Raw genomic sequence first — 62,183 nt, 5'->3', positions numbered from 1 at the left:
AAATATTATTAAAGTCACACCAGAAAGCATTTTTTGCCCAGGATTAAAAATGGTTCATTTAATTGCTTTATCTGAATAAATATTCCAGGCCTGATACTCCATTGTTCTGCACTGTGTGCAGGCACGTATACCAGTGAGTGTAAAAAGATACCAGACTACAATGGTAGTTGTGGTGTCTTTTGCTCTTTACACAACACAAAGAAACCACATGGTCACAGCAGTGGCCCAAATAACCATATTTACTAAATATACTTGAAAATTCAAGGTCTATCTATCCACATACTGCTGTTCTGGCTGGTTTCTGGAGACTTAAAAACACTGAGTGCCAATAGAGGACTCAAGCTATTTAAAGGGCTACTACCCTATTCCTAGAACATTACTGTTATGTTCACAGCATATGCACAGAGAAATTAGATAACAATATAAATACTCTTGCTGGCAAGTTGCAATATAAAACTACTTTATTACTTATCAGAGTGATAACACACAAAAACCAAAAAACAGAGAGAGAAAAAACAGGCTGCCCCCTAAAGCAGCGAGGCAAAACTCACCCCACCTTGATTTAAGATGGCTCTTTCCAGACTGACACTGATCATACACTTTGCTACAAAGCCTCCTGGCTTATAACCAGGAACAGGAACCCGCACCACTGTTCAAGTGATAGCTTGCAATTCCAACACAGCCCTCAATACACCACAACTACAGCAGTATTTTACATCCACTTTGCCCTCACTTAAGTCTGGTGTAAGTGACTGCACAAGGTGCAAGGCAATGGAGAATCAGGCCCTCGGTCTCATTTTGTTGCTCTTTTTTTCCCCTTACCAAGGGACTTTCATATTGGTACAAGTTTGAAAGAGGAACTTGCTATTGTTTCAGATATTTGGGTTTAATATGAGTTTCCCCTCCTTATAGAGGACTGAGTGGCACAAGGGTTATGAAATTGGAAATAGCATTTTGTATTTATGAGCCCAACACTGCAGTCCTTTCTCAGGCAAAACTACCATTGCCTAGGTCACCTGTCACATTTTCTAGATGCAGACAAGTTGCTAGTCACCAAGAGATAGCCCCATCTGATGGCTCTTAGGTGACTTATGTGAAATAAGATGGTCTTAGTTCAGTTCACAGAGAATGGCCATCCACATGACCAAATCCACTCCCCCCCCCACGGTAATAATGACCCTGCCCCCCCAGTTTTAGCAGAAAGGCCAAGATCCTTTGTAGTAGCCTTATAAAGACATCCCCCTCTCCTAAGCATTCACATTGGGTTAAATTCACATAAAAACTATCTGGGATTTATACGGATGAAATGCAAAGAGAAGGAAGGTGAAATTTGTTTGTTTATATTTAAATGTGCCTATCCTGACCCCTAGGCACAATTCTAAAACTACCTAATTCGGATCTCAACTGCCCTGATTTTAAATCAGTCAAACTCCACTATCTTCAACTGAGGTAATCCTGAAGTATAACGGTGTCAGTGAGATCAGAAGCAGGTCTATTAGATTATTGTAGCTCAACTGCTTGCTAATGAGTCGTAGTATACTACTGGAAAATGCAATATTATGCTAAGAAAAAAGGGATTCTTTTATTGCTTAATATTTCACTGTAAATAAGTCCTCATCTAATAATTTATAACTTGGAACATAGTTTAGAGTTCATGATGTATCAGATTTATGATTTTGCAGTCATTATTCCATTTATTGGTCATCATAAACATTACAAACATTGTCTCAAGGTCTGTTTAAGTGCAAGCAGCTTTATCTCCTTAAATAAAAGTCTCCTGGTGGTAGCTTATTAACTACTGGAAAGGTTGGCTTATGAGGAACGCCTAAGGAACTCAATATGAATATTTTGGTTAAATGCTGACAGTGTTCTGGAGAACAGCTGACTTTAAGTGTTTAAACACTCAGAAGGGAGAAAAATTATTTACAGGAGTTGAAGAGAGTGGAATTAGTAACAAAGGGATAAGATAAAGAAAAGGAAGCTGTCTTAATGTCTTTGTTTTGAATTTGAGCTTTTCCAGGCAGAGATTGTCTCCAATTATGTGTTTGTACAGTGCCGAGTACATTAGGGCCTTAATCTCAGTTGAGGTCACTAGATGCTAATGCAGTAAAAAGACATAAATAAGAAAAAAAAATCTTACGATAGTGAGACTATGGAGGGTGTTGGGGGAAGCCCCATTTCTTGAGCGAATTAACATTTGACTGAGTAAAAGACTGGAAAATACACTGCAGGGAGCAATCCCTCACTGACAAGGAGACAGTCTGGATAATGGAATAACGATTTTCATCTCTACCTATCATTTTGTGATGAGTTACTCTTCACCTCATAACAACCACTTGTCAATACCTTGCACTATATTTCAGCTGAGAGGGCAATGTGTTCACACAGTACCTATATAGCCACAAGTGATCCCAAGTTACCAGCCATGCTGGTCTTTATTCCACTAAATCTAAATGCCGCTTTTAGAAAAAAGTAGTTTAAAAAATTCTCTCTCAGAGCCACAAATGCTGACTGGAAGGCCCCTTCCCAAAATTGCCAGTCACCTCTCACCTGCTAGGGGCACAGCCCTATTCCCTTGCTGAGAGAGTTGCAGCAGCTGACTGGATCCTTATTGCTCTGCATTCCAGAGAGAATTTCTCCTCCAGTCCCCTCTGGAGTTCCCTCAGAACTAGCCCCATTACCTGTGCTGGATTCTAGGAAAAATATTTTGTTCAGTGAGGTAACATTATTATGCTGCAAAAATTTGACAGACAATACAATTATATCTACACCGGTAGGGAAAAGCCCTTTGTGGGTCTGAGTTGACAGGTGTTATATAAGTGCTGATAATTTAATTAAATATTAGTGTATCATTATGGGGCAAAGGCCAAAGTCAGAAAAGGCTTGGTCACACTGTCAAAAGAAAGTCACTCAAAATGATAATCTATAGCTGCCAAGCTCTTCAATGGGAACTGGGGGTGGGAGGGAGCACTCAGAACCTTTTAGGATGAGGCCCACAAACACCTACAAGGCTCCACATCAGCTGTCACAAGGAGTACACCCTTATTACCAAACCTCTGCTTCCTACCTCGTGGCTTACCTTGAAAGTCCTTCATACACAGAACTCCCCCTGAAGCCAATAGGACTGCCATGCACAGAGCTTAAACGATCAGGCCCCAGAGAACAGAAAAGACACTTATTTTTCTAATGTCCTTCTCCTCTGGGCTCTGCTGTGTCCCGGGATAGAAAAACAAAAGAAGGGCATCCTAACAGCAAGCTTGGAAATTCATTGTTTTTAAATTTGAAAAGTATTTTCAGATATTAGTCTCATGTAAGTGATGGTGAGAAGTTGTTCTAATCTTAAGACCCTCCAGACTGCTTTGCTGAGCAAAGCAACATCCATGTTAGACTCAGGGTGATTAATGCTGTACGTGCAATTGAAATGAACCCTCATTCAGCAGCAAGTGAATGGCTAGGATCTGGGATTATGTTTATTAGCTCCGTATGCTACAGGTAGCAGTTTTAATGCTTATGCAGCACTCCTCCACTGTCTGGGAGAGTACAGATGAGGCAGTGGAAGTGTGTTTTATTCCCCCCTCCCCCACCTTTTTCTCCTTCAGACCCATGGTTAACTGGCTGAGAAGTTGATACAACTTGCCGCTGCCCTGACCAACTGCTGCATAATGCCCTCTCTCTGCTGGAAACCTCCCTTTAGAGGGGAGGTTCCAACAACAGCCGCCCCTGGGGAAAGGTCTGGAAGCACATCTCCACTGGAGATGTGCTGTTATGGATTGAAGGGGAGGCAGGCAGTAAAAGCCAGGAGAGAGGCTATTCTTAGGGCTTGTCTACACTACAAAATTAAGTCGACTTTACCTAATTCAACCTCAAGCTCCCAAACTAATGAAGTTGATTGTGCGTTGCCACACCATGTTCATTGTCTTGATGGAGTGTGTCCTCACTAGCAGCACCTGCATCGATGCGTAAAACAGTGCATGGTGGGTAGCTATCCCAAAGTGCAACCTGCCGCAGTGTGCTTTTGGAAGTTTGTGCAATGCCTCATGAGACCAAAACATTGCTGCAGGAGAGAATGGGAACATTGCATAGGCATCCCATGATGCACTGTGTTCCCTCCCTCACAGCAACAGCAAACAGCCCAGTGGTTTTTGCACCTTAAAACCGCTGTGCATACACCATAACCCCAGAAGCATGGAGCCTGCTCAGCTGTGCATTCTTGCTGTGAGCATCTCAAACACCTCGTGCATTCTCTTGAAGTATTTCCAGAGCTGAAGTAGGGTCTGCCGTGCGGAACGTAGTGATGTCCTGCAAGCAGCCATTCTCCAAGCCATGGAAAAAAACAACTGGACAGTTACTGATGACAGTCACAGAGCAGCTGCACTCTGAGCACCATTTCTGGTCCTGTGAAACAAGCACTGACTGGTGGGACTGCGTTGTTTTGCAGGTATGAGATGACGAGCAGTGGCTGCAGAATTGTCAGATGCGGAAAGCCGCCTTCCATGAACTTTGTACAGAGCTTTCACTTTTCACCCACGCCTCAGGGATCGCTTGTGGGAGGGTAATTCTGCACCAGGCGATTCTGGCTGGCTGTCCACCAGGGTCTGCAGAGGGACTTTACCCTCCTGCTTCTGTTCCTGCAGTTCAACCAGATACCTCAACATGTCTGCTTGTCCCTCATAATCCAAAGCATCTCATCCTGCACTGCACGCTTTCGGTCATTGGAAGCTTTCCTGCTCTCCAGGTCCATGAGTCATAAATATAAAGGGAAGGGTAACCACCTTTCTGTGTACAGTATACAGAATCCCTCTTGGCCAGAGGCAAGACCCTTTCACCTGTAAAGGGTTAAGAAGCTAAGGTAACCTCGCTGGCACCTGACCCAAGATGACCAATGAGGGGACAAGATACTTTCAAATCTGGAGGGGGGGACGACAAAGGGTTTTGTCTGTCTGTGTGAGACCTTTGCCAGGAACACATTAAGGATGCAAGCCTTCCAACTCCTGGAAAGTTAGTAAGTAATCTAGCTAGAAAATGCGTTAGATTTTCTTTTGTTTAATGGCTTGTAAAATTCGCTGTGCTGGAGGGAATGTGTATTCCTGTTTTTGTGTCTTTTTGTAACTTAAATTTGCCTAGAGGGAATCCCTATGTTTTGAATCTGATTACACTGTAAAGTATTTACCATCATGATTTTACAGAGGTGATTCTTTTACCTTTTCTTTAAATAAAATTCTTCTTTTAAGAACCTGATTGATTTTTCATTGTTCTTAAGATCCAAGGGTTTGGGTCTGTGTTCACCTGTACCAATTGGTGAGGATTATTATCAAGCCTTCCCCAGGAAAGGGGGTATAGGGCTTAGGGGGATATTTTGGGGGAAGATGTCTCCACAAGTGGTCTCTTTTCCTGTTCTTTGTTTAAATCGCTTGGTGGTGGCAGCATACTGTTCAAGGACAAGGCAAAGTTTGTACCTTGGGGAAGTTTTTAACCTAAGCTGGTAAGAATAAGCTTAGGGGGTCTTTTATGCAGGTTCCCACATCTGTACCCTAGAGTTCAGAGTGGGGAAGGAACCTTGACACCATGTCTAACTTCTTGAACAGTGAAATCCTCTACACTCTCAGCTCTGTGTCAGTTGTCCTGGAGGCTTTCATTATCTCGGTGAGCATGTCCTCCTGCGTTCTCTTTCTCCTCCCAATCAGTGAAAGTCTGCTTTCAGGTTTTGATGACACTCTGAAGGACACATTTCCAGCTGTCTGTCAGGGGAAAAAATAAAGGAGCCATTGTACATGAGAAAAATGTTTCCATAGCAAGGCCATTTTCATAAAAAACAAAACAAAAACCTTCTTATTGTGTTATGGCTTGCACCTAGTGTAATCAGAATCTGTAACCGTTCACTGTGCCATTTTGCTGCTCCAGCCATGGTAACTAGGCCCCCCTGGGTCCCGGGTGACCGCACTTTTAATAAAGTTTATGGCAGGCTCCTGTCAGGAGCAGAGGTAGCTAGTTGAACAATGGCCCTTTCCCATAGCAGCACGGGAAGCTGTTTACAAACAAGGCGGGGGGGGGTGGGGAGGGAACGTTTTCACTCCCAAATTGCAGAATCTCTCATATGGGGCCCCAGTCCCTATCAGCCACTTGAAACTACTTGCTGACCTATGACAAGCACAGTAAAAGCACATTATCGGCCACATGGTTTGGCAATCTGGAATGAGTATGTGTGTGTGTGGGGGGGTGTCTACATGCCCTTTTTTCCCCCCCATGTAAGAGCACTTTTAATGAGAACTTCCCCTGTTTCCCCTCGGCAACCCTATGTGATATCAGTCTCCTGAGGGTAACAGAGACGGAAAGGAAGGAGATGCTGCAAGCATCTGGGAATAGACCCAGTCCTTATGCTGCTATGCTGTGTATCGCAATGATGCCAGCAGAATTAATTTAGGAGCTGAGTGGGAAAGTGTCCTACCGTGGTGGAAGAAATAAGACTGCCCTGCCCAGAAACCTCCTGCAAAGGATTGCAGAGTACCTCCATGAAAGTTTCCTAGAGATATCCATGGAGGATTCCCTGGCTATCCCAGTCCTCATAAACAGTCTTTTCCGAAGGCCACCCCCTGCATAGCTGGAGTGGCCTCTTGTAAGGAGAGAACCACAGCACCTCGCTTTTCTTCACAGTAAACATGCAATACCACTGAATGTGTGTGCCCACTGAAGTTTAACTGGACTTTCATTTTAAATGTAAACTCACCAGAAGTGCCTTCCCCGGCATCACAGTTGGATACCGTGCTGTTCTGCAACCCACAGGGCTCCAGGGTTAAAAATATTTCCTGGCTCTCGGGGAGAATGGATCCACTGCTTGCCTGTTTCCCATTATCCTCCTCTTCCTCATCCACCATATAATCCTCCTTGTTGTCCCTAGACTTACACACCTGTGAGGTGTCCACGTTGCTTGTGGGGGTGCTGGTAGGGTCACCCCTGAGAGTCACATGTAGCTTCTTGTAGAACCAGCATGTGTGGGGTTCAGAACCTGAATGACTGTTTGCCTCTCTTGCCTTCTGGTACACCTGGCAAAGTTCTTTATTTTCACATGGCACTGCTGTGTGTCCCTTGTGAGCCCTTCTCCCCCATTCCACAAGCGATCTTTGCATAGATGTCAGCATTTCTTCTGCTGGATCAGAGCTCTGCCAGCACAGACTCTTCTCCCCACACAGCGATGAGATCCACCATTTCCTGTGCAGACCAGGCTGGAGTGCGTTTGGGGCATGTAGTCTCCATTATCAGCTGTGCTCAAGCTGGCACACTGCCAATGCTGATCAAACAGGAAATGGGAATTCAAAAGTTCCTGGGGCTTTAGCAGGGGAGGGACTGTTTCCTGTGTACCTGGCTGCAGTGCAGCAGAGTTGAGAATGATCTCCAGAGCAGTCACAGATGAGCATTGTGGGACACCTGGAGGCCAATTAAGTCAAATTACACAACAGTGCATCTGCACTACCTCGCAGTCGGCCCACGAAAATCGAACTAAGCACTACGCCTCTCGCAGAGGTAGATTACAGAAGTTGACATCAGAGGCGACTTAAATCAACGTAATGGACCTGGTAGTGTAGACACATACAACAGGTCGACTTCGACCTCACTCTGTAGTGTAGACCAGGCTGTAGTAAATACATACAGTTATCACTTCTACAACTTAAAAACAGACAAACCTCATACCTTAGACTGCTCCCGCATCTAAGTCTTGCCAGAAGCCTGACCAGACTCATACTTATGGCTTTGTCTATATGAACACTTAGCTTTCAGCAGGCTAAAGTGTAAATCTACCTCCTGCTAGCTTGCCGTGCAGTAGCTCTCCATGTGGACCCTGCTGCCGTACACTAGAAGTTCCCCAGTGCACTTTGATCTGCCCTACATTGAAACCAGAGTAGATTAAAGTACACTAGGACCTTTTAGTGGATGGCAGCAGGGTCAAACACGGACAGTTAGTGCTTGGCAGACAGGTGCGAGGTGGATTTACACTCCAGCCTGCCACAAACTGAGTGTTCGTCTAGACAAGCCCTAAGCAGAGCACCTTCAAAGTTAAAGTGTTGTGCAATCTCTAACAAAACTGACAATTGACAGCGCGTGAAACGTGATACTGCCACACCAAAAGCAAAGAGGCAAACATTTGAATTTGGGCGCCTAAAGTTTAATCCAGGGGTCAGCAACCTTTCAGAAGTGGTGGGCCGAGTCTTCCTTTATCCACTCTAATTTAAGATTTTGCGTGCCGGTAATGCATTTTAACGTTTTTAGAAGATCTCTTTCTATAAGTCTATAATAGATAACTAAACTATGGTTGTATGTAAAGTAAATAAAGGTTTTTAAAATGTTTAAGAGCTTCATTTAAAATTAAATTAAAATGCAGAGTCCCCCAGACTGGTGGCCAGGACTCGGGCAATTTGAGTGCCACTGAAAATCAGCTCGTGTGCCATAGGTTGCTGGCCCGTGGTTTAATCCATATTTAGACACCTTAAAAAGTGCCTGTATTTAAGCTCGGATCCTGCTGCTACTGAAGTGAATGGCAAAAAGTCCCATTGACTTCAATGGTTCTGGACCAGGCCCTTAAATACGGATTTAAGGGTCTAACTTTAGGCACAAAAGTTTGAAATTTCAACCAGACTGTTCAGGAGAATCCTGGGAGGTGAGCAGAAGTTCCTATCCTTTTACTTACTGTATTTCAAAAGGGATTAGGTTTCAGAGTAAGTTAAAATGCTAGACTTATCTAGAGTTATGGACTCAAGACCACACTGAGGGGAAAGTATTCCAGAGGAAACCCCAGCATCACCTAAAAGGAGTTTACTGGTCTAATCCTAATTTCTATTAGATATCCATCTCACTGTGCCATCATATAAATAGCAACTTCTAGCAAGAAAAGCCCATCATTAGAGAAGTAGAGGTTGTGTGGGTTAGGGCTAAAGCGCTGTGACAGGGGTGTTTTTGAGAAGCAGGCATGATGACTAGAACACCATGTTTGGCTCTGACCAGTAGCATTAGGTCCCAATCCACTAAATTACCTAAGAACACCCTTAAATTAAGTAGCTGAGTAGTTTTATTGTAGTTAATGGAACTGTTTATGTGCTTAAAGTTAAGGGCTGCTTTGCTGCACCCAGGCTTTAGTCTTTCTTCCAAGAGCAACAAATGCACTCCAGATTTTAGAAATGGCGAGAAACAGAACAAAAAAAATTATATATCAAAGTATGTACATGTGTGTGTTTTTATTAGAGAAGAGAAGACAGGAGACATGCAGAAAAGAGATAAGGAAAACCACGGCTACTCCCACTGGCAAAACAAACAAGGAATAAAGGAATTTATGATGTACATACCTTTTTAGTGGTAAAAACTGGAACAGTTACATCTTGGTTATATAAAAGGTAAATTCAACCAAAACACGACTCGAGGAGACAGACCATAGTTGCTAATGTGGTCAAAGTTATTATGCAATTTTTTTTTAAGAAAAAAAAATATCCTCAATTAAGGGAAATAGAGAGGATATGAGAATTAGCCCCCTCTTTAATAGGGCTGTGCATGGATTGCTATTTAATATTGTAGCTTAAACACAACCCCTTTGGTGATGCCATTTTTAACTTTCACAACATGGATCTGACTTTTTTGTGGTTCTCTCATATTTCAAAATGGACATTCAAATTTTGCAGTTGCAGTTCTTTATCTAAATCCAAGGCACACCGTTAATTAAAAGGACTTACCATGATGTAGTATTGAAGCTAAAAAAATTTTGCAATTCTTTCCCACTTCTTCTCTTCCTACATGGAAAGCCACACCTGGTTGGTCTTTTTCTTTGTTATCCCTTTTTATAAAAATATATTATGTTTTGCTCATCAGTGTTAACATTTCTCATACCACAGGTTAATATCCAGGGTTACAGAAAAGGACTTAGAACATGTCAACAAAAGCTTATGTGCACAAGAAAGATTAGATAACATAACTGAACTCAGAATACATCTCTCTCTCTAGGCCAGGGGTGGCCAACCTGAGCCTGAAAAGGAGAAAGAATTTACCAGTGCACATTGCCAAAGAGCCACAGTAATACGTCAGGAGCCCCGCAGCCACTCCCCAGTGCCTCCTGGCAGCCCCCAACAATCAGGGCCTATTCCCCCCACCCCCCGCAATCAGCTGTTTCACATGCGCAGGAGGCTATGGGGGGGGAAGAGGGGAGGGCATAGCAGGCTCAGGGGAAGGGGCAGGGGCCTTGGGGGAAGAGGTGGAATGGGGACAGGGCTTGGGGCAGAGCAGGCGGTTGAGCAGTGAGCACCCCCCGGTACATTGGAAAGTTAGCATCTAGATCTCCAGCCCTGGAATCAGGGCCTAGCTAAGGAGCCGCATATTAACCTCTGAAGCGCCGCATGCGGCTCCGGAGCCACAGGTTGGCCACCCCTGCTCTAGGCTATGTATGTTGGTTCGACAAGGCTGACTGGAATAAAAAGCAGTAAACTTATCTTATCACTAAAATCAGCAGATTTGATTGAATCCAACTGGGAGCAGGTCTATTAAGAAAGAAAGTACTTTTTCCTTATATACATAGTCACTTTTTATAGTAGAATCACTTTTGGTAAATGGTGTAACATTAGCCATAATGCATGAGTGATACCCCTTGATTTCATAGTTCAGCGTATGCAAAATTTATCTCAGTAGGTTATAATTCTACCTAGAGATATCATTCATCCTTGTGGTTGGTAATTCAGCCTTAAACTGGACAACCGATTTAGTGAGGTCAGATTCTCAATTTTAGAGTGATGTGAAAATTAACAGGGTTTTTTTTTAAAATAGAAAGATAAACGGCTGTTTTCCAAACCATAAAATACCAAATTTAAATATTATGAAAAGTATTAGATCACTTGTAAATCACTTACTGTTGTGATTTTTCTTAAGTGTGTAGCCAATGATTCTACTTCATTATCCATTTATGGTGTGATATGATTAATATATACGTTATATTGTATATATTAATTGTATGTTAAATAGAGTTAATTTGTAAGATTATAGAAGTATAAAGATAGATCAGTAGAGGAATCATGTATTAGATACCAGTAAGACAATGCAAGAAACGCAAGGCCTTGGAGACAAGAAATGCTGACACAAAAGACCGAGGAATAACCTGATGCCCTAAGATTATAGGAAAAGAGATATCAAGTGATGATATTGCAAAAATCTAGCCGGAAGATTAATTTTAAATTATAAAAAATGCTGTAAAATCACATCTTGTCTTCAACATGTGTCTTAACTACAGGATAAAGGTGGTACGTCAATGTTCCCGCCCCCCCCCAATTAGAGCCATGATTTGTCATCGTCACTATTCAAAGTAAAAATAAGAGACCCTGGCCGGGCGGAGGTGCCAGCTGATCCCAGCTCAGGGGACCTGCCCAGCTGCATCTGTTTCCCGTCTCACAGGACATGTCCAAATCCCACCTCGAGCCCTGTGCAGCATCCTTCCCCAGCCCAGGGGCACAGCAACTGCAGGGGTGTTGCCATACAGGTCCCACCCTAAAACTTCTTGCTCAGGTTGTTGCAGTGCCAGGTATTGTGCTTCCGCAAGAGCCTCCAGTACTGGGGCATCTCGGGGTCCAGCTCCTCCAGTTTCTGGAAAAGCCAGTCAGGATACTTAGAGTCGGCCTTCGGAACCACCTCTGGGCCCTGTCTGTAGAAGTTCACTCCCATTAATGGGAGATATATGTATATCCCTATTTAAACAAACATATGGATTCATTTGACCATGCAATGCTCCAAATAGTCACACCTTTACTTATTGATATGACTAAATATTCAAATAAATTGTTGTGGAAAACGAGTCACACCATCTGTTTGGTTCAAACAGTCTGAGGTCCTTTATTGAATACAAGCATGCAGGGAGAAGGAGACAGAGATGGTCATATGTAGGTGCCACCCTGGTCTCTCTCTGCCCTGCCCCTAGAATACCAGGCTTATATAGGTACAAATACAAGCCAAATGATACATTTCCTTACCAAGCAAGCATTATTAATAAAGCCTTATAAGGAATTAACGGAGGGGCAGTTTCATAACTAGCACTGTGCTGACACACCGTGTTATTATCAAGATCTGCGGTTTGCTGTGGCAGCGTTTTGACTAGAGACTTTTGCGGGGTGGAGGGTGCATATAATGGACAGCTATGGACTTTAATGTTTTGGGCTGTATTTTCAGAATGCTGCTTTTACTTCCTTAAATAATTTTGCTTTGTTTGTGGCAGGGATTCTGGCCATAAAACTTTCCCCTTATGAATTCAATTACTGGAAGGAGCTAGAGGAGCAGATGTATTACTGAGCCTCTTGTCTCCCTCTAATGAAGTCAGAGAGGCTGAACCTGTTTTATATTTGGAATGGATAATAATCAACTGTTACAGAGTACAGCTTCAGGGTGACCGTGTCCCACTAAATCTATGTCATATTTGTGCATAGAAAGATGTGGAATGATAGCCTGTGTTAGAAAGGTAGAATATCTCTTCAATATTAATGCTTTATGTTAATGACTTTACTACTTACCTTCCCATTTAGGGATGAGCTTTCAAAGAGCTAAACACAGCACATTCTATAGGACTTGGGGCTACCACTTCCCATGATTCCAGTCAAGGAAATTATTGGCCTGAGTTATGGTTGTTTTTTTAATTTTTTTTTTTTTTTTTTTATTAAATAGCCAATTTACTTCCCCCTTTTCCCCCAGACTGCACTTGAAGAAACACTTCTGTCTTTGTGTAGTGCTTATTCAAGACCCTTTTCTGAAGTTACCAAAAAAACTTCAGTAGGAATTTTACTTGAGGGTTGGTCTCTTACTGTACTAAAAACACCACTCTGTATGTGGTTAAAACTTCCAAAATCAGACTCAAGTCTTAGCAAGAGTTCATTGAGCCAGAATTTCCATTCAAAGATTTTTCACACCAGTTCAGAGTAGGTTGAATTATAATTGCTTCAGTAGGTAGTCAGCCCCCAGATTCTAGTTACATTTATAGATTTGTATCTTTTCCCATATATCCCTAGATCTGAAACATACCGTTGGAGCTGGTTTGCCATCCCTCCAAGACAAAAGAAATGAAGCAATTCAAGGTCTGTTTGACTTATCCCTACCTAAGGAAGTCCTAGTGCCTGACAACAGACCATGTGAGGTGAAGTGTGTTATTATGAAAGGAGGAGATGCACCAGCCTTAAAAACTTATATTAAGCAGCAAAGGAAAGAATGTTAAAGGACTTTTCCCTCCACTGATTTAAAGTTTAATTTCAAATAGTTAATGGTGTCTTAACACAAATGGTACTATACCTGGCTGCACAAAAGCCAAGGCTGATCTGTAATAGGACGTTTCTGAAACATATAGATTTCAAAGCTTCATAGAACTACGCATGTTGTTTTTCTTCTTCCATACTCTAAAGAGGGACTTTTTTTTTTTTTAAAAAAAGCAAAGAGGCATGCAGGCTGGAGTCTTTACAATAGTCTCTTCTTGCCTAGAGCTTCCCTCTTCTGGTATCTAAGAGACTTAATAGAAATAGGGTCCTTAAGCAAAATACACTTAGAACCTTTTATGAAAGAAAGAATTTAACTGCAATTTTTAACTGTCTGCCATTTCTGCTGATGAAAGAATAGATGCCAGTGGATCTGCAGAGCCAACTGCCAGCCTGCCTACCTTTGAGAGTTGCGATGCACACAAATACCCAAGAGGAGAAGGAAAGGGATAGACAAGGAACTTGATGACCAATAAAAGATAAAGCTAATCTAGTTAGACCTGTTGTCTTCTTAGTTACAATGGCTAATTTTAAAGCTAGGTAAACAGTCGGTATAAGGGGGGCATTTTGGATAGCCAAAAGGTTAAAATGAATGAAATTTTTAAAAAGTATTACCTACCAAGAAGGACGGGGAGAAAAAAAAGTCACAAAAAAAAGAAGTGTTTAGAATGAACTCCATCAATACATGAAACATACTACTATAAAGTTAAAGCATGTCTGACCATCCCAGCAAATTCTCTACTAGTTCCTCTAAGGTCACATGCACAAGAAAGCATCTTTTATGAGAGCTTGAGGATCATGACCATGAATATGAGGGAGCCTAGGAATATACCAAAAGTTTTGCATATCTGGATAACTATAGGGAAGAGAGACATTAAAAGTCTAATAGTCACAAAAAACAGAAGTCATTTTCCAATTTCCTGCTTTTGGATATTACACTTAAGTTGCTATTAAACATTTCTGTAAGATAGTTGTACTAGATGTTGGATGGACCCATCTAAGCTTTGAAATCAAAAAAAGAGTAGATATCAGAAGGGAAAGAAGGAACCTAGAGGATATGTAGCTCCAATACCAACCAGTGATGGCTCCAGTATCAGAATGCTACTAATTTTTCCACCAGAAAAGCTTAAACTTTAAGTCAACGAGCATGAAGCTGGAAATGAAACCAGTAGGGGAAATTAAAATAGAAATTAAAATAGAAAACAGTGATTTTGACTGATCAATGGCAGCTTGAAGAGAGAATTCAAGAGCAATTGCTTAAGTCAAAGATGTGTTAAACAGAGACAAAAAACCCTGATGTTTGGCCACTGCTTACAGACTGCAATGGATTCATGCAATTGAAAAGAGATGGTCTTATTTACTCTGTTGCTACCCAGGGAGCAAACGGTAGGACCCTGCAGAGGAAAATGCTTTTTTGCTAACTCGATGGCAATGGAGGTTAGGTTGAAATAGGTATAAAATGAAGTGATCTTGCTACCCTAGTTTGAAGGTTGTAGACTAACCAGAGTCAGCTACCCAATGAGCTTGTTTTAGGAAGAGTTAAAAATTAAGGCAAGTGGCCATCAAATTGGTTAATTCCCCTCTATAGTTTAGATTTTCGCAACAACCAACAGTGTGGTGGAAACAGACTAAAAGATAAAGCTCAATTTCCAAGGGCAGATATTTCAGTAAGATAGTGAATTCATTGTAAATCAATGCAGTTGCTTCTTAGTTTTTCCTGAATTACTGTGCATGAACATTTAAACAGATTTTTCATGTTGGCAAGGTAACAAGATGTTTTTATCCCTTAAAAACTAGTTAGTCCTCAATCCAAGGAAGACACTGATATCATTAGTGTCTTTGGACATAAACAAACAGAGACTGCACTGTACGCCAAGGGACAAGAGTCATTTGCAGTTACTTTACTGTACTGATTAATAAAGATTTTAGCCAATTTCTCAAATTTAGATGCTTTAGACATTATGCTGCTGCTTTCCAAGTTACTGAAATTGTTGTTAGGAACAAAGTAGTTGTAAAATTTGTTTTATACCCATTTGATTGAAGTTCAGAAATGGATACTCCAGCAGGCCATAGTCCTTCTGTCAGGCTTCAGAACAAAGTCACCAAGGGAAGAAGCAATTCCATTTCATAACTCCCTCCATTTTTGGCTTGACTCTTCAATTGAATTTATGTTCAATCAACTAGAATTAGCTTCCTTATATAGGAAAAAGTTTGCTTGGGTTTGAGCACTTAGGTATCAAGCTTTAGAAATTTTGTATTCTAATGTATAAACAGTAAGAGAGCAGCACTGTCCGAAGCATCTTTGCTAAAGTACCACACCTACATTGCTTATACATACTCTGTCCTTATTAACCCTGCTTCTTCTAATTCACTAGAAATCAAGGAATGTGGATAGCCATTGTTAAACAACTGTACTTCCAAAGACAGCACCAGTTTGGGAGAGAGGCCAACCCTCCCCTTCACCCACACTTTTAATTCTCCTCATTTTAAGAGCTGGAAGTATAAACACTATATTTTAAGCACTTGACCCAAAACACTAAAGTTTGTTTCTATCAACAACTCGCTAGCCATTGGTTTAGTCGTTCAGGAGCTGTTGCATTGATGACAGTTTTTCATTTATGTGCAAGAGATCAAACACAACAACAAGTTTCCATGATTCAAAATGTGATACCTATAGGACAGCCACATTCCCCAAAGGAGAGGACAGTACAGTAACAATGACAAAGGAAGCCGTTCAAATGTCTGTGTTCTCGTCTTTCAGTCTTGAGGGCAGAAGTTTAAGTGGTCCATGCTGCTGTCTGATTGAGATGAACATAAGCCTGCTCAGACAGAATGAGGACATTGTGTAATATATCAGCATCCGCTGGTCCATTTCATTTTAATTAGTCTGCAAGAAGTCTCAAAACCTCCAGGGATATGCAAAATTAATTAAATACCTAAATGAATATTTGAAACTACTAGAAAACATACATTAGCATTCAGGGTTTGTCATAAGCCAACATGATGCAGAATGGTATAAGCAAGCTAGCAAGGGATCCACAGCCTCAGAAACAACTCTGACATCATAATCAAAAGGCTGACAAAGGAGGTGCTGTTGTCATCATGAATAGGTCGGAATATGAACAAGAGGCTGCTCGGCAGCTCTCCAACACCACTTTCTACAAGCCATTACCCTCCGATCCCACTGAAGGTTAACAAAAGAAACTACAGCATTTGCTCAAGAAACTCCCTGAAAAAGTACAAGAACAAATCCGCAGACACACCCCTGGAACCTCGACCTGGGGTATTCTATCTGCTACCCAAGATCCATAAATCTGGAAATCCTGGGCACCCCATCATCTCAGGCATTGGCACCCTGACAGCAGGATTGTCTGGCTATGTAGACTCCCTCCTCAGGCCCTATGCTACCAGCACTCCCAGCTATCTTCGAGACATCACCGACTTCCTGAGGAAACTACAATCCATCGGTGATCTTCCTGAAAACACCATCCTGGCCACTATGGATGTAGAAGCCCTCTACACCAACATTCCACACAAAGATGGACTACAAGCCGTCAAGAACACTATCCCCGATAATGTCACGGCAAACCTGGTGGCTGAACTTTGTCCCCACCCATAACTATTTCACATTTGGGGACAATGTATACCTTCAAATCAGCGGCACTGCTATGGGTACCCGCATGGCCCCACAGTATGCCAACATTTTTATGGCTGACTTAGAACAACGCTTCCTCAGCTCTCGTCCCCTAATGCCCCTATTCTACTTGCACTATATTGATGACATCATCTGGACCCATAGAAAAGAAGCCCTTGAGGGATTCCACCATGATTTCAATAATTTCCATCTCACCATCAACCTCAGCCTGGACCAGTCCACACAAGAGATCCACTTCCTGGACACTACAGTACTAATAAGCGATGGTCACATAAACACCACCCTATACCGGAAGCCTACTGACCACTATTCCTACAGCTTTCACTCAGACCACACCACACAATCCATTGTCTACAGCCAAGCTCTATGATACAACCGCATTTGCTCCAACCCCTCAGACAGAGACAAACATCTACAAGATCGCTATCAAGCATTCTTACAACTACAATACCCACCTGCTGAAGTGAAGAAACAGATTGACACAGCCAGAAGAGTACCCAGAAGTCACCTACTACAGGACAGGCCCAACAAAGAAAATAACAGAACGCCACTCGCCATCACCTTCAGCCCCCAACTAAAACCTCTCCAATGCATTATCAAGGATCTACAACCTATCCTGAAGGACGACCCATCACTCTCACAGATCTTGGGAGATAGGCCAGTCCTTGCCTACAGACAGTCCCCCAACCTGAAGCAAATACTCACCAGCAACCACACACCACACTACAAAAATACACTAACCCAGGAACCTATCCTTGCAACAAAGCCCGTTGCCAACTGTGTCCACATATCTATTCAGGGGACACCATCATAGGGCCTAATCACATCAGCCACACTATCAGAGGCTCGTTCACCTGCACATCTACCAATGTGATATATGCCATCATGTGCCAGCAATGCCCCTCTGCCATGTACATTGGTCAAACTGGACAGGCTCTACATAAAAGAATAAATGGACACAAATCAGATGTCAAGAATTATAACATTCATAAACCAGCTGGAGAACACTTCAGTCTCTCTGGTCACTCGATTTCTGATCTCAAAGTGAGTATCCTTCAAACAAAAAAACTTCAAAGACAGACTCCAATGAGAGACTGCTGAATTGGAATTAATTTGCAAATTGGATACAATTAACTTAGGCTTGAATAGAGACTGGGGGTGGTTGAGTCATTACACAAAGTAAAACTATTTCCCCTTGTTTATTCCTCCCCCCACCCCCACCACTGTTCCTCAGACCTTCTTGTTAACTCCTGGAAATGTGCTGGAAATAGCCCACCTTGATTATCACTTCAAAAGGTTCTCTCTCCCCCAACCCCACTCTCCTGCTGGTAATAGCTCATCTTAAGTGATCACTCTCCTTACAATGTATATTTTTTCATGGTCTGTGTGTATATATATAAAATCTCCTCACTGTACTTTCCACTTTATGCATCCGAAGAAGTGAGCTGTAGCTCACGAAAGCTTATGCTCAAATAAGTTGGTTAGTCTAAGGTGCCACAAGTACTCCTTTTCTTTTAGCAAGGGATTGTAATCAAAATTATCCACTACTAAGCTCTCCTATATGGCCTAAGCAGATTCTACTAAGAGTGATTTAAAACCTCTGCATAATTGTATTAGTGATCAGGAAGATGATTTATTCAGGTTAAAGAGTGACTCAATGCAAAAGTATATTTAGCACATTTTAATTTAATGTGTTCAGCTGACAGGGGAAAAATTAAGGGTTTTTTAAAGCTAATATTTAGTCAGAACAAGTGGGCAAACAAACTAATGTTCTAGATAAACAAAATGTTTTCCTTTCCCACAAAGGGATCACAAAGTTGACATTAAGTTAGGATGATACAGCAGGAATTCTTTAGGAAAAGCTACCAATAAATAGATTTAGCATTATCAAATTCATTATACTAAAGCAAAGACTTCTTTAGAAGGCAGATCTATATTTTTACAAATTAAATACATCTGCACTTTAAAAAGAGGCACAGTTAATTTTGGCCTAACAAGACTGACTTTGGCAGCGGTGCGATCTATCTAGAAGGCTGTACTGAACCTTTGGGAGAAGTTCATCATTGTATTTTCTGCCCTCAAAACCAGCATTTGTTATTGTACAAATGGAAATGGATGATTAACACTATGCAGCTTTTCAGAATGTCAACTAATTAGTCCTCAAGATGCCACAGTCGGGTAGAAAAGAGTCATGCATTATGATCCCTCCCTCTTTTTCCAGGGGGAGTGAACTCAGACACACAAGTTGACTTGCCCAAGTCTACACAACAAGCAGATGACATTCAGGGTTTCCTGGTGGTCAGTCAGTACTCAGCCCCTATTCCACATTTCAAATCAGAGTAAAACCAGAGATCATCTGAGGGAAGCGATAAGCAGCGCAACTGCACCAATGTAGCTGCGACGCTGTAGCACATCCAATAAAGATGCTCTATGCTGACAGGCGAGTGCTCACCTGTCAGCATAATTTACTCCACCTCAGAGGTGGAAGCTATGTTGGTGGGAGAGCACACTTGGGTCACTGTAACTTGTGTCACTCAAGGGGCAGGGAAGGTGTCTTTCACACCCGAGTGATGCAAGTTACATTGATTTAAGCAATATAGTGTAGAGCTGCCCTGTGTTATACTAGGGTGACAAATGGACATCCCATTTGGTTTGCATAGCTGTTTTAATAAGAATTAAAGATACTGCAATTGGATATATTGTTCTGTGTGCTACAGGAAGCTTCAGATTTTTTTTTTTTTTTTTTTAAAACCTCCCCTCCCCACACACACACACACGTATGTGAATTGAGCCTCCAACCAGAGCAGAAGCTAGAAACAACTGTATGATCCATGTATGTGGAAGAGAATCTGCACACACTAAACCAACCAGAACTAACTGTTAGGTGAAGGGAGAAAAGTGATCTGATCAATAACTATTTTCTCTAGTATTTACAAGAAATCACCTTGTAGGTAGAGAGTTAATACTGGAGTTGAGTCAATTGGCACAAGAGAGGCCTTATTCTGAGGCATCTCGGTCAAAAATGTAAACAAAATCATCTTCCCAAGACAGCAGTTGACCAAGTTATTTTCTGTTCTGGTTGTGTGATTTGATTGCAAAAACCTGAATAGTTATCCTGACCAATTTTCTAGTTTGTTAGTATAGGATATAAGACACAAATAGTACAATACTATTAGTTGCTGTTAAGGCAAGTTAATAAAACTAAATTCAACTCTCAAGGCCTTATGTTTAGTTGAGCACTCAAATCAGAGCCCGAAGATGGAATGCATATTTAGTTGAGGAATTGCTCAAAGGTTTGTTCTATACCCTCTTACACTGGCAAGCAGCAAAAATAGCCTGTTGAGTGCTGTGTATAATGTATTTGGATGATTACTTACACAGTCTGTTCACCCAGCAGATGGTGCTAGGATATTCTACATTTCACTAATGTACTTGGGGTTTCTGCCATTAAAAGAATTCTCATTTCACGTATATAAGCCACTACTAGGATCTAGAAGATTACTACAATTCAGACAAAAGGAAGATGTTTGTATCAACAAGCAATGATTACAAGATTATGTAGTGCATGCCCTCAGCAGTGTAATGGGAAATCTAATCTAACTCCAAATTGCCAAGTAAAAAGCAAGTAAATCCAGTTTACTCTCAACTACACTATGGCATAGGCTTCAATGTCCAAAAAACTTTATTCAAACCATGGCTGTCTGTGTGGATAACAGTAGCGATCTGTCAGCAATCAAAGACCATCCTAAGAAAGCAATGTTTTTAGTGGGGGAGAATTAGGTTTAATTTTAGGTCAATCTTGTCTGGTGTTCCTTGTAGGCAAGCCAAAGCCTGCTGCTTCTTCTTCCTCCTCCCTCAGCATTTCAGAGTAGACCTCTTTCATTTTCTTTGAACAGCAAAAACTTCATCCATACCCAGTTTTGTATGTTCATCTGACACCCACTCATGTACAGGATCACACATTGCCAGGCCACCCGGCCAGATCAGCCCCCCTCTTCAAGTCCCTGCACTGCCCTTACCTCTTTTTATTTAAAAGACTAAAAGAAAAACAAAACCCACTACAAACACCCACCCACCCACCATAAAAGTCTAGCCCTAATCCTTTGTCCTCACCCCACCGAGGCCAGCAGTGACCCACCATTTCTCTGCTTCTCCTGCTGTGGTCTCATGCCTGGGGTACTGTAGAAGACTGCAAGACACCCTTCCTGAGCATGGACATTATACAACTATACATGTCACAACCCTCTCCTCAATATCCCTCATTGAGAGGTACATGTATTTAGCTGAACAGGACATTTAGTCTCTCACCCCACATTCACCTTCTTTAGCATGTCATGCACTACTCCTTACCACATAGGCATAGGACAACGTCCATGCCTTACATCATGGCTGGTATTTTCTCCCTGCCCCAGAGGGGTTTAGTCATATTTTGATTGTATTACAGAGGTAGTTAACTCTCTGTCCATCATCCAGAAGATGAAGAAGTGTCAAGGCAAGGGGAGTGGAGCGTTGAGAGATGGAACTGCATTTTATCTGGAATGTTTTTGCATGGTTCAGGAATAAGCACACCTAGAAATTGAACCATTGCATGCAAAGTCAGTATTAAAGAACAAACAAACAAAAAAACCACGACAGACACACACACACTTCCAGAACTAGAGGTAGGCTATAAAGGAAAGCCTTCCACCTATTAATGAATTCTATATGGTCAACCAGAAGTTCATTATGAGTATTTAATACTTCATTTCACTCTTAGATGGTTTAGAATCATGCTCACATCTACAGTAGCTTCCCCAGGGCTGCCAAGACGTTGTGCAACAGATATGATTGTCCATAGCACTCAGTGCTGCACTCCCTCCTCCCTGCTTTTCATTCTAAGCAGGATATTCTTGCACCAAAAAAGCCACTTAGTTCTTTTGTGGCCTTTATGGGGGTGGGCTGGTGTCCATGGGCCAGAATAGACCTTTACAGTCTCAGATAAGGTATTTGAAAGAAAACCAACAGCCAAGTGATAGAGCCATCTTTTTTTTTTTTAATTTAGCAGAATTTATATAAGTACAAAGCCAGCTTTAGAAAAATGCCAGTTTCATTGCATGCTTTATATCCAGATTTGTCTGCAGACCTTGGTGCAACAAGCATGAACAGCAAGAGCTACATACAACAAAATTAGCAATCCCACCCCTCTCCTTGTCAGTGTGGTAGCAGAGATGGCCCCGTTACAGCTTGCAGGAATTCCAGTATACCCTTTGTAGTCTGTCACGGAGTGCTTCCAGGACTTACCATGGAGTCTAGATTAACCTCCTTCAGTAACTGCTGATGGTCAAGATGTTGAGTTCTTTAGTGGATTAGCTAGTTTAATTAAGTTGGAAGAGAGTTGTTAGTTCTCACTTCAGTTTTAAACAAGCCAGGAGAAAGAACGCCTATGACAAGCTATAGGCTTGATTCAAAGAAGCAGAAAGGGCAGGTGTGAAGTGATTCAGAATCACTTGTCAGATTTTGGAGACAGTCCTTAGAAAGGGTCTCTTCATTCCATTTCTTCAGCTACAGAAGACGTGGAGTGTGCACTGGAAGAGTATTTTGCTACTGGGTGTTCCAAGATTTCTAGAGTTGGGGCCTGATGCTTTTCCGCTGCAGGAGTTTGAGTGTTGGTGGGTGAAAAATGGGAGGGGGAGGGGGGAAGAAGTAAAGCTGTAGGTATTCGGTAGTCTAAGCTCACTCGTCAGCAGGATTTCCAGAACTCTGAACCACAAAAATGATTTCATGTTTGGGATTTTCACCTCCTTAGCTCAGTCCCTTAGTTGTGATACTTCATATAGGTATGCGCCAAGCAGCTTCACTCCCTGGATGTAGTTATACCTGGGGAGAAGAGTTCTGTGCATTAGTCTGATCTCTTGTGAGTGCCCACGGACATTCTGCCTGCATCAAGAGCTGCCAGATCAACAGTGTGAGAGAAGTTATGTGAAGAGGAAGCTAGCAAGACTGTAGAATTGCAAGCGACTGTATGCAGTGAGCATTTAGTACAGAGGTACATAGCCAGTCACAGCTCCTCTATGGAAGGAACAATATAAATCTTTGAGAGAAAAGAGATCGCAACCAGCGCCACAGGTAGCTACTGGTGCATTTCAAGGCTTGTACAGTAACAAGCAGAGCTGTGCAAATAGCTGCTTTTTTTGGTATGGTTGCAATTCCAAAACTACACTTGACCAAACCAATGAAATATTTTGTTCAACCAGAAACATTTTGATTTGGGGGCATTTAATATTTGTTTTAAAATAAAATTGAAGGAAAACAAAGTGAAAAACTGAAGTGCTTTGGCTGTTGCTAAATTTGCCTTTTTGGTCAAAAAAATTTCACCCAGTTTGTCCAGACACCACGGTGTCCCTTACCTGTTCAGTTTCTCATTTTGAGAATGGGCACCATCATCTGCAGCTCCAACAGGAAGCAGCATTACATTTTTGCCTGTTGCCTCTTGGAAGGTGAGAGTGACAGGAATGCTTCCTCCCTCTCTCGTCAAGTCTGGCTCTACTCCAAAGACTAAAAAATAGTTTGTGTCAGTTTTCCTGAGTTAGTGCATCTTCCCCAGCATGTTTTCTTTGGGATCCCTAAAGATGGCAGGTGATCTAGTAAGGACTCGGAAGGGCAGATTTGACCCACTGGTGGCAAATGTTTGCTGCTATCAGGAGGACCTATATGGGTGCAACCAAAGGTAGAACTGGCTTCCTGATCCCAACTTCTAGAGCTTAATGCACAAAAACATTAAGCCAGAGTAATGGACTGGTTTTAGTATGATGCTAAGGGAAAACACTTCCTATTGAACCACTACTTGCTGCAGCACCTTGGCTTTTCATCCTAGTATTGACCAAATATGACCGTGTACATCTTGGTATTACACCTGCATAGCTCCATGCTTACCAGCCATACTGTATGTACAATCCTGACATCTTGCTGCTACATTGATATCACCATTTAGTGCTGGTACTAGCGAGATCAACATTTGATGTGTCAGAACGGGCTAGACGTAAATTCCCAAGTTTTAATTCCACTGACCTGTCCTCATTGCTCTTCTGCCAGCCATGTAGTGGGGATGATTGAAGTCTGACACCCAAGGTTTTCCACCATGGCCCATGTATACTTTGAACTTATTGGGACTTTGCAGCTCAGCAAATTTCTTGGTGAGGTAATCTTGAACCTTTAGTACCAAAGGATTGAGCAATTAGAAGTCTAGGATTAACACATTCAGAAGTGTCATACAAGTTCCTGTTGGCTTGTCTTACTAGATAGACAGGTTGTAAGTGAAGCTAATGTAGCAGGAAAGGTCTGCCTGGAGGCTGTTATTGTAACACAAACACCAAGCAGGGACAGTGTCTTCCTGGATATTGGAAGCACCTTGCGGGCAGTACTAGAATTATAAAGAGCCAATTAACAGGTCACAAATCTAGACTAGCAAGAGGCCAACTTCCAGAACAAAAAGAAGTCTTAGCTAGTTTAAGAGTCGGCTAGATTGCCGTTAGAATTATAGTACACGCAGAAGCCCCAAATCAGCTTGGAACCCTACACGGTGCTAGGTACTGCACAGAGATAACCCCTACCTCAAGGAGCTCCTCATATGATGGCCAGATCTTCAGAAAAGCCCAGCACCCACCTGCTTGGTGGTTCTCAGTGGGGGTTTCTGGGTGCTGAGCTATTGAAAGTCTGACCCTGAAAGGTGCCACACCCTGTAAGATCCAACCTTAAAGTGAAAGCTCACTAAGCCAACTCCAGAAGTTATTCACCTTCAGCAGATGTCAACCCACTAGGTATCAGATTTATGCAAGTGAGGCTTTCAAGCAGTGCATAATGCATGCTGGAGTTAGGTATTTATTGTTAAGTTATAAACTATTTATCACAGCTGGACTAAGACACCAACACCATATCAAAAACTTCAGTTTATGGTCGTGTCAGAGCTAAGATGCATCTTACATCTGCTGGATCCAAATAAAGGTCTTGGAGGTAAAGGACAGCAAAGACAGAACTGCTGCTGTGGTTGCAGGGTTTTAACATGGTTCCACCCGTGTACAAGGGTGGAAGTGGGAATTTTTTTAAAAAGCAAAGATTCAGCCAGTCCCAACTTATACCTACCTGGTTGGCAACATCTTCTGGAGTCATGTCTGGCACTAGCCTGATTGAGAATTTGCCAGTTACTTTCCTTGGAATCACAGTCTTGGCTCCTGATGCAGAGAAGGCTCCTTCAATTCCGTGGAGAGATAAGGATGGGTATCGCCACCTATGCATTAGGATATCTTTCTGCAGAAGAATGAAAAAAATTATTAAAGTTACTTATAGCCATAATTTCAAGACCAAAAGTAGTTACCCAAGGCAGGCAAGACAACCTGCATTAAACCATGTTGGTCTGGTTCAAGCATAGATAGCAACTGAAGCAGCAATTTGCACAAGATGTCCGTATAGAGTATCTGAATTAGTCCTCCGAAAGAGATCAGTTAATTCCTACCCTGAAAATTCAGTTTAGGCCTGATAAAAGCAGTCTTGAAAGGAGACGTTTGCCCAGTGGTGGGGCAACAGCTCTTCTCACTAAGTTCCATACGATGCGCAACATGGGGACTGCCACTTAATCAAAAATTCATCTTGAAATCGCATTTACCTAGGATTTCTGACTGGCTAAGGTGCTCAGATAGTAGGAAAAGCTTTGCCAACCAATTTGATTCTTCCCTCATATCTAATCTGGAAACAGTTGGTGATGTGTAGAACGGCCAGTGAAGCATAGGGTCAGCCTGGGAAGTCAGTTTTGTCGTCAGTATTTGACAGAGACCAGCATTTTTTTTTGGGGGGGGGGGGGGTGCAGAGTGCAAAATTTGTGGGAAAGGATTATACAAGGCTGAGAAAGCAATGTTCTACCTTTTAGGATCAGAGATGAATAGGCATAGGAAACTTTGTGTACGTTCAACTTGCAGACCTGTAATACGCTTGTACAGCACGTAGAGGAATTCTGTGTTGTTTTGGAGTGGTCCCACACAATTCCTGTGGAGATGTTATGCATGGGAAGTTCAGACTTAGCGAGCTTGTGTCTAAAGTTTGAGAGTCTGGTGACATGTTAAGAACTAGCTATGGGACTTTGTCAGATTATGCAGTCATGCCAACAGTAATCAGCATTGGAAGAGCACCAACATTTATTAGTTCCATCTGAGATAGTAGTGTTTCCTCTACATTTAATAGGTAGAGAAATAGGATATTCATTCACCTTTTAAGAGTGATTATTTTATCTACAACACCCTTCCATCTCTATCCAGGCTCAATGGAGTAAGGATGCAGATTGCCTTCTCATTGGCTCTCTCACACAGGACATTTGGGGAAGTGAAACTGCTGCTAGGAGACATTAGATCTAAGAATGTGTAAAGGAAAGACACTTAGGAACCTAGACTAACCTAGTTAGCCAAGATCAGTGCTCTTCTTAGTGAGACTTTGAATATTACCTTAACACAAGGTACATCAAGACTGAGGTGTTTCAGGTCATCTTGAAAACTAGTGTAAGCCATACACTAGAGAAGTCTGATATGTGTTTGTACTATGGTGATAGTGTGTTACTGTAGGTAACAATCCTGCAGTGGGATGAGCTATTTTATACAACAGGAAGAGACTTCCATGGGAGATACATGCTATCTACCCTTTGGGATAGGTTTTACAGCAAAACCAGAAGCCAGTTTTCCCCAGTTCACTACAAATGCAGCGCACACTAGCATGTAGCAGCAGGAGCTTTGTGCTGAAGTCAAGATATTCTGCCTATGGAAAAAAAACTAATTCAGTGCCAAATTCGTCTATTGAGGCAGCTGTAAGCGTCCCTCACAGATGCAGTGAACGTTTCAGTCTAGAATACCTTGAATTTGTACAGCAGAAAGAGGAATTTGAGGTGGGGACAGAAAAAAAAAGAAAGAAAGAGAGGCACTGTACCTTTGTGTCATGCAGTAGTTTCGTTGCTCCCACATCTTTTGCATATTCCTTCAGGTCAAAGTCAATCTTCTGATACAACTCCAGCTCCTCATCAGTGAGTGGCACCACTGCTTCATTAATGCCAGGAATGAGGATTTCCCCCCTCTTACCCAGAAGAGAGCCTGCAAAAGAAAATCCTGTAAGATCTGTCTGAAACCAGACTTAAGTACCACTCTTCAGAGAGTGTTGCTTCCATGTTACTGTTAAAAATTGAAACCTATGTCATTTGAAATCTTGCTTTCTTTAAAGAATTGTCAGGAGACAGAAAGGAAGAAATGCAGTACTAGAGACACAGGTTAGAGGCTACTCCTGAGGACTAGTTAACCCACTGAAAGCCTTCTCTATATACCATAAATAGGGTAGCTACAACTGTGTACAACCCAATTAAGGGATACTTGGCAATTCTTCAGGTCAGCTCTAGTTGTGAAGTGACTCATGCAATAGGTATATTCAAGACCTGCATTTCCTTGAATTATAAACCTCTTTGTCAGACTGTTTGAAATCAGTTTCTTCCATGGAGAGTTGTATATTACGTTTTATAAGATGGCTGGCAGGGAAGCAGCCATTTATGGACAAGTGAGAGCTCCAGGACCATAAGTCAACATCTTCCTCAGCTTTCCCTAAAAACCTTGATGAAAAAACATCAACACAACTCCTCCTTCCTCAGATGGGTATTTCAGCATACAGGGCATTTTGCCTGCAGTTTCTCCTGCCTGTCTCCCCTGGAAAGCCACCATTTCAGTGGGGTTGGCTAATTTTAAAGTCAGACAGTGCCCAGTAAATTTTACACTGGAACCCTTTACAGTGTAAATTAATAGTTTTAACTTTAAACTGAAGAGCTTCTTTACTATGCATTATATGTAGGACAGTTACTCAAGCATGGACTGGGCAACATTGATGCTGTAGCATAAAAGGCAAATATGTTTCTCTTACCCATCAGAGCAATGAGATCAGTCATGGCCTCATGTACTGAGCCGCCATAAACTCCAGAGTGAAGGTCTTTGTCACTGCATTCCACCTGGTTTGACGCAAACAAGCTTGTAATCAGACAGACATTAGTTTCGTCAGTGTTTAATAACCCCTCAATGGCCTATACCCCTAGCAAAGGTCAGCAAACACACAGAAGTAACAGTGCTATACTGCAAGCATCTGGAGCAGAGAGACAGTTTATTATTTGAGTGTGATAGCAGCAAGAGGCCTCCACCAGGACTGGGGCCATGTTGTGCCAGAAATTGTACGAGTGTAGCATGGGACATTTCCTACTCCAAAGGCCTTACAATCTGATTCAATGCCATAAGTCTACAGTACTTACAAAAACCATCTGCCACGTTGTTCAACCTATATCTTAGCTCACTTACAGGACGTCAGTTGCCTAGATTAAAAGATCCATGCTACAACTTGGCACTAGGGATGTTTGAATCATTGCTAATGTCAGCAAAATATCCTGTACAACAGTTTTAGAGGTTTACACCCTCCTCCCAAAGTATGACAGTTGTTCATGGGGAGTTGGGGAGGTGAGGGGTGCTATGCTTGGGGCATACAGGAATAGAGCTAGTTATATCATACTGGAAGACAATTGCTCATCTTAAAAATTAAAAAAGAGAGTGTAGATCAGCAATGGATATTAATGCCAAGAATTAAAAATGACAGCTCTTTAAACAAAAAGGAGATGAGATGCAGTTTGTGAGCAACAGGATTTTAAAATACAGAAATGAAGGGTTTACTCTTCAGGACTTTACCTCTATGAAAAAGTAGCAGATTCCCCTGAGGCCATATGTAATACAGGGCTTCTTCTTGCCTAGCCAGTAGTTGTCAGAGATGCAAACATAGTCCACATCTTTGAAGAAAGTGTCTTTTTGAGCAAAAATCAGTTCATCTAGGCCTTCAGAGCCAGACTCCTCCATGCCTTCCAGACAGAACTTGATGTTCACTGGGATTTCCTTTGGAGTGAAACAAGCATGGAAACATTCAACATTGCTCAGATACCAGTTCATGCAGATTTGTTAGGTGTGCTTGCGATTAAGGTATAGAATACAGGCATTCTAGTTCCACGACAGAAACACTAGTGTAACTTTAGGAAGTGCTTGCAGTTTTGCTGATAAGGACTTTGCATCAGTAGAAGCTCAGAGCACACAGTTCCCAAGACGATAGGCCAGACTTGCTATGTTCTATTTGAAGAATATTTTCACTGTTAGGGCGGGATTCACAAGGGGGACTTCAGCATTGCAGCACCTAACTTTTAGGCACCCTCCTGCTTAGTGGAATTCACAACCCTGAAACAGAAACGCAGGCTGCCCATAGGATGCATAGGGAGAGGTATGTGCCAAAGGGGATTCATGAATGCTGCGCAGAAAGCCAAATAAGCTAGCCAGTAGGAACTGCTGAGTAGAGAGGTGTGGCCAAAGCCCTGCTCCTCAAAGGGAGTTAGGCCCATGGCACTAGGTCTGAGGTATGTGCTTCCCTCCACTCAGGATTCACTCCTGGAGAGAGATGCCTAAACCAGGTCAGTCCTTTTTCAAAGGGGTACTGGTGGGGATACCAGCAGCCCCCAGTGGTTGAGTATTCATCCAGGATCTGGGTTTGAATCCTCACTTTGCCTGATGTGGAGCAGGGATTTGAACTCAGGTCTCCCACCTCCGAGGCGAGAGTCCTGACCACTACAGAGTCAATTACTCTCTGGACCAGTTTGTGTTTATTTTACAGTGGAACAAGCTCCAACAGAAGAGAATGAGATGCCTGCCCCACAATTCCCCCATAGTCCAGTGGATAGGAGGTCTTCTGGAATGTGGGAGGTTCAAGTCCCTGATCCACCTCAGGTGGAATCTGAGCCCTGGGTCTCACACAGCCCAGAGAAGTGCTCTGACCCCTGGCCTGAGAGATATAAGGGCACCCCCTGCTCCTTTTGTCTGGTTGTGGTGTGCTCAGAGAGTACCCACTGGATCAAGTCCCAAAGGCAAGACACACAGCCTAATCTGTGATCCCTATCAGAGCTTGGGTATCAGACACATGAGCTGCTGGTCAGTATCAGGTCTTGGGCAGCACTGGCCCAGCCCAGGTGCTGAAATGTAGGTACCTTCGTGAATTTGTTGGTGGAAACTTATGTGTCTTGGGACTTTAGCTGCTGCTTGACTCTGTAGGTAACCAAGCAGGGGGTTGGTAATGCCAGTGGTGCCTAACTGTTGTATTCAGGCACCTCTGTCCCCCTTGCAACTTCTGTGGTCCCTTATGTGCTTGTTTTAAGAGCTAGTTGCTTTTTCAGCAGTTATGCTTACTATTCTTTCCCACAGAAAGATATCCTATCTTCCCCATCCATGATCTTAGTTACATTTTGTGTAATTCATTGTGTTAGAATTATGAAGAGGATTTTGGCATTAAATTAGCTTTCAACAAGAGTAGTTGTATATATACACTCACACACCTCTAGTTTATGTACTATTTTAAATAAATAGCTTAGTCAGTCATCCACATTGCTACAGGTGGAGAAATGGAGGCAGAGGGATAGAGTCTGCCAAAGACATCAGACCCCAGATCTCCCAGGCAGATGTTATTAGCATAAGAGAAGCTCATAGAGACTGCCTACTACAGAGAGGAGAACAGTTCAATCTACTCATAATTCCTTTGAAAACAGAGGCAGCTGGTACCAAAGTGTTATTTAAAGAAGGATGATGATGATTGCATGTAAGGACCATGCAGTGAGCTTTACTAAAAAGAAAAAACAGACATGTCACTTCTCAGAGCGTCAGCTTTATTGTGCTACTATAATAGAGGTTGTTGAGGCTCAGTAGTGATTTTCAATTTCTGATCATATTCCTATTTCAAGTTAGATGATCTTCCTAAACTTGGCAGAGTTGCCAATTCAGAGGCAATCTCAACTCATCTGCCTCTCCCAGCCTCAAATTGCAGTGTCAGTTTTACTCCTCAGAGTCAAACTTTGTTAAAAATCAGAGCAGAGCAGCTTTTGACAAAAAAGCCCTTAGTGGACCTGGCTAGGCTTGACTGATTCTCCTGCAAGAGGTTTCAGCATTTCCCCCTCCCCCCCCCCCATTTGTCTCATTCCATGTTTGGCTAATAAGAAACACTGAGGGAGTAAGACTAACCAGCGTCCTAATTGCTGCTCAGAAAGACAAAGCTGACCTGTCAATGAACAAGTTATGCTAGAGCTAAATTGAGCAATTAGAATAGAATGTACACCTACACAAAATGACAGTACTAATTTAATCTCAGACTGATACCATTACTGTATCATTCACTAGACTTTTGACTAATCTGTGGCTAGGATAACCTTTGAACTGCCTTATACTAACAAGCTGAGTTTAGCAGAATATACTCTAGGTACAATACCTGTTTAGTTTGTTGATAAGCTTCTAGGGCATTCAGCCAGGCAAGCACTGGACCTTTGTCATCTGTTGACCCTCGCCCGTACAGTTTTCCTACAGCAGCCAGATACAGGGAAAGAACATTGGTATGAAGTCTTGTGCATACAGCTCATCCCAGATATACTTTAACCCACACAGGCAAGCCTTAATATGCTCGCAATATGCTGCTCACATCAGACATTCTTAGCACTAGTGTGTCTTCAGCTTTGCTTCAGATTCTGCCAGCTTCACTTGACGCTTTAGGCTCAGAGTTGTGGCCTAGCATCAGGTTTGACAGAAACTGAAGTTTTCCACTGGAAAAAAAAAAAAAAAAAATCTTTACAAGATCGAAAACTCATTTTCATGAAAATTCAGCAGAAAAAAGTATGATTGGAGAACATTTAAGTGATCAAGTCACAAGAGCTCTAAATTGACTTTAGGGCCAAGTCCCTGCTATTTCCTCCACAGCCAAGTACAGACTGTCAGACAGCGAAACTAGTACTACCAGGAAAGTATTCTAAATCCCAGGTACTAAAGGACTCTGATCTACTAGAGAAAGATAAGAACTGGTGGCTGGAAGCTGATGCCAGACAAATTCAAATGAGAATTAAGGCATGTTTTTAAAATAGTGAGAATAATTAACAACTGGAACAAGCTACCAAGAGAAGGGGTGGATTCTCCTTGAAGTCATTAAAATCAAGACTGGATGCCTTTCTGGAAGATATGCTTTAGTCTAACAAGTTATTGAGTTTAACACAGGGCCTAGTAACAGAGAGAAATCCAATGGCCTGCGATATACAGGAGGTCAAAATAGATAATTTAATGATCCCTTCTGAGCTTAAAAATCTGTAACTTGGCATAGAATTTCTTCCCCTCCCCCACAAACATATATTCAGAAATATGGGTGTTCTGCAGGATCCTGCTTTTTAAAATCATTTAGTGTTTAAAGAGGTATTTTGTAGACCAGGTTCACCTTCAGACCAAGGAATAGAATATACTAGGCGTATACCATTAAAATTTTGCTAGCAAAATAAATGTATAGTCCAGAAATATACTTTAATTAGTGCTTTCCTACATAGTTCAACTTCCAATCTCTGATATGATTGTATAAATTGAACACAGACTGACAGCAAGAGCAACTACAGCTGGACTGCATTTGAAGTCTCAGCCTTGTACATTTAGAAGTCTAATCATCAAGCATTTGGTGCTATTTCAGAGGTGGGCAAACTGTGGCCCACAAGACTGTCCTGCCCAGCCCCTGAGCTCCTGGCTGGGGATGCTAGCCCCCTGGACCCTCCCCCGCTGTCTCCCCTCCCCTGCAGCCTCAGCGCGATGTGACGCAACGCCAGCACTCTGGCCTGCTCCTGCCGGGCAGTGCGGCTGGCTCTGGCCAGGCGGCAGGGCTTTGCTGCTCTGAGCAGCATGGTAAAGGGGGGGTTGGATAAGGGACAAAGGGTCCTGGGGGGCAGGGAGCGGTTGGATGGGGCAAAGAGGCAGTCAGGGGGGTTTGGATAGGTGTGGGAGTCCTGGGGGGGCCTCTTTGAGGGTAGGAGTGTGAATAGGGGTCGGTGCAGTCAGGGGACAAGGAGCATTGGATGGGTTGGGGGTTCGGGGAAGGTGTGTCAGGCTCTTTGGGGAGGCACAGCCTTCCCTACCCGGCCCTCCATACAGTTTCGCAATGCTGATGTGGCCCTTGGGCCAAAAAGTTTGCCCACCCCTGTCCTAGCCGCTGTGAAAGCTGCATTCCTTCCTGGCACGGCAGCGGTCGTGGACTTCCCCCCAAAGAAAGTGTGGTGAAAGAACCACTTTGAAAGATGGAGCAAGCAGAAGCCTGGGCATGAGCAGGTGTAAGAACAAGGGGGTCTAGAGCCTGTGTAGGTTATAGGAGATGGGCCAGGGCTGTGGCACAGGTCAGGAATGGAGCTAAAACAGTGTTTGGTCTCATGTAATAGACAGAACCAAACTGGTTTATATCAAGATTGGGCCACTAATAAAATTGTAAGTGGGGAGTATAGTTTGGTTGCTGTGGATGGGCCCTTGAGAAGCACTCACTCTCCTGTCCCTCCTGCTGTACCCAGATGGGTAGTTGCATGCCCCATCCCACACCAGAATGTAAAGGATGAGGCTGCTGGCTTCAGCAGAGTCCAAGGTTCATCAAGGCTCGGCTGAGGTTGTGAGGAGAATTGTTGATTTAGCACTTTCAACAGAAAAGCTGACAACTGGCATTGGGGAAAAAAACGGAAAGGAACCTTTTGGGCAGAGGTGGGCAAGCTATGGCCTGCGGGACCATCCTGTCCAGCCCCTGAGCTCCCAGCCAGGAATGCTGGCCCCCGGCCCCCGCTGTCCCACCTCCCCTGTAGCTATGCCACCGAGCGGCCAGCGCAGCTTGCACCCGCCCACCTCCCAGGCTTTCTAATAAGCTTATCCTGCCGCTCTGAGGGGCACGGTAAGGGGGCGGGCAGGGGCAGGAAGTGGGAGGGGGCAGAGGCCAGGCTGTTTGCAGAGGCACAGCCTTCCCTACCCAGCCCTCCATACTGTTTTGCAACCCTGATGTGGCCTTTGGGCCAAAAAGTTTGCCCACCCCTGTGCTATTTTATGAAAATGATCCTTTAGCCTAACACATACTTTCTCTCTCTAAACATAGGTAATAGTTGAAGGCAAAGTTTTACACTGTTTTTGCTTCATTGAAATATTTAGAAGACTTGAAGGTTGTTAATATAGTTCACTCGAGCCAAGAAGTTTTAAATGAATAGGCACCTCTTTAAGCACTATGAGCTCAGTCCTGGAGTCTAACCAAGTTGTGCTCAGCAGGAGACCCAAGAGTAAGAGGTGTCTATATGCTGCCTTTATGCATCTTCCATCCTTACAAACCTAAGGCCAGCCTGGGCTGGTTCAAGAACCAGAACAGAGCAGTCTCAGGACTCCTAGACACGTTACGCTGGGAGGACTACCTGATTGCAGAGCTCTGGCTATGCCCCCTACGTGCCAGCACTGGCAAGGCAAGGCAGGACAGGGCAGAACCAGTTCCAGCAAGTCTCAGGTTTCATTACACTAGAGGAACCATCAGCTCTTGTTATGCACAGCTTTACTACCCCCTTTGTGCTGCTCCAGTGGCACAGTGGGGCCAAAAACAAGGACACACTCCATGCAGCCCTTTGCTCTAACTACCAGCAATGATTTAGACTTACTATACATGATCAAGTCCAAGTTACTCCAGCACATGAAGCTGGCTAACACCAAGTGATCATCAAAAAGCGATCAGAGGCTTAAGTAGCCTGTTTGCAAGGTACTGATTGTTAGCTTTGATGCATATGCATCAAGATCAATTTAAACTAATGTAGCCTATCTTTCCAATAGATTTGGTCATACAGCCTTTGAATCTCCGGACCATAAAAATAGCTTGTGATCTGCTGAAACATGGGGAGGGACCATCGTAGCAGGACAGGCGTTAAAGAATCAGGAGAGAGGGAGAAAGTATTTTCAGCACGCTTTACTATTGGTGGCTGTGGGTGAGATCTTGCAACTACTCCTGCTCACAAAGAGGTGTGTGAGCCTCATCCCTATAGCCCTTTGATGCCAGTCTGTCCAGGGGGAAAAATTCCCCTGGGCACAGGTTTTGTACAAGACAGCTTGCAGTCTTCTGTGATGCCACCTAGTGCAGTGGCCAAACCCCACCTAGCTAAGCCGAAGCAGATGCCAGAATGGCCATTCTGGCTTGTGCTGCAAGGCACAGAGCAGCCCAGGGAAGGTGCTGTAACCATGGCATAGGGGACTGTTTAAGTTCTGCCAGAAGTGGTTTTGGTGCCTGCTGCAGCCCAGAATCCCAGGGTCAAAGGTGATGCAGAGCTACTTGCCTTGCTCTGGCCTGCTAGCTTTGACAGCACAAGAATTCAGCCCTAGCGAACAACTGCTTATGACCAGTGAGTTACCATGGAAACCGATGGCAAATTCAACACCGCCATTTCACTGTGGGTATGAACACTACTTGGACTGTCCGAGAGGGAAGAAAACATGTCGAACTTGGAAATTGGAGGGTTCACATTTTCCCCCCTTACTTCAAGGGCAGGGCTTGTTTACCATTTTGTTCTTAACGCTTTTAGAGGAAGGTTTGAAAATTAGTGCTGCAAGCTCTTCCATTCTCCACCCCTCCCCACAGGAGAGATCGTCCCAGTTTAAGAGAACACTTGTTGGACTCTTCCCAGGAAGCCTATAGCGCTTACCATCTCTTTCTACCAAGGTGAAGGGTTCACTGTCCCAGCCATCGTCCAGGGCTGCAGGTTGGACATCCAGATGCCCATAAACACACACCGTTTTCTTTTGTGGATCTGAGCCAAGTTTGCCGAGAATAATTGGAGGTAGTGGGATCTCTGATCCATCAGGGAGCTAAAAATAAGAGGAATTTTAGCATAGGATGCATTTTAATAGAAGGGAGGATAAAGTACTTAGAAGCACACAGTTTTTAGATCCTTAATTTGGCTTTGTAGAGTAATTAAATACCAATGCATGCACACTTGGTTTTGTTAAAAACAACATATGCTTTGAGTAGTTTTGACTGACTCTTTCCCCGCAAGTTTTTGACAAACTAAGCACTCCAGCACTGTGCAGGTGAGAGAATCAGTGATTTTACAAGCCACGTGCAAGTAGCAAAACACTGACGTGGTCTAAGCTACAGTGGACAGTGAAGTTAATACTATCAAAACGATCACGTGGCTACAATTCAAGAAGGGACCAGTTTAGCCAGGTAAACTGCATCACAAACCAGTTACAAAACCATGGCTGTACATGTAGTAGAGGCTGAGCCTAAAAACACAGTAAGATATTTGTTGAAGTATTAGGCAACATGCCATGCGTTTACCGTACCACATCAAGTAAGGAGATTAAATATTTATAGGAAACCAGACACTTGAGGCAGTCTTAAAATAAAAAAGTGTTCAAACGCACTTCAGTGGAGAACTGAATACAGCAGCCTGAAGTTTTATGTTCACTGGATGAAATTCCAACAGTCAATTTAACACTCAGTAAACTCCTCAGGTGAGCAGGTTTTTTGTGGGGCCAGAAGTTTACAATAATTGCTTTGCATCACGTCAAGAAATTCAGGACGGATGCTTCACTTTCAGTGCAGCTTCACCATATCCTTCATTTGGCTGGAATTAAGCAACAGGAGACCTCTGAAGCCAAATCCTATTCCTTCAGTCATTTTTGGTACTGCTTATGTGTAATAAGCATAATGAGGCTAGGGATGGTGCTATTTAGAGAAATAAATTTATAGCATCATGTTTTCAGGGATCTTTATGTTTGGAAGGCCTCCATTAACAAATATTTAACTTTTGATTAGTCACCTCACTACCTGGAACAAGCTTTAAATTCCCTTTAAGATTAAGGAACTAGATTTTAATCTAGATAAAAAGAAAATAGGGCAAGGATCATTCTTTAGACTATGTATGAGGAAGAGCAATTTATAAGGGACTATGCATGACCAAAGCAGCCACAGTTATGTTGGAATGGTCTGTGCAGTTCCAAAAACCTAGGCATAATTTAGTTACAGGCCAAAGTACTTTTAACTTTTACCAAGGAAGTCATGTGCATTGTAAGTATAAGGGAAAATAGGCACACACTCGGCTGTGCCGTTTTCCTGGTAACTGCAGTTTACCAGTTTAATATGAGAAATATGGTCAGTGCTGCTTTAGCTGCATCCAGCCCTGCCTGGACTAGATGTAGCATATTCTAAATTAAAGGTTCTGAGGGAAGAGGAACAAGATTTTAAACCTAGAAGATCCAGTTAGTGAGAGAACCTGTCAGAATAGCATCTTCTAGTCACTTATGGAAGCAGCAGTATGTGTGAAAGCCAACATTTAAGGTCTGCTGGCCTGGATTTAAGTTGTGTGGTCACACATGTTGTAACATATTGCTTGTACTGTGACTCTCTTCACATTCAGTTGTTCCCAATATATCCCAGACTCTTGTTACTATGGTGCTTCAGAGAAAAATCCCAGCTCACAGAACATTTAAAGTTGTAGCACAGATTCCTACCATACCTAATTCAGGGATCAGGTCTGGGATCTGAAGTGGACTAGTTCTCAGCAGCTGAGCAAGTTAGTGTCAACAAGAGGCTTCAGACTGGGGAATAGGAGAAATATGAGCCTGCTCCCATTTGGGCAACTGCTGGTCACCCACATATAGGCTGCAGCCTATAGTTAGTTGCTTTGTCAGGAATTTAACTGGCATGCAGGATGTAAGTATTCTGCTTGAGAATTATTTTCTAGTAATGGGGTAGCAACTAGATGAGCATCTCTTCATACCTTTTGGGTGCCAATATTCATCAGTTGAGTTGTGCCACCCAGCCGCTCGATGTCCTTGGCAGCAACTTCCATCATTCGTTTGATTTCATCCCTCTTCTCGGGCCATGCCGACACACTCTGGATTGCCACCCATCGGGCCAGCCGCTATTTATAGGGGAAAAAGGTTTGAGTGGTTTTACAGCATTTGTGTGCAATCCAGATTGTTCAGAGTAGCTGATGAAAGACACTTAAGAAATACATTACTTAATGTGCAAAAAACCCTCAAAACCCTGATATTAACCCTTTGCTGACTCTGGCCTTCTCTGTTTTAAGAGAGTTAGTAATATATGATGGCTGCTATAATTGGAAAAGCTTCCTGTAGAGCTGGCTTTTGAAGAACACCCCACCCCTCAATCACATACAGTAGCAAGAGGAGGAAAGTGTTAACTCTTTCCTGACTTAGTACTAGGTTGTAAATGCACTACAGCAAAAACATGCCGTACCTCAAGTCTATACAAGGTCTTTCTACCAGTGGTGCTTTGTTTCAACATCTAGTGCCAGCTATAGTTTTCTGAAAGATATTAGTCCTTCGCCTTACCACCAGAGGGCCCAGGAATACAACCTTAAACACCTGTGCTGATTACTCCTATATTCTTATAGACACAAGAGCTATACAACATTTAAGCACTATATTGCAGTTAAGTCCCTCCAGAGTTTTAGATAAGAGAATTGCAATACAATCCTCACTTAGTAACATGTGAAGATCTAGCATGCAGCAGCCTGTTTTCTACTGTCCAGATATTCCCAGAGTGATCAGACACATGTCAAAGGCATTAGCTAATGGGATGTTTGGTAATGCAGCGATATTTCTAGTTTCTCCATATTTACTGAAGTAAGAGAAAGACGGTCAGCAGCACAGGACTGGAATCTAGGAACTACTAAATCCTAATCCTGGCTCTGACACCAACTCCCTCTAGGCCTTGTTCACGGCGAGTTGTCCATTTTCCCCACTGTAAAAGCATTTACCTTGTAGGTCTGTTGTGAAATTCAGTTGCAATTTATGACGCACTTTGAAAATTATTAGTTTTAGTATAAAATTCTCCTACTTGTTCACTAGAAGTTTAGACATTTTACTATAATAGGGTAGTATACAATTATATTTAAAATTATGCTGTTTACAGTCTCTCCAACCATAAGTTACATGCCACTTAAGTCACTGGGAAACCAATAGAACCAAAGGATACAAATCACCAAGCTGACCTTTAATCAGTCTCACCTGTTGAGATGCTTTTCAATTTCATACAAATTTATTTGTCCTGTATTACAGTAGAACTAAGTAGTTTAATAGCTGTGTGGAAGAATTCTTACCTGAACATAGAGATCCTGGTGTTCATCAATGTGCTGAAAAAGTCTTTCAAGGACAGACATTTTCTTATCAGAATGAAGTTGTTGAAAACTCTAAGAGGAAAGAGAAGTAGTTCAGTGTCTAGAGCCTTAAGCGTGATACAGCCAAGCTGGTAAAGCAGTTCAGAAACTTTAAAGAGGAAGTTGGTTTAACACTAGAGCTCCACCCTCCTTCGAAACTGCAACACAGCAAACTAGTCAAGTCCTGGGAGTTCTTGCTGTGTCAGTCCAGAGATCACATGACAGGAGAGTGCGGCTGAATGGAAGCAGATTAAATGAATTCTTAAACAAAAAAGCAGTGACAACATTGGAGACCAATACTATGAAAGCATAATTTAAATTTCAGCAGAATGAATGTACGCAATTGATTGAGCAGTTATCAATTTAAAGCCAACTTATTCTAGCAAGATCATGTATCTTGCTTGTTTTTAAAAAACTTTAAATCTATACCTTTTTGTAAAGAGACAGCAATTCCATTACAATATGTAAATATACTGTACTGGAAGTATAGCTTGAGTTGTAATTTTAATCTGAAGTATTCTTTCATAGTATTCTGTTTATTCTGCATTGGGTACTTTTTCCAAAGTTATATTTTCGAGAATTAGACAAGGAACATAACATATTGCAAGTTTAAATGCAAGACAGCACCTAGATAGCAAATACTGTGTTACCATTTACACTACACCAACTCTTGCCCGTTCTTGTACTCCGGCAAACTACGAGAACACCTGTATTTAGGAGCGGATATCCTTTCCGCTGCTTGCGAGAGAGTTAAGGAACAAGAAACATTCAGGGACAGTTAGTTTTATTATGTTTTGAAATTCTAGAAGGCTGAGTGGTCAAGAATGACCACAGATAGTAGCAAATAACTATTTCTTGGAGTCACGGACAGGGCTGGCCCACAAACATTTTGGCACCTGAGGCAGGGAGCTCAAATGACGCCCCCATGTCCCCTCGCTTGGGTCAAAAAAAACTTTGAAAGATCTCACTTTGCCCTCTTCCTGTTCTACTCCTCTCATGGTACTGCTCTGCTACCTACCCCAATAAAGGAGAACTTAAAATAACTGTTAAGATTTTTGAACAAGGTAACTTCCAAATGCCTGAACAGCAAATGTAACTTTTCTTGTCTGCATAGTAAACACTGGCATTTTTATCTATTTGAATAATCAAAGTGGTTCTTTCCATGCCTCTTGGTTGCAAAGATTTGAACTGCTTCCTGAAGGTCCAGTCTGGGCCAGCTCATATTCTATTGATATGGTTGCAAGGCTGACCAGCCTCTCCTGTGTCATTGTGGAGCATAGATGTGTTAACTTCAGCTTTGAGAAGCTGCATTCTCCACTGGCAACTGTTACAGGAAGTGTTAGAATAGAATAGCGCAGAGCAACAAAAGCATTTGTCAAGAGGAAGGCATCTTATTTGTGCACATATTCCAGAAGAGCCTTTGGAGTTGATCCTGCTGAAATGTATCTTGAAAGGGCTTTCAGTTCATCACCTAAATCACTTGCATCAATATCACACGTCATCATGTGTCACTGTCTCTAGTGCCCTGCATTGCTGGTGTAGGTCTTCTTCAGGTATAGTGAGGCATTTTGGAATATCATACAACCATCCCAAATATACTGTGGTGTTCCTTGAGCTGCATGAAATGTTCAACTGACTGTATTGCACAATCTAGCACCTGGATAAAGAATTCAATTTTGAATTGTTGTTTGGGGTCTCTTATGGGATTATCCCGTGCCTCGTAATCAAAATGTCTTCTTCAGTGACTCTTATTCTTGAATGAGTGGGAAAATAGCTTCAGTGTGAAGTTCCTCTGCCAACTTCTGTGCACTCTTCAGAGCATTTTGAAATCCCTCATCTGAGCACTAAGACTGTAGGTATGACTTTGCTTTGTCCAGTTGTTCCATTGCTCCAGATATATCACTGTCAACAGCTTGGAGTCTCTTGCTTACAACATTTGTTTCAAACAGTGTGTCATGCCACAACACTAAGTCACACAGAAATGTGAAGTTATGTATGTTTGTGGTGATTCCATTTCCCTCTGCCACTGTTCTCTCATGAACAGTTCCTGTCATAGCATTATCCTCCATAATGGCAACAATGGCACCATCTATCTTCCCAATTTGGTGTTTGATCGGCTTTATCGCCTCCACTCGACTTTCCCCATCGTGTGGCACTCAGTGGTTTCAGTGTCAGACAGGATGTTCCCACATGTTGCTTCAAAATTTGCCATCGATGAGTTGATGCAGACAAAAATACATAGATGCTTTGCATTACATTAAAAAATTCAGCAGCCTCACTAGAAGCTGATACTGCACCACTGACCACCAAGTTCAATGAAGGAGAACTTCATGCGACAAAAAAAAACAAAAAACAAAAAAAAAAAACAAAAAAAAAACCAGCCCCTCCTCCCCCCGCCCAAAAAAACACCTCAAGGGTTTAAACTGTCGGATCTGTGTCTGCACTCCTCTGTTCTTTCCTCTCATGTTGGCACCATTATTGTAGCCCTGACCTCTCATGTCAGCTATCGCAATTCCCATATCTTCCAGCTTTTTAAGAAGCACGTTTGTCATACCAGCTCCTGCAGTATCATCAATGTCAATAAATTCTAGAAAATGTTCTCTGACAGTCACCATTGCAGGGAAATTTTCACTAGGTTCTGTTATTACAGAACGCACCATTAAAGCCATTTGTTCCGTATGGCTGATGTCAGGTGGGCAGTCCAGAATAACAGAGTACTATCTTGCTGACTTCAGATCTGCCACAATCTTCTGTTTGACTTTTGTTGCCAGTAACTGTATGATCTCATTTTGAATGGTTTTTCCATGATAGTGGTGTGTGTACATTTTTTGGGTGGTGACTCTTCTTAGATGCTCCTGGAGTACAGCTTCAAACTCAGCCATCAGCTCCACAATTTTAAGGAAGTTTCCACTGTTTGGCACATATAGATGATCTGAAGTGCCACGCAGTGCTAGGTTTTGGGTAGCATGCCATTGTGAGAATGCTATGAGCCTTTTCAGAACATTTTGCCAGTAAAGAGACTCTGATGCAATCTTCTCTTGATGCTGATCATCTATGGTGGCCTTTAACCTTAGTCTCATCCACTATGGAATGCTCTCTGGTGATTTGCTGCCTTCTCAAGGCATGCCAGATTCCTAGCCAGATTTTTCCTGTCCTTTGTTCCTGTAGAACCCAATGTGGCTGGAACATTAGACTGGAAGAGTTTGCAACAACAGTATGCAGCATTCTGGATTTTAGAGTACATAAGCCATGGCCTCTCCACTTTGTCACCACTGGGTATTTTATGCCAGTAATATGTTGGATGGAAACTTCTATTTTCATTGTCTTTGGGGAACATGAAGTTTTTCACTTGCTGTGACTCATGCAGTACAAGGAAGTCCCTCAGGCTACTGCTCAAGTGGATCCACAGTCCTGGATCATCTAGAGTTAAGGAACTAAACTCAGCAGCAGCTGTTTCTTGTGACTCCACAACACTCTTCTCTGATCTACACTTTTCTTCAGGAGTGTGCATGGTTACATCCATTTGAGATGGATGCTGCAGTAGCTCCCGTCACCTGCACGCTGACTAACTGGAAGATCAGGCATCTCCTCACCACTCACATCCTCACTGGGGCCAGAAGGCTCACCGTGAACATTTGTGTTTATGTATCTCAGGAGAGCTCCTTCCTCCTTAGTTAGAAAAGCTTCCTTTTTCTGAATGCTACCCCAGAGGGGCATTTTCTTCTTTCACTCATGACTGCTGTTCCGTGCCAGCGATAGTGGCTCGCACTCAATTGAAGGGGACAAATAAGCAGGCTGGTAGCAGGGCCTGAGGGAGGGAGGATATCAGCGTCTTAAGGGCCTAACTGGCTCCTATACTTCAGTTGACTGCCTGTTCTCCTCAAGTGGGATCAGGGAAGCAGCAGGAAACAGGAAGCTCCCTGAGAAGCTGGTGTTAATCAGTCCAGGCTCCTGGGGGTGCTACAGAGCTACATAAGAGGCTCCTCCTCTTCTCTCTCCCTGCAGCTCCTGCTGCTTTCTGTTATTCCCTCTCTCCTTTTCTCCTGCCTGCCAGTTATGTCTCTTGTGCCCTCCTTCCTCCAGCACAGCACTCCACCATCTTTGTGCATCTAGATGAGAGAGAATACAGATGCACCAGCAGCAGACAATTTTCTACACTCTGGGTCCTAGTGGCGCCCTCCCACAGTCTGGCACTCAGTTCGCCTCATGGTAAGGCCTGCCCTCAGTTACTCAAAAGCAGTCTGCAGAGACTGACTGATCTCATCATGCTACTTAGCAAGAAGTCAGCGTATAGCCAGACGATACCATGTGACATCAGCCTTGAGTTTTATGCTTGACCAAGTTTTGTGGTGTTAGGGAGGAAGGAAGAGAATCTTTAGTCTTTTAAAGGAACTTTATTCACCTCTGCCCTACCAAGGGGATAATCAGCACTTTCTCAGTAGTTAGATTTCAGAACAGTATATTCAAAATGATCTCATTCAACCCACCCAATAAATACCTCTTCTGTACAAAGAGTAAACTCTGGTGCAGTATTATGAAGATCTGACCCAAAAAATGAAAACCATTTCAGATAAGAGACTTAACCGGGAATTTCTAGCTTTTCCCCCCTGCAATAAAAATAAGCTTTACAAATACTTTGTGGGATTGCATTTATTTCCAAATATTTAGATGCCAAAGTGTGCCAGCATCAGATGCTGTCTCTAGGACAAAAAACTGAGTACACAGTGAGCATCTACATGGTAGAAATTGGCATTTTCTGCTTGTGCAAAAAAAAAAATGTAACCAGCAAGAAAAACTTGTACTGGAATGTCAGTCACTATGCTAATTACCCTCGCAAAAAACTCTTTGGCAGGCCCTTTTCAGCAGAAGTTTTGTGGAGTCTCTTCCGCCTTTTTCCCCCCTCCACACACAGAGCTGAACGTTTATGGAACTATTGATAGCACTCTGTTCAGCAATGAGAGAGGATGACAGCACTGCACTTTACTAAAGAGGTATATTCCAGTAAGTCAGATAACTGATTTATCCTCCTTGAGGTTGAAAGCACCGGCACCCTTAAACTGAAGTTAAGTAGAGCCCTGCAAATCTGCAGATATCTATTCATGGACCATGTCTGTAGGTCAGATGCAGATACAGATTTTGTATCTGCACGGGACTCTACAGTTAAGCCATCTAAGGGCATGGCTACACTTGCAGATGTAGAGCACTTTCAGTTAAACCAGCCTTCGGAGAGCACAGTAGGGAAAGCGCTGCAGTCTGTCCACACTGACACTTTCAAGCACACTGGCATGGCCACATTTGTGGCACTTGCAGCAGCACTGGGAGCGATGCACTATGGGAAGCTATCCCATCATGCAAGTGACTGCAACGTGCTTGTCAAATGTGGGGGAGGGGGGTGGAGTGTGACAGGGAGTGTGTTGTGTGTATGTGGGGGGAGAGAGTGGGTTTTTTGGGGGGGGGGGGCCGAGAGCATGTCAGCATGCTGTATTGTAAGTTCAGACAGCAGCAGACCCCCCAGCGGCCTCTCCCTCTCTCTCTCCCTCTCCCCCTCTCCCTCACACACACACACTCACACACTAATGGCTTGCTTTCTCTTGGAGCAGATAAGCAGCCAGCTGTCAGAAACAGAGCTTTCAAAGGGCATATCTGCATTCCTGCAGTGTTTCAAAAACAAGGACAAGAGTGGCCACTTGACTTAAAGGGATTATGGGACATTTCCAGAGGCTGATCAGAGCGCAGTAATACAACACCTCGTTCACCCTGGCGCCACAGCACTCCAGCAGTGGAGCGGCAAATATTATGCCACTTGCCAAGGGGGAGTACCAGCAGCGCTGTAGCCGCAGAGTCAGAGCGCTCTATGTGCCTTGCCAGCGTGGATGGGTAGTGAGCTAGTGCACCTGGGGCTCCTTTATTGTGCTGTAACTTGCAAGTGTAGCCAAGCCCTAAGTTTGAAAAAAAAAAAAAAGCTTCATAACATTCTTTCCTCACTAGAATGGGAACACACTGAGGCATGGAACTGCAGAAAGACATTTACATATTCAAACCCTAATGCCTTTCATCTGAGCATCACTCACAGCGGTGTCTTCACTGCGGTGAGTCGACTGCTGCCGCTCCCCCGTTGACTCAGCCTGCGCCTCTCGCAGTGGTGGAGTACAGGAGAGCACTCGGGGGGGGGGGGGGGGTTGGGTTGATTTATCGCGTCTAGTCTAGACACAATAAATCGACCCCCGCTGGATCGATCGCTGCCCACCAATTTGGCAGGTAGTATAGACATACCCTGTAATGTCTTTCACCTGAGCACTCATTAATATAGTTAAACAGTTAACACTTAAGACACTATGATAAGATGTGAAACTTAACTAAAGTCACTGAGTTTTGAGGGGGAATCTGGGATTTTCAGTACCTATGATTGAATTTGGTCAGGGCCTGGACTCTTCCAAAAAAATGCTCAAGTTCTCTAGTGACCACATATTTTCCATCTCATTCAGCATTCTTGCCCAAATAGCCAGAAACTGATTCAGCCTGGACCAGAGGAAGGAATGCCATCGACACATAACTCTTGTTCAAATCAGGATCAAATCAATTTAGCCCATCAGATATCCCAGAAAAGCCAACAAACCAAGGATGTGATAGCAACAGCCATCATCTCCAGGTGTAGTCAGTGAGCCTACTATGTGTAATCCACTATTATAATCCAGGGAGGTTGTGGAATATCCATCATTGGAGATTAAGATCAGGTTGGACAAACACCTGTCAGGATCGGTCTAGATAATACTTAATCCTGCCATGAGTGCAGGGGACTGGACTAGATGACCTCTCAAGGTCCTATGATTATTCACTTGTGATTTTTCCCCTTTAAAAGGGAATTAAATGCAGAAAATGATATCAGTGCTCCATGGTTGAACTTTAAAAATTCTAAAAGACCTACACAATAATAAACATGGTGAGCTGTGGTTCCCATAGCAACACCAGTGGGTAAATGGTAATGTCTAGGATAAGAAAGATACTATGTGTTCAGTTCGGCACAATTATGGTCTACAGGGGAACCATGTTTGAGTCAGCTGGTAAAAATGTAGATCTCTACCCCCCCATCCCAGAATTGGTTTTAAGCCACACTTAAAAGTAGTACTTGATCATGCTAGCCTTGTGGGTCAGTACTGAAAGACCCATGTCTATATTCTGGAAGGAGCTTAAGACTCCTGCCCCCCAGATTCCAAAGGGGATTGGCTAGTCATACCAAAGAAGACATGGCTAGAATATTAGAGTTATTGATAAGTATTACAAAGGAACCAGCTAAATACTATGAAGTACTGTCACTAATTTCTCAGATTTCTTTTTGCATGACCACTGAGATTACACGATTGCATAAGTTATGCTTTTCATAAGAGGAAGTGTGGCTTGACTATAAAGTAGGAAAATGTGTTCTCAGCCCACAGGATGGAGCCCCAGATGACAGCACTGTTTGTGGGGGCCTATTTAATAGTACCTGCTCTAGGTTAGCTGGAAGCATTAGACCTATTGACAGCCAAAGTCATTATATTGACTGCTATTTTTTGCCACCACCTCTTTCGTTTAGATGGGGAAAACTGCCCTTTGATCTACAAATAATGCACTGCAGAGATGACATCCTATTGACCAGCTTCCTGAAATGAAAGGCAGGAAAGGGTGAGTTTCTTGCAGCTACAGACGCAGACATGGTGCATCATATGGTGACCAGTTTCCAGGGTCAGTCAGTGCAAACCACAGGCTAGAGAACTGGGCATGAGGGCCAAGGCTAGATAGTGGGTCAGGACATTGAGTTCCCCAGGTTTCCTTCACCAGACCGTTTAACCACTGGCAGGGTCTGGGTATTTAAGACGCAGCGGTTGGAGGAGACAGCACCCCCCGCCCAGGACGAAGTGGCAGGCATGTCATGTCCCAGTGTGGCCCGTATCCCCCCCCCCCCCCCACGTCGAGAGCCCCCGTCTGCGGGCGCGGCTGGGAGGACGGGTTAAACTGCCCGGTCCCTGCTCTCCGAACAAGAGACGCGGACTTGGGGAAGGGCAAAGAACCTGCCTACGGCCCATGCATCTCAGAGAGGGATGCCGTCAGAGTCATGCGCAGCATGGCAGGGGGAATCCCCACCAAACACACACATCCCCACCCTACTCACCACCAAGCGGAGCGGGGCAGGTCTCCATCTGCGAGGCCGCAGGCCGCCACGCACCAGCGACCGGCAGCCGCGGGACAGAATCAGCGCCGCGGCCATGAGTGACACGGCTTCCCCGTCAGCTGCTGCTGCAGCAGCTTACTCCCAGCAGCACCAGGGGGGATTTGTCTGCCCTCTCCCCGCCCGGAGAATCATGGGGAAACAGAGCCTGAGCAAACTTTGCCAGACCGGGTGCAAAGTGACCACCAAAGCCCCGAGCTAGGACGGACCCCGCAACTAACAGGCGGAGACAGGGAGCCCCATTCCACCCTGGCGGGGGGCTGCCACTTACCCGGAGCGACCTCACCACGTGGCACCAGACTATCTCAGCAAAACGAGAGGCTTTCAGAACCTTGCGGCCAGCTGCAGTTTAAATCCCCCCGTGAGCCCGCCCCTTTGGAACGCCGCGAGCCCCAATCAGCGCAGGGCAGAAGCAAGAAGAACCAGGACCACGTCAGAAAGGAAGGGGGCGTGGTTATCTCCCGGGTGGGGCAGGGCAACGGGATTCACAGAGAGCTGCAGGTTCGGGGGAAAGGAGGGAGCTGGACTGGGGCTGCGACTCTCTAGTGACTCCTCTGGTGGCTCCTTCCAGCGGAAGCCACAGCCAGGGACCCGGGGATACTGGGAGAGGATCCTGGAGAAGGGGAGGGAGGAGAATGTAAATTAATGAGGAAAGGGTTCAGCTTGTCCCCTGCTGAGCACAATCTTCCCTGGAGTCTTCCGCTGCTATTGGACAGGAATTCTCAACCCCAAGTGATCACAAATCAGTTAAAAAACAACAACCAAACCCCATGAGATTAGCTCAGAAACCATAGGGATTTTTTTAAAATGACACCTTTGGGGCTCTTTTTATTTGACTCTGGTTGTTTAGTCTTTAGGATGCACTCTGTTCCTGAGGGCAAGAAAATTAGCGTTTGCTTTTAATGAAAGGTGAAATTCTTATGTAATTGCATTATTCCAGCAGTTGGAGCTTTAAGAAAAACATCAAATATTGTCTTGCATAATGACAGGTTTCAAGTAGCAGCCGTGTTAGTCTGTATCCGCAAAAAGAAAAGGAGTTCTTGTGGCACCTTAGAGACTAACAAATTTATTTGAGCATAAGCTTTTGTGTGCTACAGCTCACTGCATCAGATGCATGCCGTGGAAAATACAGTGGGGAGATTTTATATACACAGAGAACATGAAACAATGGTTGTTACCATACACACTGTAAAGAGAGTGATCAGGTAAGGTGAGCTATTACCAGCAGGAGAGAAAAGAGAGAGAGAAAAAAAACCTTTTGTAGTGATAATCAAGGTGGGCCATTTCCATCAGGTGACAAGAGCATGTGAGGAATGGCGGGGGGGGGGGGAAATAAACATGGGAAAATAGTTTTACTTTGTGTGATGACACATCCACTCCCAGTCTTTATTCAAGCCTAATGTAATGGTGTCCAGTTTGCAAATAAATTCCAATTCAGCAGCCTCTCATTGGAGTCGGTTTTTGAAGTTTTTTTGTTGAAGAATTGCCACTTTTAGGTCTGTAATCGAGTGACCAGAGAGACTAAAGTGTTCTCCGACTGGTTTTTGAATGTTATAATTCCTGATGTCCGATTTGTGTCCATTTATTCCTTTACGTAAAGACTATCCAGTTTGGCCAATGTACATGGCAGAGGGGCATTGCTGGCACATGATGGCATATATCACATTGGTAGATGTGCAGGTGAACGAGCCTCTGATAGTGTGGCTGATGTGATTAGGCCCCACGATGGTGTCCCCTGAATAGATATGTGGGCACAGTTGGCAACGGGCTTTGTTGCAAGGATAGGTTCCTGGGTTAGTGCTTTTGTAGTGTGGTGTGTGGTTGCTGGTGAGTATTTGCTTTAGGCTGGGGGGCTGTCTGTAAGCAAGGACTGGCCTGTCTCCCAAGATCTGTGAGAGTGATGGGTCGTCCTTCAGGATAGGTTGTAGATCCTTGATAATGCATTGTAGAGGTTTTAGTTGGGGGCTGAAGGTGACGGCTAGTGGCATTCTGTTATTTTCTTTGTTGGGCCTGTCCTGTAGTAGGTAACTTCTGGATACTCTTCTGGCTCTGACAATCTGTTTCTTCACTTCAGCAGGTGGGTATTGTAGTTGTAAGAACTCTTGATAGAGATCTTTAGGTGTTTGTCTCTGTCTGAGGAGAGACTGCTGAATTGGAATTAATTTGCAAACTGGACACCATTACGTTAGGATTGAATAAAGACTGGGAGTGGATGTGTCATCACACAAAGTAAAACTATTTCCCTAAGTTTATTCCCCCCAGCCGTTCCTCACATGTTCTTGTCAACTGCTGGAAATGGCCCACCTTGATTATTACTACAAAAGGTTTTTTTTCTCTCTCTTTCTTTTCTCTCCTGCTGGTAATGGCTCACCTTACCTGATCACTCTCTTTACAGTGTGTACAGTAACCCCTATTGTTTCATGTTCTCTGTGTATATAAAATCTCCCCACTGTATTTTCCACTGCATGCATCCGATGAAGTGAGCTGTAGCTCACGAAAGCTTATGCTCAAATAAATTTGTTAGTCTCTAAGGTGCCACAAGTACTCCTTTTCTTTTTATCAAATACTGTGAGATTTGCAGTAAAGTTGTAACATTGGTTACCCTGGATAGCTAAACAGTGTGTTCTATAGATGGTGCCTATTACTGGGCAGCTCTGTCAGCACTGCATTTTCTGCATTGAGTATGAATTAGCACGGGGTTCCAAATCCATCATCTGCTTTATTAAGAACAATAAATGCGTTGCCTTTAAATAGTGTTTCATCCACAGATCTCAGGGAACTATATAAAGATGATGAGGCATAATCATCCCTAATTTAGAGATAGATTAACTGACCTAGAAAGAGGTTAGGTGACTTGTTCAAGGTCACACAGCAAATCAGTGGCACAGACAGAAAGAGAACTTGAGTCTTCTGACTCAGCCCAGTGTCATATCCATACTGTTGAGTGTGTGTAAGTGAGAAAGAAAGATATCACACTGAGCTTTGTGGGTGTCGGTCTGTGAGAGGAAGTGAAAGATCCCATGTCAGCCTGTGGGTTTGTGAAATAAGTCCCGGTGGAAGGTGCTGGCTTGGCAGCCATGGAGACTCAAGTTCTCATTTTATCAGTAAATAGGTACAGCATGGGTGGCAGTGCTGAAAAATTCCCCAGGGTGCCTTTAACTGTATCTCAACCTGACCTGGAGAGTCTGTTTCTCGGGGTCTTCATAACCATTCAGTCTTTGGCCTCTGTCAAAATTATCAACAAATGCCTCAGTCCTGCAAATTGTTCCATGCAGGTGGACTCCTTGTTCATGCAGAGATCCACTGAAGTCAGTGGGGCTCTGCACAGGTGCAGGACTCTGTGTGGAACAACTTGCATGACTCAAGGGCAAACGTACACATTTGTGACAATAATGGGAGTGATTTCTGTGGCTGAGAACACCTGCTCTCAGGGAAATGAACTTACTTCACTTATTAAGCCACCTAAAAGTCATCAGATCAGTATCGGGTTTACAATGGCGCCATGTCCACACTCAGAGGAGCTCCGGTGCCGGGACCTTCCCCCACAGCTCTGCTCTGAGGCCCCATCCTCACTTGGCCTCTTCCCTCCAAGGCTCTGCTAACCGCTTGCTCCTCTCCTCCCCGCACTGCTCGCTCCTCTTTGCCCCTCCCACCTGCCCGCTGCTCCCTCCTCTCTGCCCCCCCCCCTCGCCCACGTGCAGGCCACTGGCTCCTGTGAGTGGTGGGCGGGGCCTCAGGGGAAGAGGCCCAGCGGGGCAGAGCCACAGGGAAGAGCAGGGGGTGGAGTGGGGCCACGGTCCAGGAAGTGGCAGGGAAGAGGCGGGGCAGAACAGGGGCAGGAAGAGGCAGGGAGGGGGCAGAGCCTTGGGAGTAGGGGTGGAGTGTGGGTGGAGCCTGGGGTGGAGCCGGTGGGCAGCACCCCTGGCACATTAGAAACTTGGAGCATATGATGCAATGTATAGCAAATGCAATAAGATGTGTAAACGTAGTAAAGCTTGGGAGTGCGAGTGATAGCTCAGTGGTTTGAGCTTTGGCCTGCTAAACCCAGGGTTGTGAGCTCAATACTTGAGGGGGCCATTTATGGATATGGGGCAAAAATTGGGGATTGGTCCTGCTTTGAGCAGGGGGTTGGACTAGATGACCGGTCCCTGATAGTCTATGATTCTATGTCTATGAATAAAGAGAGAGAGTTTTTGTGTAACTCCGGTGCTGTCATGTACACTGCATTTACTGCCCAGCTCCCCGCGTTTAAATCTAATCAGTGAAGCACTGCTGTATGACAGATAAACATATCTGAGTAACAGAGTTTGAAGTCAAACTGAGTTTTTGGGAAGCCGAGTGGAAAGAGGTCTCAGAGGGAATCCCAACAAAGCCCAGCTCTCTGATTAATAAGCCCTGTCTCCCATTGAATGAGATTGATTGTTAAAGTGAAAGGAATATTTTTGTCATATATAAATTGATAGACAATTGATTTTTGTATTGGGTTTATTTTGTTTTCTGCACACAATGGCTTCAGTGAATTGGTGACAGTTTAAAGGACTATCTTGTTTAGGGTGAAATCCTCATCCAAGGAATGCTGTCTTTAACCCTTTACATAGTTCATGCCCTGTCTGCCTATCAAAGAAATTCTTGTGCACCTACATACATAGTATACCTGCTGATAGTTTGATTACAATGACATTGCTTACCTTAAATATATTAATCCCAGGGTAATGACTTGGAAGGTTTAAGGTACTGGTGTCAGCAGGGTCCTCTCTCCTTTCATATCTTCCGGTGAATAGGAAGGCTGCTGAAGTTAAAGTCTGGAGAGTGTACTTGGATCAAGGAACATATGTTACTCAAGCCAGCACATCCATGTGACACAGTATGTGCTTTTGCCTCTCTGTCCTCACAGTGTTTTCCTCTCTCAGCTACTTCCCAAGATAATAGGAAGTGCTCTCAAGCTGTCTGCTTCACACCAAGTTTCCTCAAAGCAATTTAAGGGCACATTGCACATTTACAGTTATATCTGACTGTTGTAAGGCTAAGAGGCACTTTAATAGACTCGTAGGCTTATTCACCCCTCCTGTGGATCTATTACCGTTGGGAATACCACAGTACAAGCCTTGTGAAAATTCTGTGCTCTTGTTGTGCCCTACGGCAGCCTGAAATCTACTTAAAATGCTGGTGTGCTCTATTATTGAACACACATAACTGGTTTTATGGGCCTGTTAGCTATCTATCAGATTTATGCAGTTTCAGTCCATTCACTGACCTCTATTTCTATCCCTTTCTGCAAACAGGCACATGGGCACGAGCAGAACCATGTGGATTCTGAGTTATGAAATCTCAAAACCTGTGAGACTTGCCAGTGTTTGTTCCAAACTCTGCACTCAGGCCAGGCTGGTAGATAGGCTCTTCGAATTTCAAACCTTTTGTGCAAACATGGACCATGCCAGGTTCTGACAACCCCTCCTTTCCCAGAGCTCTGAGGAGAGACTGCTGGGCGTATTTGACAGAATGCAAAATTTACTTTTGTTTTCGGGTTTGTTTGAACGAAACTAAAAGTGAAACGCAGCGGGAGTTGGCAGCACCTACATAAACTGAAACAATCAAATACGGTTGTATCAATCTAATATAATTGAGGCACTACACATTAGAAACATAGGACCAGAGCTAGTATAGCTCCACTGAAGGAAAGGATACTGTAATGTCCCAGGCATCTTACAGGTAAATTATTCTAAAGAAAAATAGTGGCATTTTGAATCTGGCCAACCCCAAGTGTTTAAAAAGTATGAGTCAGGCCTCCCAAAATCATGAGACTGGCTTAAAATCCATCCTCAGCCCTCCTCACAAATGCTGCTCCTGTTCCCAGACGCCCTGTCTCATTAGCTGCCAAGCCAGGTTTTTCTGTAGCTATTGCAGCCCTCAGTTTCCTCCCTCCCACTCCCCTGCAGGTGATTAGGTTACAGCTTCTACATTTAAAAATGCACTCAGTCAACCTGCTGCTCCCTCAAGTCCTCCTGCTCTAGAGTCCAGGTGACCTTGCCTCCTCCTGTAAGACCAGGCTCCAATGATCAGCGGCCTCTAGGGGGCACAGCTCTAGGAGACAATGGATTTAGAGGTTTCTCTTCTTAGCACCGCAAGAGAATGCAAGCACAAGACAGAACACACAGGCTCTACTACACACTGCTGGCTGGCTCCTCGTCCTTTTCTTCTTTCCTTTGGCAGATCTCCCTTTGTCTCCCCCTATTAGGGTGACCAGATGTCCCGATTTTATAGGGACAGTCCCGATATTCAGGGCTTTTTCTTATATAGGGACCTATTACCCCCGCACCCTCTGTCCCAATTTTTCACACTTGCTGTCTGGTCACCTTATGCCCTATCAACTCTTTTCCGCCTAGACCGGATGTTGTTACAATCCACACTTTCTGCATCCTGCTGTCAGGATGCCACAGCAACACAGTGGGGCTTCAGCTAGCCTGTGGGAGTACAAAATAAACCTGGATTTCCGATGGCCTCTCTCGAGGGCTGTCTGAAGGCTAGAGACAAGGTGACTGCTCTAGTATTAATTTGTGGGTTGCCACAGTGTTAATGTCATTTTGGCATGGTATTTCCCATTGCAGTGCCCTAATGTGGCCCTGGCCTGGTATATACAGGCGGCCTTTCTGGGATCTCAGGCTGTGAACTGCCTTCCCCCTTCTGAGTTGACTGACACACGTGCGTGGTCTGTCAGTAAGTTGTTTCTTCCCCAGGACTTGAGAGAACTGGTCCATGGGTTGCAGAGCCAGAATGTTTTGTAAAGCGTCCAACATGGGGCCCAAAGTGGTTGCTTGCCGTACTCAAGTTTAAGGCCAGTCTCGGTAGTACTCTACAGTGGAGTGAAGATTCGCACCTGTGTCCATCTCTTCCGCAGTTGTCCCACTGCTCAACTGTCCGAAGTTCCTGCTTCTGTCTGCTCCTCTTGTTACTCTGGGTTCATAAATCCAGGAAACGGGTCCAGCACAGACAAAAATAGTGGAGTATTCGTAACATGACAGAATCCTGGATGAGAAATGCAGCGGGCAGGCAAGCCAAGAGTCAATGGCCCAAGAAAACGTGATGTGGCTGCAAATTAGTCCCACAAACTTGGGACACAGCTGCAGCACAGATCTTCACTTTGGAATGACCATGTAGCCCATGGACCAGAACTTTTACCCTCTTGCCCCTTGATCTGAACTATGCTTCTTTTTTCGCCAAGTCAGACACTCTGCCCAGTCTATCCTCAAACAAAGTGCCTAGAAGTGGCTGTGAATCTCAGGAAATGTCATTTTCAAGTTCTCACAGTGTATGTTTTAGAGTGTTGGGAGACTTGATTTCAGTCTTTTATAAATTGTTGATTTGCCAAAGTACTAGAGAAATACTGAAGAGCCTTGGACCACGCCACAGGCTGTCAAAGTTTAAGTGCTTCCACAAATGAAATTTTCAACTTTCCTTCCATGTTCCAGCTCTGCTCTGGTGTTCTACTATGCCTGTTCCAGGCCCAGTGTGGTTCCTTACTTCATCATTTTGTGAAGTGCCCTCTACCCAGTTTGGGGATCACATCCAGAATAAGCTAGGCTACAAGCAAAACTCCCCTGTGATGTTCACTTTGGGGTAGTGTCATCTTCCCATAGATAGCTTACCACGCCTTTCTTCATGGCAAGGAAATACGGTTTGATTTTAAAATGGGCTGAGAGCAGAAGAGCAATGTATTTATATACAGAAACATAGGACTTGCCATATCGGACCAGATTAATGGTTCACTAAGTCATGGCTTTTGTGTCCGCTTTTTCTGTGACTTACATTTATAAATCAAAAGTAACTTCACTGAAGTCAATGGAGTTATACCAAAATAAGTAAGGTCAGAATCAGGCTTCCATCTCCAGAAGAGGCCTACACTTAACGATTCAAAGGAAAATCAAACTCTCCTACAATGCAAATATCCCGCTGGGGAGAGAGAATTGAGCAGGAACCAGATAAGTGAGACGTCTGGACAACAGAGGAAAACAACGGAAGAAAAGGACAAAACAGAGAAATATAGAGAAAAGTGAAAAAAGATGAAAACATAGAAATAGCGAGAAAATGGATTGAAACTGAAGAGGCAGAAAGCAGAGGAGAAGAAAGGAAGATGATAAAAATCCATCTCATCAGGCACAGTTTCTTGGGAGTCTCAGGCAGGGGGCTGTCTCCCAAGAAAAGCCAATTAAGTTCTCAGACGTGCAGGAACAAGAGACCAGGGCTTCATCACACAAACAAAGGAAAATTTAAGGATTGTATGAAGTCCTGCTTGCGGGAAGAGGGACAAAATCTGGACCATCTCACACAAACTGAGACAGATGACAACCAGATGGCCCAGTCCCATAGGGCTGAATATCCTGAGCACATTTCTCATCATGTCACACACATCCTTTATAACAGGGATGCAATCAGAAAGCCAAAAAAAGCCCATTGAAATCAGCGGAACAACTTCCATTGACATCAGTGGCCACTGGATCAGATCCACAGCAAGTGAAGCTTACACATAATTCTCTTGTATAGTGTTTCTCAACCAGGTCCCAAAAGGCAATCAAAGGTGTCACCAGATATTGGAAAATGTTGTTAGAGTTTAAAGCAAAGAAATTCTCACTCCCCCACTCCCTACACACATTTACCCTTCAAGTTCAAGTATTATCGGTCATCCTCTTGAAACACACACAAACCAGCTAGATAGTCTTATCATTGTTACCCCTGACACTTTTTTTTACTCTTGCTTTTAACATAAATGTAGGGGGGTGTGACAGGTTTCAATCAGTTCACCGAGCCTCTAGGGGGTGATGGAGAGCTACTGTCCCACTGGCAGGCCTTAGTCACACCTTTCGGGCACTGGGGAATTAGCGGAGAAGGTGTGCCGGCACGGGTCTGCGGCGCGCCCCTCCGGCAGGGGAGCGCCGGCACAAACCTGCAGTGTTTGGGATTCTGCTACCCAAGACGGGTTGGCCAGGAACGCAGGCCCACCCAACTCCTTTGCGTTCCAGCCCAAGGCCCTGACAGTGGCAGGAAGAGAGCTTCCTGCCGCTGGGTCAGCGGAGAACCATCTACGCCCCGCTGAACAAATACGTCCACCATACTGTGCAGTTCTGCCCCTGGGCTACTTCCTACCCGGTCTCTCAAATGGGCCTCTCCGGTCCCTCCAGCTCGTCCGGGTACTCAGCGGCTGGCAGTCCTGGTCGCCTCAGGCCTTCCTCCAGGTCAGGTTCCTCCTGGCCCAGGGCCTCCCCTGGGTTGGCAGCAGGGTCTGGAGGGAGCAGCCAGCAGCCTGTGTCTGTCTCCCTCCCTCGTGCTGCCCTCACTGGGCAAAGGGCCCCGCCCTTTGTACTTCCTGTTCCACCCCTCCCCTTCCGGGGATTGGCATAAGCTTGGTCTGGCCGCGCCCACTCAGGCTGAGAGGGTGGCTCTTTACCCTCTGGTTTGGAGGGAAGCCACCCTGGCTCCCTACAGAGGGTAATGACAATTTGCAGCTTCAAATACAGGGTCACCAACCTGAAAAGAAACATGGCTCCTGTAGAAAGCAATCCTGTTTAAAAATGTGAGGTCTGTACTCAATGCCAGCTCCCAATATCCGGATAGGAAAAGATGTGGAGATGTGTGAAATTGCCTGGAAAACACATCTGCAAAGTGAGCCTAACAAAGTGTTTTGTCTTTGTGACTGACGGTCAGATTTTCCCCTGTGTACATTATTCTTGGATGGGGAGTGGAAACTCAATGAACAGCAGTTTGTGGCGTTTCTTTGCCATTATTTCTTGGGGATCAGAGTTTGCCCCCTGTGGAAGTGGCCGGGGTTCCACCTCCTAGGCTTCTAGATCTTGGGGGATCTGCTTGAAACAAGGGGCATCTGTGTAGTTGTCCTTCATCCATATGGCCCAAGGGTTCCCTCTCTCAACCCTGGGTGCTCCTGGTGCCTTTCTCAGAGCAGCCATGATGGTGTTTCCATACACAAAGACGGAAGCAGTATAAGTTTCTCCATGCTCTGTCTGCAATGACTCAATGTTCTGCACCATGCTACCACTTTATAATCTAGGGAGCCTGTACGACTTAAAGGATGCTTCTGTGGAGTATAGGAAGAAGTGGAAGGAGCATACTGTGGAGGAGGCACTACCTCCTCTTGTGCAGCCCAAACCATATCCCCACGTGCAGGCTCTGCTCCACAGGAGGAACAAGTGGAGCACTTGGGGGCCATTAGCAGTGATGGATATTTAACATTATTACTAAAACTGTAAGAAATACAATTGCTGAGTTGGCCACCAATCTCTAAACAAATATAATACAATATTGGATGTATGAAAAACTTTGGTACATTATCCTAAATAAAACCAATTAATTGTAAAGCTTAATAAAAAATTGAAAGTAAATAATGGATCACTGTGCATTTTTCTCCATGTGCAGTCATTCATAATTCACAAGGAAACTGCTAGCACAGCTCCAAGGAAGTAACAAAGTAATTTAGTCATGAGGAACTAATATAGAAAGTAGGGATGTCTATTAATCGCAGTTAACTCACGCAATTAACTAAAAAAAATTAATCGTGATTAATCACAGTTTTAATTGCACTGCTCAACAATAAAACACCAATTTAAATTTATTAAATATTTTGGATGTTTTTCTACATTTTCAAATATATTGATTTCAGTTACAACACAGAATACAAAGTGTACAGTGCTCACTTTATATTATTATTTTTTATTTCAAATATTTGTACTGTAAAATTGATAAACAAAAGAAATAGAATTTTTCAGTTAACCTCATACAAGTACTGTAATGCAATCTCTTTATTGTGAAAGTGCAACTTACAATTGTTACATAACTGCCCTCAAAAACAAAACAATATAAAACTTGAGAGCCTATAAGTCCACTCAGTCCTACTTCTTGTTCAGCCAATCACTAAGACAAACAAGTTCGTTTACATTTATGGGAAATAATGCTGCCCGCTTATTTACAATGTCACCTGAAAGTGAGAACAGGCATTCGCATGACACTTCTGTAGCAGGCATTGTAAGGTATTTTACGTGCCAGATATGCTAAACATTCATGCTTCAATGCTTCAACCACCATTCCAGAAGACATGCTTCCACACTGATGACACTCATTTAAAAAAGAATGCATTAATTATATTTGTGACTGTACTCCTTGGGGGAGAATTGTATGTCTCCTGCTCTGTGTTACCCACATTCTGCCATATCTTTCATGTTATAGCAGTCTCAGATTATTACCCAGTACATGTTGTTCATTTCAAGAACACTTTCACTGCAGATTTGACATAATGCAAAGAAGGTACCAATGTAAGATTTCTAAAGATAGCTACAGCAATCGACCCAAGGTTTAAGAATCTGAAGTGCCAAAATCTGAGAGGGGTGCGGTATGGAGCATGCTTTTAGAAGTCATAAAAGAGCAACACTCCGATGTGGAAACTACAGAACCTGAACCACCACCACCAAAAAAAAAAATCAACCTTCTGCTGGTGGCATCTGACTCATATGATGAAAATGAACATATGTTGGTCCACACTGCTTTCGACTGTTGTCAAGCAGAACCCGTCATCAGCATGACAGAAAGATTGCACTATAGTACTTGTATAAGGTGAATTGAAAAAATACTATTTCTTTTGTTTTTTACAGTGCAAATATTTGTAATAAAAAATAAATACATAGTGAACACTGTACACTTTGTATTCTGTGTTGTAATTTAAATCAGTATACTTGAAAATGTACAAAACATCCAAAATATTTAAATAAATGGTATTCTATTATTAACAGTGCAATTAATTGCAATTAATTTTTTTAATTGCTTGACAGCCCTAATTGAAAGTGGTTCATGATCCTGCTCAACCCTAATACCGTGAGAATGTTCCATGTCCCCTATGCGTCTGAACTGGGTTTACAGGAGGTAGAATCAAGACCTGTTTGGGATGGGCATGTGCATTTGTAGAGTTACTTAGCCGCACATCATATACTTTGAAAGTATAGAAAACCAGCCTACGCAACCCATGAGCCAAATAAAAGATTCATGATCTAAGTTCAGATTCATTCATGTGTAAGCAGAGTCTGGATGAGCTCTCCCCTGACATCTAGTGGTTAGCTGTGGAAAAAGACTTCAGAAGCTGATCTCATTTGCATGGACACACCCACCCTGCCTAGGTGCTCAGCATGCTGGGACTGGTTGCCCAAATGATCACTTGTGACTGGTGTTGGATCCCCAGTCTCCTTGTTATTGGAGCAGGAGTAGTAAAGGGTTGCTATCCTTGTTGTGTAAACTGAGGGCAGCAGAACTGTACCTGGCATACCCCAATGGAGGGACTCACCCTCAACTCAACAGCACTCGCTAGGTAGGGGACATGGGTTCCAAAGCCCAATGAGTTGAGAGAGGGTGGGGACAGGTACTTGTATCTGGAGGTGTGGGCTGTGTTTAAGGGTACTAGACACCATTTGACCTTTCCCCTCTCCATGGTATAATAAAAGAGCTGATGGGCAATCACTTGTTACGAGTATGATCATTTTCCATGTGAGTTATGGTCCTCAGGTGGCTAATAAGGCCAATCCTTGAACCACAAGTTCTATTACAATGACAACAGATGTTTTCAGGCTCAGCAGGAGACCGTTGACCATGACTGGAGACCAGTATCTCCTTCCTCCTATGCGGCTTGTCCTTTTCGGCTTGTCAGTGAGCAAGTTCAAAATGCAGGGGACCATCATGTAGGACTTCACTCAATTTTAAGCGATCCTGGACAAGTGTCTCCCAAGTATCAATGTCAATATTACATTTTTTTTAGGTTGTCCTTCAGCAAGTCCTTATAACACTTCTGTTGTCCTCCCATGTTACGGTACCCTTCTTTCAGCTGAGAGAACAGGACCTGTTTTGGGAGGCGATGGTCTGGCATCCGGACAACATGACCAGTCCAGCGGAATTGCTGACGGATGATCATTGCCTCAATACTGGGGATCTTTGCCTCTTCCAGAACACTAATATTGGTGCGCCTCTCTTCCCATTTGATCTTCAGAATCTTACGAAGGCAGCGTTGATGGTGCCTCTCAAGGATTTTCAAGTGGTGACTATAGGTTGTTCAAGTTTCAGACCCATACAACAATGTTGGGAGAATAAAGGCTTGATAAACAAGAAGCTTGGTGTCTGTTCGAATGTCGTGATCTTCAAAGACCCTGTGCCATAAATGAGAAAAAGCTACGCTGGCACAGCTCAGGGGATGTTGAATTTCTACATCAACATCTGCCTTGGATGAAAGATGACTTCCAAGGTAGAGGAAATGATCGACATTCTCCAGGGGCAGGGGCAGGGGCAGGGGTAGAAGGCGGGTTGCAAGGATCCGCACCAGAATTTTGCTTGCAATGGCTCAGAGGGAGATACCACAATAATTTGCACAATCCACTTTATCCCCTTTCTTGAAGAGGATGACAATCAAGGCATCCCTCATTTCACTGGGTATCTCCTCCTTTATCCAGATTTTAAAGATAAGCATGTAAAGATGCCGAATTAGCTCTGGTCCACCATTTTTAAAGATTTCAGCGGGGATCCCATCTAGACCTACTGCCCTATTGTTCTTCATCTGGATGGTAGTATTGTATACCTCATACAAATTGGGAGGGTCTCTGAGTACATCTCTAAATGATCGTTGAGGGATTTGCTCAAGGACTTCATCTACAACCATAGAATTACCGTTAAGGAGATCTTCAGAATGTTCTTTCCAGTGAGAATTGATGGCTTCGTTGTCCTTCAGAAGTGTTGTTCCGTCCTTAGAGCAAAGAGGATTCATACCATGACAAACTGGCCCCAAACCAGCCTTGGTGGCACTAAAGAAACCACATATATTGCGGATGTCCGTGAGATGTTGGAGTTCTTGCGCTTTCTCAGTCCACCATTTGTTCTTAAGTTCTCTGATTTTACGTTGTACTTCTGACCTCGCCTTGGCACAGGCTTCTTTCTTTATATTACAATTTATGTCGTTCTGCAAAGCACAAAATGCCATTCTCTTCTCATTCATGAGTTGCTCAATTTCAGCATCATTCTCATCAAACCAGTCCTGATGTTTTCTGGTTTGGTAGCCTATGGGTTCCTCACAGGCATTGATGATTACTGCTTTCAACTGGCTCCAAAGTTCCTCAATTTCTTCAGGAAACTCTGATGGGAGCTTTTCTTCTAAGACTTCTTGGAAGTGGTCATGCTTAATAGGGTCCTTCAAATCTAGCACCTTCAGCTTGTGCCTGACCTGCTTCTTTTGCAGCCTCCATTTTGGAGCAATCTTAATTTTCATTGTGGATCAATGATCAGTCCAACAGTCATCACCACTTGTCATTGCTCTTGTGAGAAGTATGTCACTACGATCTTGGGCATGAACTATGACGTAGTCTAGGAGATGCCAGTGCTTTGACCATGGGTGTCTCTAAAATGTTCTGAACTTTTCCTTTTGTCAGAAAAGGGTTTTTGTAATAATAAGTTCATGTTCAGCACACTTGGTCAGGAGCAGAATTCCATTTGAATTGCTTTTGCCAACTCCTTCTTTCCCTATTGTGTCTTTCCACAGGTCTGAGTCTCGTCCAACACGTGCATTGAAATCCCCCAGAAGGATGATCTTGTCTTCTGTAGGGGTCTCTGATAAAATGGTTTCCAACTGAGAATAAAAATCTTCCTTTACATTCTCATTGGCATCCAGTGTTGGTGCATAGGCGCTCACAATATTTGCCTGTTGATTTTTGGTGAGCCTCAATCGGAGTGTCATAAACTGCTCATTGATGCCAACTGGTACCACAGGGAGGCACCTGATGAGCTTGTTTTTTATAGCAAAGCCCACTCCATGCAATCAGGGTTCATCTATAGATTTTTTCTTCCAGAAGTAGGTGTATCCTCCTTTCTCCTCCCTCACCTGTCCTTCATCAGCTCTTCTAGTTTCAGACAAAGCAGCAATATCGATGTTAAACCGACTCAATTCAAGAGCAATAATGGCTGTATGTCACTCTGGTCGTTCGCTGTTTGAATTGTCCATCAGGGTAC

General features: G+C 43.6%; 1 protein-coding gene across 2 annotated transcripts; it reads right to left on the bottom strand.

Moving 5' to 3' along the window:
- Nucleotides 1-21,905: 21,905 nt before the first annotated feature.
- CNDP2 (carnosine dipeptidase 2) lies at nt 21,906-47,563 on the bottom strand. 2 transcript variants are annotated; one of them, XM_074944726.1, is made up of 12 exons: nt 47,422-47,563; nt 38,888-38,977; nt 37,541-37,684; nt 35,462-35,624; nt 31,228-31,316; nt 28,626-28,826; nt 27,820-27,904; nt 26,848-27,008; nt 25,024-25,188; nt 23,953-24,094; nt 23,292-23,439; nt 21,906-22,761 (listed from the first exon to the last, which is right to left on the bottom strand). In XM_074944726.1, the coding sequence occupies exons 2-12, from the start codon at nt 38,945-38,947 to the stop codon at nt 22,692-22,694; spliced, it is 1,428 nt and encodes a 475-aa protein (XP_074800827.1). In that variant the 5' UTR covers nt 38,948-38,977; nt 47,422-47,563; the 3' UTR covers nt 21,906-22,691. The 2 variants fall into 2 exon arrangements, with proteins under 2 accessions (XP_074800827.1, XP_074800826.1); XM_074944725.1 differs by lacking the exon at nt 47,422-47,563 and adding an exon at nt 47,094-47,241.
- Between the last annotated feature and the right edge of the window lie 14,620 nt (nt 47,564-62,183).

This window comes from Natator depressus, chromosome 2 (genome assembly GCF_965152275.1).
Source record: "Natator depressus isolate rNatDep1 chromosome 2, rNatDep2.hap1, whole genome shotgun sequence".
NCBI lineage: Eukaryota > Metazoa > Chordata > Testudines > Cheloniidae > Natator > Natator depressus.
The sequence above is the reverse complement of the archived record's forward strand: the minus strand, read 5'-3'. Positions and strand labels throughout refer to the sequence as shown.

Bases quoted from the DNA above. Each gene is read 5' to 3' on its own strand.
- CNDP2 (XM_074944725.1), bottom strand. From the start codon at position 47,189: ATGGCCGCGGCGCTGATTCTGTCCCGCGGCTGCCGGTCGCTGGTGCGT. The intron at 35,625-37,540 runs GTATGAAGAGAT...TCTTATTTTTAG, and splicing joins TGAATATTGGCACCCAAAAG to CTCCCTGATGGATCAGAGAT. The intron at 25,189-26,847 runs GTACAGTGCCTC...ATTCTTCTGCAG, and splicing joins AACTACTGCATGACACAAAG to AAAGATATCCTAATGCATAG.